This window comes from Diceros bicornis, chromosome 7, assembly GCF_020826845.1.
Source record: "Diceros bicornis minor isolate mBicDic1 chromosome 7, mDicBic1.mat.cur, whole genome shotgun sequence".
NCBI classification, from domain to species: domain Eukaryota; kingdom Metazoa; phylum Chordata; class Mammalia; order Perissodactyla; family Rhinocerotidae; genus Diceros; species Diceros bicornis.
In genome coordinates this window covers 11,783,472-11,855,560 of record NC_080746.1, presented here as the reverse complement: position 1 = coordinate 11,855,560, position 72,089 = coordinate 11,783,472, and the positions used below count along the sequence as shown (strand labels likewise).

Below are 72,089 nucleotides of genomic sequence, written 5' to 3'. Positions count from 1 at the left end.
CTTTTCTGATTTTCTTCCTATAGTTGATTTCTAGTTTCATACCATTGTGGTCAGAAAAGATGCTTGGTATTATTTCAATCTTCTTAAATTTATGGAGATTTGTTTTGTGGCCTAGTATGTGATCAATCCTGGAGAATGTTCCATGTGCATTTGAAAAGAACGTGTATTCTTCGGTTTTTGGATGGAATGCTCTGTATATATCTACTAGGTCCATCTGTTCTAGTGTGTCGTTTAAGGCCAATGTTTCCTTATTGATCTTCTGTTTGGATGATCTATCCGTTGGTGTAAGTGGAGTGTTAAAGTCCCCTACTATTATTGTGTTACTGTCTATTTCTGTTTTTATGTCTGTTAATAATTGCTTTATATATTTGGGTGCACCTACATTGGGTGCGTAGATATTTACAAGTGTTACATCCTCTTGTTGGATTGTTCCCTTGATCATTATGTAATGCCCTTGTCTCTTTTTACAGTTTTTGTTTTAAAGTCTATTTTGTCTGATATGAGTACTGCTACCCCAGTTTTCTTTTCATTGCCATTTGCATGGAGTATCTTTTTCCATCCCTTCACTTTCAGTTTGTGAGTGTCTTTAGGTCTGAAGTGTGTCTCTTGTATGCAGCATATATATGGGTCTTGTTTTTTTATCCAGTCTGCCACCCTATGCCTTTTAATTGGAGCATTTAGTCCATTGACGTTTAAAGTAGCTATTGATAAGTATGTACTTACTGCGATTTTTTTACTTCTTTTTTTTTTTTTTCTCAGTGTTTTAGTAGTCCTCCTCTGTTCCTTACTTCTTCTATACAGAATTGATGGTCACTTTAGTTTGACCTCTGTCTGAAAGCTGTACTCTTTAACTCCCCTCTTCCCTCCTTTTATGTTTTTAATATCATATCTAACCTCTTTTTTGTGCATTTGTATCCATTACGTTCTAATCATGGAAATAGATAATTTTTCCTATTTGTGGTCTTCTCTTTTCCCCTTAAATCAGTCCCTTTAACATTTCTTGTAGCACTGGTTTCTTGGTGACACACTCCTTTAATTTTTGCTTATCTGGGAAAATTTTGATCTCTCCTTCCATTTTGAATGATAACCTTGCTGGGTAGAGTATTCTTGGCTGTAAGTTTTTTCCTTTTAGCACTTTAAATATATCGTGCCATTCTCTTCTAGCCTGTAAGGTTTCTGCTGAGAAGTCAGCTGATAGCCGTATGGGGTTTCCTTTGTATGTAACTTGACATTCTCTTGCGGCTTTTAGGATTCTCTCTTTATCTTTAATTCTGGACATTTTGATTATGATGTGTCTTGGTGTGGGCCTCTTTGGGTTATCTTGTTTGGGGCTCTCTGTGCTTCCTGTACCTGGATGTCTGTTTCCTTCCTTAGGTTAGGGAAGTTTTCATCTATTATTTCTTGAAATAGATTCTCTGCCCCCTTGTCTCGCTCTTCTCCTTCCGGGACACCTATAACACGGATGTTAGTGCGCTTGATGTTGTCCCAGAGGTCCCTTAGACTGTCCTCACTCTTTTTAATTCTTTTCTCTTTTACCTGTTCAGCTTGGGTAATGTCTTCTAGTCTTTCTTCCAGCTCACAGATCCGTTCTTCTGTATCCTCTACTCTGCTTTTGAGTCCCTCTAAAGAATTTTTCATTTCCAGTATTGTATTCTTCATTTCTGATTGGTTCTTTTTTATGTCTTCCATTTCTTTGTTGACATTCTCACTGAGTTCATCTATTCTTCTCCCCAGATCAGTGAGCATCCTTAACACTCTTTGTTTGAACTCTCTGTCGGGTAGGTTGCTCATATCTGTTTCACTTAGTTCCTTTTCAGGGGTTTTGTCCTGTTCCTTTACTCGGAATGTATTCTTTTGCCTCCTCATTTTGCCTCTTTCCCTGTGCTTGTGTCTACGTATTAGGTAGGTCAGCTATGTCTCCTGCTCTTGGATAGGTGACCTTATGTAAGTGATGCCTTAGGAAGCTTCCAGTGTGCTTCCCTCAGTTCTCAATGTTCCAGGGGTGGACCCTATGTGGGCTACGTGTGTCCTTCTATTGTGGCCTGTTAGCTCTCCCTATAGGTGCCCAGGGAGGCTGAGTTATGCTCCTGGCCAGCTGTTGTAATGCTCAGCTGCTTGTAGTTGTTGTGGGCCCTTCAGTCTCTTTATCAGGTGTGGGGAGCCCCAGCACGGTTGGCTGTAAGTTCTAATACCACATTTGTGTTGCAGTATTTCTTTTAAGTGAGTAGGCCCCCAGCGTGGCAGGTTGTTAGGCTCAGGGCCTTACAATTGCTGCAAGCCTCTAGCCTATTATGTCTCTTGTCAGCTCTCTGAGGATTGTAGCTGGGTGGGGCTGGCCTCAGGCACAGGAACACCCAATTGTTTCAGGCTTTGGAAGGTTGGGCAAACCTCCTATGTGGGTCTTTGAGAAGCACAAGTCTTCTGCAGCTGACAAGCCCTGTTGCCCACAGGTCCACACACACAGTCAACACAGTCCTGCCCCGTGTGAGTGCCCCGACCTCCCCAAGTGGACCCAGTCTCTCCACAGCGGGAGCCCCACACACTCTGCCACCGCCCCACACTCTCCACCCGCTCCTTGTGCACACCCTGCCCCGCTCAAGTCGGCTCAGTTGCCAGGGTGCAGAGAATCCAGTCACCAATCTATGCAGGCCCACACGTTGCCTGAGGGCTTGTTGTTGGGTGGGGCCAGTCTCTAGGGTGGGCTGCCTGCCCTGGCTGAACTGGATTAAATCGGTGCTCTAGCGGGTGAGGCAGACCCTGGGCTAGCAGGCCTCAGGGAGAACTCCAATGGCATCTGTGTCAGCACACTCACACCAGGCCACAACAGTGGCTGCTGCCAATGTCCCAGTCCCTGAAGAGGTCTCACCCCTCACCGAGATGCACTCAGGGCCTATTAGGTGGGTCTCTTGTCACCAAAGCACTGTGCACCTTTCTTTCTGGTGATTTTAGGATGCTCTCTGGAACGGGTGAGTTTGTGCGTGGGCCCTTTAAGAGCCAGTTTTAGTTTCTTTGTGAACCGGGTTTTCTGGGGGTGCTCCCCAATGTTTTAGTGGCAGGCACAGTCAGATATTATGCCGCTGGTCTCGATTGTGCTGGGTCCACAAAATGCCCCCAGCGGGGGCGCTCCCGGCTCAGTGCCCCGCGCCTCCAGGGAGGCTGCGTACCTGTGAGCTGCTCCCGGGGGCCGTGAAGCTGGCGGCTTGTGAAGGCGGCATTTTTTCTCTCCAGAAGGGGGTCTCTGCCTCTTCTACCTCAGTTAGGATTGTCCGTTGTTGCAGGAGTTCCTCTTATCCAGTTTTCAGTTCTGTCTCAGGGGTAATTTTTCCACAGTAGTTGTAAATTGGCTGTGTCCACCAGAGGAGGTGAGTTCAGAGTCTACCTACGCCGCCATCTTGACTCCGCCCCTCAATCATTATGTTTTATAACAGTCTGGAGATTGAAGCACAGTCTTTTCTTTACGCCTATATATTTATATAACCCCAAATTCTTCTCATCACAGAGCTGTTCAAATTAATCCCTAAATAAGTTCTTTAAGGAAAGACTCTGTGAAGAAAATAGAAAGGGTTGATAAAATGAAATTACATAAAATGGAATGAGAACCATGTCGCTTACTATAGCATTAAACTAAATGTAATGTTATATACCTACTACAAGTTTATTAAATGGTTTTGTACATTGACTTTCCTCCTCCCACAGACACTGTTGGAAATTCTTCACTGAGTGTGAAAAAGGAATTATCTCTGTCCTGGACTGGTCTAGAATACTTTGTATGTTTTACTCAATCTCTGTTGGCTTCTTCTGTGTGAGTCAATCTGTACTAGGAAGGCTGTTCCCATATACTTGAATTGTTCTCAATCTTTGCTTATGCATTAGTTTAATGTTCAGTTAAGTAGGAGTATAATCAGAGTTCTGTAACCTTAATTTATTGTGAAGTTTAGCATAAATACATATATTAAGGTCTGTAAAATTTATACTTCAAATTATTATATTTGAATTTATATTTGAATAGTCACCATATAGATCTATAAATAGATTACTGTCAGCACCCCAGAGCCCTCTACGTGCCCCTCCTTGATGGTAGCTCCATCCATTCTTGCGTTCTCCATCCTAACTCTGTTGCAATCTCTGTCTGGCTATTCTTTATAGCTTTACACCTAAGTAGGGCCTCATGGTCATCTGCATCCAGCACAAACAGAATATGGAAAGGGCACACCATGGCCTTGGAATGGTGTCCATAATATCTAGATCTTAGTCACACGCTACGTTTTATTGCAAGATGACCAGAAAATGTGTGCTCTGGAAGAAGAGGTGAACAGCTAGCAATCTCTGCCAGAATGGGCTAATCACATTGGTGCCTACCAATATTATTGATGTGAAGATTCAATAGGATCTTGAATGTAAGAACTTACTGCTGACTCTGAGACTTAGCAAGCCCCTGTTAACAATAATGATTACTAGAGACTACACTCATGTGTTTTCATTCACTGTATAGGTCAGTATGGAATAAGAATATAACCATTAATATATCTGTCTCTTCTAAATTAGGCAATGTCTGTCAATAAAATGTGGAAGATACTTTATAGACATTTTTCTTAATTGAATATTTTGCTTTTATTTGTCTTCAGAGGCACTTTTAGTCACTGAAACTATTTTTCATGTTTCACTGATTTTTAAAATTATGGTAAATTTTGTTTCGTTTTAAAAAACCTTATATATTTAGAATCAAAACACCCCAGTCCTAGTCTCAGCTCTACCACATATAAATTGTGATTTGGAACAAGCCATGAACATCTCTGTGCACTAATTTCATCATCTACGAAATGAGAACAAGGATCCTCTTCCCCATGTACCTCACAGTTCTTCCCTGAGGAGCACACAGAGGGACAGATGTGACAGTGCAGACAAAACTGCAGCACTACTTCTAAGAGAAACTGTATCACCCTGTACATTCTCTATATTAATATTTGAAGTGGGTCTGTTCAACATTATGCCAGAGAGAGACTTTAAACAGCCCAGATGATTCCACCAGCCCTCCAGCTCAGTGAGGAATACGGGAGTCTCTGTCTCAGAATGTAAAACTTCCTGACACTAAGTGAGATTTTAGTGTTTTAAGGAAAGTATTTTTTAGGACAAAGTTCTGCATGTAAACCAACTACTTTATCTGGTGCTCAGCTGAATATGTATTGAAATGTCCCAAAGCTAGAAAGAAAAACCAACTGTGCCAGACTTATGGAAAAACACCATGTCTGTCCCCAACATGGACATCAATTCTCCACAATCAATTTAAAGCAATAGTTTTGAGTATATAAGCCTGAGTTTACGTGCTATCCGTGTGCAGCATGTAAGTCTACTATGTTGTAATATGAAAATCTGCCTTTATATCTTTCTCTTAGTGTGCCTTATTTAAGTTGGTGACATACAGCACATTGTACACATTGCATATAAAATACGTGTTTTGTTTCTTGTTGTTGTTGTTTGCAAAATTAAATGGATAATTGAATCAATAATCATTTCCTCTTCCTAAATTCAACAAGTGTTTTCTGCTCAACCCTCCCTGTCTGGGGCTGGAACTTGGAACCATGTATCTGAACGTGCTTGAAGATTAAAGGTGGGTCACATGCCGTGCAGTCAATGTTAGGCAGTGTTCTCATAAAATACAAGTCTTGAAGACACTGTGTGTGTGTGTGTGGTGTCTGTGTAGGGAGGCAGTGTAAAGAGGAGTGGAGGATAGGGTTCAATAAAGTTGAGGGGTTCAGGAATTAACAGGATATAGAACTCAAAACCACTTTTACTTCTGGTTTTCCTCAGCTCCTAACCACAGGGCACCTCGATCACGCTCCTTCCAAACCTGATCCCGAGCAACAATAACAGCTCGCTCAGAGAAAGTTTACAGTAAAGAAATTCAGCATGTAATCAGGAAATTTTCCTTATAGTTTAACTAAGAGGACCATTTTCTGTTATTGCCCGGAGTGTCTAAATTTTCACAGTGAGTTAGAAAAATACCCTTCCTAGTACACTGGCACAGGCAAATCCTAGGGCTTACCTGTTAGACTCTCAGCTGTGACAACTTCAACAGAATTACACTTTCCCTCATAACTCCCTTTATCACATTTCATATAGCAAAGTAGAACAAAAAACTACAAATAACAACTCTATGTGTGCATGTAAAACACTTGACTTGTTTCCTCTGACATATCTCTCCTGTTTGAAAGAAATTCAAATAGCTTAAATGTACTAAATAAAAAACTAAATTGATTCTATTAAATGCACTAAATAAAAAACTAAATTGCTTCTATTAAAACTTTGCCACCCTTAACTTTTACAGTCTCTTTATATCTGTTTTTCTGATTAATCTTTTCCAAAATAATCTAAAAGAATGGAACCTAAGTTTAAAGAAGGAATATTTTTTTCTGAAATTTAAACATTTCATTTATATTTTGAGTCTCAACAAATGAAAGATTATTGACCAGCTTTAACCCATCCTTTGGGCCACCTCAGATAGTAATAAGACGCATAACAGATTGAATGCACATCTGCAATGACTACAAAGATTCCCAAATGGCGCAGATATTATGTACTTATTGGCAACACTTTTCTTTCAATCTGGAAAACAATTTTATCAAAATAGACAGTTACTAAAAGAAAAGCAAAAAGAAAAATCCAACTGAGACTAGTATTTCAAAAAATAGAACTAGTTAAGTGAAAATCAAGCATATTAATATTAGAGTAAAGGGATGAGATATGAGTGGTTGTTTAAAGTCGTAAGTCAAGGATTACCAATGCAGACCATCAAAAAAACAAACAAAAAAGCCAACAATCCAGCTCTGCTAAATTTCAAAATACCTAAATATTAAGTAGAGATTAGAAAACAGTAAAATAGTTCATCTGCGATCCTTATGTGTTACAAGTTTTAACCAAAACTTTATGGACAGTGGAGGATAATTGCAGTATTCTACAGATCAGAATACAAACTCAGAATGAAACTCGGTTTCTAAATCTCATTGTCCATTCTCTACTGAGGGACCTCTTACTTATTTGCCATGTGTCCCTTTAGGTGGTGGAGTAATGACATCTTAGAAGATGTTTAAATTGTCACTTGACACATCATATTAAGGATCTTTGAGTGGTCATCTTTTTGCCTGTTTTCTCAAAAGAAAAATAATCCAACATCCTATTCTAGAAAATACGTTGTCAAAATTTAATTCATCCACCAAATATTTCTTTCAAATTGTCATTGCTCTCCCACCTGCAATTTGAGGTTTTTGCACTTTAAAATCCATATGGGAGTATTTAGTTGTGATAAAACGGGAGTGATTTAGTTGTTCCCAGGTTTTCCAGCTCTGTATGTTTAAATTTTTTAACATCAAATAAGTTCAACTTCTATCCTATCCAGTGATCTTGTGACACCTATAATATTTCTGGAGCCTTTTCAGAAAGGAGAAGAGAGTCATAGAAATGGCTTTCTTTTCTCATAATTTTACTCTCTATTCCTTCTTCCTAACTTGAGTTTTGGTTACCATTCACTATTTAATCTCCTTAAGATGCTGTCCCTCTCTATCTTGTTCCCCACAAATGTGGCCATAGCCATTGGTCTTCATTCCCAAAACAACTATTAATGTGTGATCATTATGTATTATAAGTTTTAATCAAAACTTCATAGACAGTGGAGGATAGTTACAGTACTGTACGGACAGTGGAGGATAGTTACAGTACTCTACAGATCAGAATACAAATTCAGAATGAAATTCAGTTTCTAAATCTCATTGTCCATTCTCCAATGAAGGACCTCTTATTTATTTGCCATGTGTCTCTTTATGTGGTGGAGTAATGACATGTTCCTGGGAATATTTTTATTCCATGTCTTGTTCTCTTAATTATAAAACCATAAAAACGTTTCACAACCATTTTTTTTTTTTTGCAGAAAAAGACAGCTTTCAGAATAGAAATGTCTTTCCATAATTCATATTTACTAAAACAGACATAAAATTAAGTAGACAGTATACCATAAAGAGTAGTAGATTTGAATTCAGGAGGCTGATAGCCTATTCCAGACTTCTTCATAAGGAAGCTTTGTGACTTTAAGTAAATCATTAACCACTCCAAGTTTCAGTACATTATTCTTGTAATAAATATATCTTGACAGTCTCTTATGTGCTACTTTGAGCATAAAAAGGTAAATATGAAATCTCTTAGGTACATAAAAGAAGTTTAATGTGTAGTGTTAATAGCTGCAAAGTGGGGTAATTTGACAGTCATTGTGGAATCTGCTATATTCGTGAAACACTGTCATTTGAAGGAGTCATATTCCTACCCATTGTAGGGTTGAAAGAAAAGATTAGGGACAGATTATCTGATTCATGCCTCCAATGGCACATGATAAGAAGTAATTAAGAAAATTCCCAGTGCACAAGGTCACACTAGTGTCATTTTATTACTCGTTAGCACAACCATTCATCTTTTTCCAGGAGAAAAGAAGAAAGTCCATAATGACAACAGAAAGAAAACAGAGATAAATTACTCCCTTAATGTTATCCTTAAATAGGAAATATGAGGAAAGAGAAGAGAAATTGTAAAAATAGTGATGAAAAGAAGACTATATTTAAAAAAATTGAAAATAAATTGAAAGAAGATTCAAATTTCCTTTGCCATGGTGAGGAAGAAATAGAATTAAAAGGATGTCACTAAAAATATTGTAAATAAACACACAGAATCTCCTTGTCCTATGACTACATGCACAGAGAGACACTGATTCTAATCAAAATTTTCTCCTACTCAGGGTTTTTCTCAGAGCAATTTTAACATCTTTGTTCCTCAAACTGTAGATTAAGGGGTTTGTCATGGGAACCACATTGGTATAAAAGACAGAAGAGATTTTTCCCTCATCCATAGACACAGTCGAAGACGGTTTGAGATACATAAATGCACCGGATCCAAAGAAGAGAGAAACAGCAATTATGTGAAACTGCAGGAGCTGAAGGCTTTGGACCTGCCCCCACGGAGCTGATGTGGAGGATGCTGGAGAGGACGAAACCATAAGAGACAAAGATGGTGAGACTGGGCACGATGTTGATGCCCACCACAATGAATATTACCAGCTCATTGATGTAGGTGTTTGTGCAGGAGAGCTGGAGCACAGGGAGGATGTCACACAAATAATGGTTACCAGTGTTTTCATCACAGAAGGTCAGCATGCCTCCAGTATGGGCCATCACACCAGAAAATGCCATGAAGTATGAACAAAGCATAAGGCCAGAACACACTTTAGGGGACATGGCAACATTATACAAAAGTGGGTTATAGATGGCCACATAGTGATCATAGGCCATTGATGTCAGCACCTGGCATTCAGAAATGACAGGAAAACAGAAAAAGTAGAGCTGGGTCATGCACCCGATGTAAGAGATAACATTCTTCTTTGATAAGAAATTCATTAGCATTTTTGGTGTAAATACTGAAGAACAGCAGAGGTCTATGAAGGAGAAATTAAAGAGGAAAAAGTACATTGGAGTGTGCAGGTGTTTTTTCAGCCCAATTAGGACTATCAAGGCCAAATTTCCCAACACAGTGACCATATACATTACTAGAAACAGGAAGAAGAAGGGGAGTTGGAGATCTGGTTTGTTTGTTAATCCCAGCAGAATGAATTCTGTTGAAGGAGCCACTCTTCTCTAAGAGAATCTGTGGACACAGGAGAAAAGGATTACAATACAGAACACCTCACCTCTTCCTGCAATATCTCATCAAAGTGTATATATTGGAAATGCCTGAGACTAGCCGAACCTGGACCCATGGAATCTGCCTTTACCATTACCATGACTCTGAGTGATATAAACTTCTTCTTACCAGAGTCTTAATAAGCTAAATATAGCAAAGGGCATTACAAACAGCTTGGTCAGAAGGCCAGTGCTGCCATATGCAATCATGACTGTTAGAAAATCCAAGGGAGAAGAAGGATGGATCAGGACAGAATCATCCTTCTCTCATCTCACCATTTCTTCATTCAGTTAAGCCCTCCCCTCACCAGTAAAATAGGAGGCAGTTACTCTAGCAATGTGGTGCTGGCCTCCTACACAGATTTGACTTGGTGAGGTGGGAAACAAAAATATTGTTTCTGATCAAAAACTAAGGGACCAAAGTCTAGGAGAGGTTAAATGACTGCCCATGTCACAGAGTAAAAGCCATAAATCTAGACAAGTGAAAGTTCCATCCATGGAGAGGGAACTTACTGACTCAGATACTGCACTTTCTGAGCCTCCTCATCTCTATACATTCTCTGATAGTCCTTGAGCTCATTCTCCTGGAAGTTTCTCCTGAAGTTCAGGACTGCACAAAATGGAAAAAAAAAAATGGCAGATCTTATATCTCCGGCCTTTCATCTCAAAATAGGAAGGACATTAATGTAAATTGAATTCAGATACTCACCTTTCTTAGGGCAGAAAACTTTAGTGCTATCTTATGCTTGGTGGTTCTGGAAAGGCAATTTCAGGTTCTGAGGCTCTAGTTCCTTTGGTTCTAAAAGGATGCAGCCCAGACTTAATTTCACATATGCCCTGGAAATCTTTCTGAACTATAGATGGTAATTTCTTCTTATTATTTTGAGCCCTCTCAAGCAGCAGAGAAAAACAAATAGTCTTTATTATTATCACATGTGCCACTTGATAAGACAGAGAAGATTGAACTTGAGATTAATGATATAGTGCATTTGATTATAAACAGGGTGGAAGGTTGCTCATTCTCTTCCCCAAGGAATAGATTCTATGTGTAAAAGTGAAACAAGGGAATTATATTTACACTCTGGACCATGATCTCTCTTTAGTTCCTTAGGGAGTCAGTATTCTAATCTAGTTTACACTTCACCCTACAGATGGTACATCCCCTAAGGTAGAGGCAAAAATAAACTCTTGTCTTCCTATCATCTTCATCTCTTAAGGAAGATCTATCATATAGATTCTTTCTCTTTTCCTTCTCATATCCTAAATGAACATTTTCCATGGAATCTTCCCACAGTATTCTTCATTTCTTTACCTGAAATTTTTTTAAACAATTGTAGTAACTCAATTCAATTGTCTCTCCTGGGTTATCTCCAAAAAGAAAAAAAAAAATTAATGCCCTTTTCCCTTCTAAAATTTTTACTTCTAAACATCTACAGGAAATGTCTACCTGAGGATCCTGCTGGGCCCTTAAATGTAATATTTCATTAACTGATATCATCAATTCCTTCTCATCCTAGAAAACAGTGGGGGCTATGGAGTTAGAAAAAAATGTGTTGACTCCTACTCCCATACTTACTAACTTGGACACATTTCTTAAACCCTATATGTCTCAGGTTCATAATTTCTAAAATAGTGATAATAAGCATATCATCTCTTTCATCGGGTCCTGTTGATGATTAAACAAAAAGAATGTATATAATATGGTGAGAACAGTACCTGGCGTGTGGTAAATAGTCAATCAATGTCAGCTGAGATTATTTATGCTTTCAAAATTTCCCATAGATCTGCCATCATAACACTCATCACTTTTTTCCCTTTAATTCTTGTGTTTCCCCATAAACTATAAGTTCTATAAAGACAAACGTCTCTTCTATCTTGTTTACTACTTTTCTTGTGGTGCTATATATAGTGCAGAGTACATAGTTGGCACTCCATAAATAATTCTCTAAATTAAGTTGTTCTCTGGTGAAAATCTGTAGAATGTTTTCCAGATTTCTCACATGCTAAGCAATAGAGTTTGCAACCACACTGATTTCCATCCTTTTCCCTCAGCCACCACACAATTTCAGGTACTTTTACGGTTTAGTTGAACAGTACTGCTGAATTTGTAGTGGCTCCAACTATTATTCCAGCTTTTTCCCACATATTCTCTCTTATTTAACCATATACAGTGCTTGCTAGGATAAGTTCTGAAAGCATAAATCTGTTTCTTTCTAGTTTAAGAATTTTCAATAGTTCTCAATTAACCACAGGACAATTGAAACATGATAAGAAAAGTACAAATATCAAAATTACAATTAGATTTTGGATAAAATTAAAGAAGAAATCAAGTGAGAGTTAAATCTGATAAAAATTGTGAAAGTAATATTCTGATTGATTTAAATGTTTTGAGTACATTCAGTATTGTGCAAACTCTTACTCTTCTCAACAAATATAAAAAAGAGAATGTTGGAGAATGTTAACATTTAGGAGATCACAAGAGCATAATGAACTAGCTAAGTGAACAAAAGAATAAATTTAAGTTTAAATCTGCATATATTCTCCTTTCTATCATAGCAAGTTACATATTTTCTCTTCAATGTTTACTGAAAATTCACAAGACCATCCCTCAAGATATTCAACTGTTAAAATAGTATACTTTCTATTTAATATCTCAGGAATGTAACTTTTAACCCATCTCACCAACTAGAAAGTTCTGTGCCTTAAGTTACAGAATTCTCAGTTAAAAAAAAAAAGAACAATATATATAGTATGAGTCCATTTATGCACTTTTAAAACTATATGTATGTACACATATGGGTATAAACACAATAGAGTTTGCCTCGAGGAAGAGAGACGTGTCGGGGGAGGGGAAGTGGCATTTCACATTTTACTTCTGTATTGTTGGATTCTTTTACAATAAGGATGTATTTGTGCATTATTATGCAATTTTTTTAATTAAAGAAATAATAATGGAAGAACAAAAAAAAACATTTATAATAGGCACTTATTTTTCTCACATAATAACAAATCTGAAGGTACAGTGTTCTGGGGTTGAGTCAGCAACTAAACACTCAGACTCTTTCATTTCACTGTCAACAGATTGTTGTCCTTAGTCCTCAAGGTGTACACCTCATGGTCACAAAATGACTGCCATAGCTCTAAGAATCACGTCTAAAGACAACTATATAAAAAGAAGAAAGCAAGAGAACAAGGCAAAAGAACTCCCCTCCCTTCTTGATATCATGAAGTAAATCTTCTGCAAAAGCCAATAGATTACTTCTCTTTAGTCAGGACTCTGCCACATGGACAATCTAGTTCCAAGGAGTACTGACAAAATGGCCGTCTTCTATTTTCAGCCACTATCGTGAAAGGAAGTTTTTGGCATTAGAAACAAGTAGAGGAACATCTACTGGGTAGGACACCAACACTGTCTTCCACAATCAAAAAGATTGCGAAAGAGGAGCCAGCCTGGCGCCGTAGTTGTTAAGTTTGCACGTTCTGCTTCTGCTGCCCAGGGTTCGCAGGTTCAGATCCCAGGTAGGGACCTAGGCACCGCTTATCAAGCCACGCTGTGGCAGGCATCCCACATGTAAAGTAGAGGAAGATGGGCACAGATGTTAGCCCAGGGCCAATCTTTCTCAGCAAAAAGAGGAGGATCAGCATCGGATGTTACTTCAGGGCTAATCTTCCTCACTAAAAAAAAAAAAAAAAAGCTTGTGAAAGATATTTATAGTAAGAGATTTTGCTTGTTCAATTTAGCTGTATATTTGTTATTTCTAAGTGAATTTACTCTTTTAAGCTTTAAATCAACTCAACTGCTTTAGCACATTCAAACCATATATAAATAAATGTATATTAAAAATATATAAACATGAGTAAATATTTACACACTGCTTATATGAAGCGGAGGGAAAATGACATCATGCTATACTTAATAGAGAGGGTTCCCTCATTCATCATAAATTATCAGACTATCCAAATGTTCAAACTGCTCAAAATAAGGAGTGCCTTCAAAGGACAACATTGAGAAAGAGAAAACAAAAACAAAAACAAAGAACACCACCACAGAATGAGAGAAATATGTACAAATCATCTATTTGATAAGGATCAAGTATCCAGAATACAAAAACCACTTGTCAGCTCGATAATAAAAAGACAAATAATCCAATTTTAAATGAGCAAATTATTTGAATAAACATTTCTCCAAAGAATATATACAAATGGCCAATAAGCGCATAGAAAGATGTTCAATATCATTAGTAAGCAGGGAAATGCAATAAAACCCACAACAAAATATCACCTCACACACACTAGGATGACTAGAATGAAAAAGACAGATAGTGCTAAGTGTTGATGAAGATATGAAGAAATCAGAAACTCATACACTGCTGGTTGGAATGTTAAATGGTGGAGCCACTTGGGAAATCAAGCTGGCAGGTCCCCCAAAATGTAAAACCAGAATTACCATGTGACCCAGCAATTCCCTTCCTAGGTATAAGCCTAAGAGAATGTATAGCCATGCAAAAACTTGTATATGAATGTTCATTGCACCGTTATGCATGATAGCCAAGAAGTAGAAAAATCTACAAGTCAATCAAGTGGTGAATGGGTAAACAAATGTATATATCCATACAATAGAATTTTATTCAACAAAGAAAAACAAATAAAGTACCTTTATCAGTTATAATGTGGATCAAATTGTAAACATTATGTAAAGTGAGACAAGCCAATCACAGAAGACCACATATTATCTTACTCCGTTGTATGAAATATCCAGAACATTCAAATCAATAGAGATATGAAGTAGATTAGTGGTTGCACAGGTCTGAGGGTGCGGAAGCAGAGGGGTGATACCTATGGGTATGAGAATCCTTGGGGAATGATAAAAATGCTCTAAAATTGATTATGGTTATGGTTGTATAGCTCTATAAAAAAAAAAGTAAAAACTATTAAATTTTACACTTTAAGTGTGAATTGTATCATGTGTAGATGATATCAAGAAAGTTGTTACCAGAAAAAATATTAAAACTCTAAATAAAATAAGATAAAATAAGGGGCCGGCCCGGTGGTGCAAGCGGTTAAGTGCGCGCGCTCTGCTGCGGCGGCCCGGGGTTCGCTGGTTCGGACCCCGGGCGCGCACCGACGCACTGCTTGGTAAGCCATGCTGTGGCGGCGTCCCATATAAAGTGGAGGAAGATGGGCACCGATGTTAGCCCAGGGCCGTCTTCCTCAGCAAAAAAAAAAAAAAAAAAAGAGGAGGATTGGCGGATGTTAGCTCAGGGCTGATCTCCTCACAGAAAAAAAAATTAAAAAAAAGAAGATAAAATAAAAAGGGAAATGAGAAAACATCTTGAAGTGAATGAAAATATAAACACAACTATGTCAAAATACATGTAATATAAATATAGAGACTTCAAGGCAATTTTAACATCTAAGTGCCTACATTGGAAAAGAAAAGAGGTTTTAAATCAAACACTTAAGCATTCATCTTATGAAACTGCAAAAAGAACATTAAATGAAAACCAAATTAAGCATAAAAGTGAAATAATAAAGATAACAGCAAAAAAGTTAATAAAATAGGAAACAGAAGAACAATATACAAAATCAGTTAATCTAAAAGCTATGTTTTGGAGGTGGTAAAAGTGATAAGTCTCTAGCCAGACTGGTCAGGCCAAAAAGAGAAAAGACACAAATTACCAATATCAGAAATGTGAGAGGACATTACTATAGATCCTACAGACATTGAAAGGAATGTAAGGGAATATTATGAACAAATTTATGCTAATAAATTTGACAACCAATGAGGGATACATTCATTGAAAGACACAAATTGACAAAATTCACTTAAGAAGATGTAGGTGAATAAAATGGCTTTATATCTACTGAATAAATTGAATATTCAGTTTAAAACTTTCCCATGAGGAAAATTCTGGGCCCAGATAGCATTGTTGTTAAAATCTACCAAATATTTACAAAAGAAATAATAACAATTCTACACAAACTCTGAAAAATTAAAAAATAGAGAAATTTTACAATTCATTCCATAAGGTATGCATAACCCTGATATCAAAACCAGATAAAACAGTTACAAGAAATGAAAACTGAAGACCAATAGCCTTCATAAAGATAGATGGAAAGATTTTTTTTTAAGCTTTAGCAAATTGAATCCAACAATATGTAAAATAAAAATACATCATGCAACATAAGATTTAATCTTGGGAATGCAAAGTTGGTTTAATATCTGAATATTAATTATTAATATTAATAATATAAATCTCAATCAATGTAATTCACCATATTAAAAGAATAAGTAAAACTATACGATCATATAAACAGATGCAGAAAAAGCATGAAGAACTACGAATAGAAGGGAAAAGTGCTCCCTCTGCCTAATAAAGGTCATCTACAGAAAAATTTACAGCTAACTTCACACTTAAAGGTGAAGAGCGAATCCTTTACCTCAAAGTGTGGAAACAACACAAGAATTTCCACTCTCTCTATTGTTATTAGACATTGTACTGGAGGCCATAGACAGTTCAATACGGCAAGAAAAATAAATCAATGGAAGATATGTCGCAAAAGAAAAAATAAGTTTACTTCTAATAGAAAAAGACATGATTGTATAAAAAAAAGAAAAAAATCCCAACAAATCTAAAAATAATCATACCAGGACTCATAAAGTTCGAAGAATATAACATCACAGAATATAAGGTCAGTGTTATTTCTATTTAGTAGCAATTAACAACTGGAAATTGACATTTTTAAAAAGCAATACCATTTGCAACAGCACCAAAAATAATAAAAACTTAAGTATAAATTTAATAGAATATGTGCAAGATCTGTACACTCTGAACTGTGGTATATATACACAATGGAATACTACTCAGCCTTAAGAAACGATGAAATCCAGCCATTTGTGACAATGTGGATGGACATTGAGGGTATTACGCAAAGTGAAATAAGTCAGAGGGAGAAGGTCAAATACTGTAAGATCTCACTTATTAAGCAGTAGAAAATAACAACAGAAAACAAACACATAGAGACAGAGACTGGATTGGTGGTTACCAGAGGGGAAGGCGGGGGGAGGGCAAAAGGGATAATTAAGCACGTGTGTGGTGATGGATTGTAATTAGTATTTGGGTGGTGAACATGAGAACATGATGTAATCCATGCAGAAATAGAAGTATAATGATGTACATCTGAAATTTATACAATGTCATAAACCAATCTTACCGCAATAAACAAACAAAAAAAAGGTAAAATAAAATAAATAAATCAATAATAAAACACTGAAGAGGGAAATCAAAGTAGACCTATATAAATGGAAGGTAAACTGTGTCTATGAATTGGAAAATTCAATATTGTTAAGATGTTCATCCTGTCTAAACTGATGTATACATTCCATGCAATTACATTGAATTCCAAGCAGGATGATTTATAGAAAGCTGATACTCAAATATATATGGAAAGCCAAAGAAACAAAAAAGACCAAAACAATATTTTAAAGGAACAAATTTGGAAGACTCACACTACCTGATTTCAAGAGTTACTATAATGCTACAATAAGCAAGACAATGCGGTATTGGCAAAAGGATACACAGATGGCTCAAATGAACAGAATATAGAGTTCAGAAATAGATCCATGCACAGGCATACCTCATTTTATTGTGCTTCACTTTATTGTGCTTCCTCAATGTTGCGTTTTTTACAAATTAAAGGTTTGTGGGAACACTGCGTCGAGCAATTCTATCAGCATTTTTCCAAGAATATTTGCTAACTTTGTGTCTCTGTGTCACTTTTTGGTAATCCTCACAATATTTCCAACTTTGTAATTATTATTATATTTGTTATGATGATCTGTGATCAGTGATCTTTGATGTTGCTATTGTAATTATTTTGAGTCCTGATGAACCATGCCAGTATAAAACTTAATCAATAAATGTGTATGTTCGGACTGCTACATTCATTGACTGTTTCCCTGTCTCTCTGCATCTCCTCAAGCCTCCCTAATCCCTGAAACAGAAAAATGTTAAAATTTATTGGAATTAGGCCAAGGAATAACTCTAGAATGTCCTCTAAGTGTTCAAGTGAAAGGAAGAGTCACACATCTCTCATTTTAAATCAAAAGTTAGAAAAGATTAAGCTTAGTGAGGAAGGCGTGTTGAAAGCTGTAATAGGCCAAAAGCTAGGCCTCTTGTACCAAACAGTTAGTCAAGTTGTGAATGCAAAGGAAAATTTCTTGAAGGAAATTAAAAGTGGTACTCCAGTGAACACAAGAATGATAAGTACACAAAACAGCCTTATTGCTGATAAAGAGAAAGTTTCAGTGGTCTGGAGAGAAGACCAAACCAGCCACAACATTCCTTTAAACCAAAGCCTAATCTAGAGCAAGGCCCTAACTCTCTTCAATTCTACGCAGGCTGAAAGAGGTGGGGAGGCTGCAGAAGAGAAGTTTGAAGCTAGCAGAGGTTGGTTCACGAGGCTTAAGAAAAGTAACCTTCTTCATAACATAAAAGTACAAGGTGAAGCAGCAAGTGCTGATGTAGAAGCTAAAGCAAGTTATCCAAGAGATCTGGCTAAGATAATTAATTAAAGTAGCTGTTTCATGTAGATGAAACATCCTTATATTGGAAGAAGACACCATCTAGGACTTTCATAGCTAGAGAGGAGAAGTCAATGCCTGGCTTCAAGGCTTCAAAGGACATGATGACTCTCTTATTAGCAGCTAAGGCAGCTGGTGGCTTTAAGTTGAAGCCAGTGCTCATTTATCACTCCAAAAATCCTAGGACCCATAAGAATTATGCTTAATCTACGATGCCTATGCTCTATAAATGGAACAACAAAGCCTGGATGACAATGCATCTGGTTACAACATGGTTTACTGAATATTTTAAGCTCACTGCTGAGACTTACTGCTCAGAAAAAAAGATTCCTTTCAAAATATTACTGCTCACTGACAATTCACCTGGTCACTCAAGAGCTCTGATGGAGACATACAATGAGATTAACGTTGTTTTCATGCCTGTAACGTTGTTTTCATGCCTGCTAACACAGCATCCATTATGCAGCCCATGAATCAAAAAGTAATTTTGACTTTCAAATCTGACTGTTTAAGAAATACATTTTGTAAGGCTATGTCTGTCATAGACAGTGACTCCTCTGATGGATCTAGGCAAAGCAAATTGAAAATCTTCTGAAAATGATTCATCATTCTAGATGCCACTAAGAACATCTGTAATTCATGAGAAGATGTCAAAATATCAACAAAAACAGGAGTCTAGAAGAAGTTGGGTCCAACCCTCATGGATATCTTTGAAGGGTTCAAGACTCTAGTGGAGGAAGTAACTGCAGAAGTGGTGGAAATAGCAAGAGAACTAGAATTAGAAGTAGAGCCTGAAGATGTGACTGAATTGCAGCAATCTCAAGATAAAACTTTAATGAATAAGACATTGTTTCTTAAGAATTAGCAAAGAGGGGCTGGCCCCGTGGCTTAGCAGTTAAGTGCACGTGCTCTGCTACTGGCGGCCCAGGGTTCGGATCCCGGGCACGCACGGACGCACCGCTTGTCCGGCCATGCTGAGGCAGCATCCCACATACAGCAACTAGCAGGATGTGCAACTACGACATACAACTATCTGCTGGGGCTTTGGGGAGAAAAAGGGGGAAAAAAAGGAGGAGGATTGGCAATAGATGTTAGCTCAGGGCCGGTCTTCCACAGCAAAAAGAGTAGGATTGGCATGGATGGTAGCTCAAGGCTGATCTTCCTCACAAAAAAAAAAAAAAAAAAAGAATTAGCAAAGAAAGTGGTTTCTTTAGATGGAATCTAATCCTGGTCAAAATGCTGTGAAGATTGTTGAAATTACAGCAAAGCATTTAGAATATTGGATAAACTTAGTTGGTAAAGCAGTGACAGGGTTTGAGAAGATTGACTGCAATTTTGAAAGAAGTTCTACCATGGGTAAAATGCTATCAAAATTCATCGTCTGCTACAGAAAATCGTTCATGAAAGGAAGAGTTAATCAATTTGGCAAACGACATTGTTGTCTTATTTTAATAAATTTCCACAGCTACCAGCCTTCAGCAACCACCACTGTGATCAGTCAGCAGCCATCCACATGGAGGACTCTCCATCAGCAAAAAGATTATGATTCTCTAAAACCTCAGATGATGCTTTTCATTTTAATTAAGATATATACATTGATTTTTAGACATAATGCTATTGCACACTTAATAGACAGCAAGATAGTGTAAACATAACTTTTATATGAACTGGAAAACCAAAAAATTTGTGTGACTTGCTTTATTGGGATACTCACTTTATTGCAGTGGTCTAGAACTGAACCCACAATATCTCTGAGGTATGCCTGTATATCAGGTCATTTAATTTTGACAAAAGTGCAAGGGCAATTTAATGATAAAATTAGAGGCTTTTCAAACAATGAGGCAGGAATAATCAGATATCCATACCAAAAATGATAAAACATACAAACAGCAAACAAATTCAATCCCTACTTGAGAACATTAAGAGAAATTACGGCAAAATGAATCATAGGTATGAATGTAAAACATAAAACCTTAAGAGCTTTAGAAAAGAAAAAAGGAAAGATTTATGACCGAAATAAATCTTTAGTCAGACAAAAATTCTAAGATAGGATACCAAAGACACAGTCCATATAAGAAAAAATAGTTAATTTCTACATTATCAAAATTAAACAATGTTTCTCTAAAAAAGACAATATTAAAAGAATGAAATGACAAGCCGAACACTGGAGGGATATATTTTCAAATCTACCCTATAAGAAACTTGTATCCAGAATATATAAAGAACACTTAACACTCAATAATGAGTAAGCAAACAATCAAATAAAGAAATGAGTAAGTAATGTGAACATACACTTCATCAAAGAAGATATATGGGTTAAAATAAACACATGAAAAGATATTCAACATTATTAGTCATTACAGAAATCTAAATTAAAAGCACAGTGAGATACCAATACAAAACTATTAGATATGGTAAAATTAAAGAAATAATAATAACTGACTATACCTAGTGCTAGTGAGTATGTGGAACAACTGGAATTCTCACACGTTACTAGTGAGCACACAAAATGGTACTGCCTGTTTGGAAAACGATTTGACAGTTTCTTTTAAAGTAGTCTCCATTGAATCATTTACCTAAGTAAATGAAAACATATGTTCACATAAAAATTGCATATCTATGTTTATAGTGGTTTTATCACCCTTCAAGTGGTGAATGAATAAATAAACTATAATACAGTCATGTTTCACTTAATGACATGGCTGCATTCTAAGAAATGTGTTGTTAGGCAATTCATCATTATGTAAAGATCATAGAGTATACTTACACAAACCTGGATGGTATAACACCTAGGTTATATGGTACTAACCTTATGGAACCACCATCATATACGCAGGCTGTCATTGACTAAAACATCATTATGTGATGCACCACTGTACATCCATGCAATCATCCCACTCAACAATGAAGAGGAACAAATCACTGATACGTGTAACAATATGGATAAGTCTCAAATTCATCGTGTTAAGAGAAAGAAACCAGACCAGAAAGACTACATATGGTATGATTCCATTTATATGACAGTCTAGAAAAGGCAAAACTATAGACACAGAAAGCATATTAGTGGCTTCCAATGGTTAGGAGTGGGAAGGGTGTGACTGTAAAGGAGGATGGGGTAATATCTTCATTTCGGTGATGGTTACTCTACTTCATGTGTTGACAACACCTAGAGAACTATAAACTAGACATTGCAAATTTTTACTCTGAGTTATGGCTTAATGAAAGAAAATTTAAACATGCACACACACAATGAGTTTCCACTTCGTGTTTCACATTGACTAGAATAACTAAAATTAGGAAAAGAAATCTAACACCAAGTGAAGATGTGAAACAGTTTGAATGTAAGATAGTAAACCACTTTGATAAACAGTTTGGAAATTTCATCTAAAGTTAAACATATACCTCCCATATGATCCAGCAATTCAACTTCTAGATATTTTCCAAATAAAATGAAAACATAGAACTCCAAAACAAACTATAAGTAGCCTTATTAATTATGGACAAAATCTGAAATCAACCCAAATGTCCATTAACAAATGCATGGATAAACAATTCGTAGTGAATGCATAAAATGGAATATTATTCAGCAATAACAAAGAAAAAACTACTGATACCCACAACAAAAATGAAACCTCAAAAATATTATGCTAAGTGAAAAAAGCCAAACATAAAAGCATACATACTCTATAATTCCATTTTTATGGAGTTCTAGTAGAGAGAAAATGAATCTGTAGTGATAAAAACTATATCAATGTTTGTCTGAGGTGTAGGTTGTGAGGCTTGACTCAAAAGGGAAGAGGAAACTTTCTCGTATGATGAAAGTAGTCTATATCATGTTCTTCCTGAAGGTTGCATGGATGTATAACCAAAAAACTATCAAGTTGTGTACTTAAGATGTGTAAATTCTACTATATGTTAATAACATCTCAAAAATAAAATGTAAAACCTGAAATTTTTATATACTTTATAGGTTTTTATGTAGCTCAAAATAATGAACAATATGTTATTCAAAACTTCCATTGGGACGTATAAAAAAATGAGAGTATTTTTTAGGTAACACATTTCTAAACTCTAATATTACATAGGTGGGGACATCCATTCCCTTAAATGCCACCATCAGAGACAATACTGGGCTAGATGGATGGTTCTACCCGAGATAGCACTCTAACGTGTCCATAAAAGATATTCTGAACCTTATTAAATCCATGTCTAAAACCTAGAGAAAGTCAGTTAAGTTGAAGCAGTTGCATATGGGAACTCCCATATGCATATGGGAAAAAAATAAAAACAGATAAAATAACAGACATACATCACATCCCATATAAACTTTTGTCACATGGGTGCCACTGGTTATTACAATGAGTTTGTATTTCTGTCAGCAATAGTAATGGTTAAGCATCAATCTACATGATATATTTAATAGTAAATTTACAAATGAGTAATTTTAGTTTAAAAATATGGCAAATTTTATGTTTTAAGAAACAGAAAATCCAACTCAAAACTAGTTTCTGGCATGCAGAGAAGAAGGAAATTCAGCCCATAATGAGGAAAAAATAAATTTGTAGAAAACATCCAGAAATGAAACATATGCTAAAACCAGTAGACAAAGACAATAAAACAACTATTATCAATACATTCCATATGCTTAAGAAGATAAAGGAAAGAATTAGCATATTAAATATAGACATGAAAGGGGTGAAAATCAACAAGAATTTCAAGAGACAAAAAATACTATATATGAAATAGAAAATATACTGTATGAGATTAACAAAAGAGTAGATATTGGAGAAGAAATGATTAAGGAATTTGAAGGCATAACAATAGAAGCACAAAAAGAAAAAAAGATTAAAAATAAATGTAAAATACACTAGTGAAAGAATTACAAGTGGTGTAATATATGTGTAGTTGGAATTCCAAAAGAAGTCAGATCATAAAAAATATGTGAATAAATAATGGCCAAAATTTGATGAAAATTATAAAGTTCCAAGGATCTTGAAGAACACCAAGCAGAAGAAACATGAGGAATACTTCTCCAAAGTACATGACAATCAAATTGATTAAAGCCAGTGATAAAGAGAGAATCTTAAATGCACCTAGAGGGGAAAAAAACTGTATTTGGGAATAAACAGTGGAGTTATATGTATTCTTTTGAATATTAAATGCGTTGGGCTGATAGAAGCTCTCAGAAGAAGGTGGCAGATAAAACAGATTTTGCCATTCCCAAAGGGAACAAGAAAAGTCAGAATAATAAAAGGAAAAGTGGTGAGAAAAATAGAACAAAAGGACAACATCAGGGGGATCTGACCCTACTTTAAGTTGTATACACAGTTTGCAATGAAGACATTTCTTTGAATCCTGCTGCCTATACGTACAATAAGAATATTGTTAAGAATAAAAATTCTTCTGCGTGTTTGGCACTTTTCTGTCTAGGTCAGTGAGCTGTAATTTTAACTATATGTACTTAGGAAACTCATCACATTTGTCCAGATTAGGAATAGCCCAGGAGACAAAAGGAGTAGGAAAAAAGGATTTAAAAAACTCAGGTGCACATCTCCCTTTTATGAACATGCTCTTACTTATGTAGTAAACTTATGCAAGCTGAAGGAGATACAGAAGCAAAAGATGTGACAGGAAAAGCTATAAGGGAAATAATAACACATTTCTATGAAACCACACATAGCACATCTATAAAGGCAACATGGTAATGGACAGATCTGATCTTGAAAAACACCAAAAAAAATTAAATAAAAAATTTAATTTCTTTATATTATTGCTGTTTCTAATTAGAACATGTTTCTCCTCTGAATTTTAATCAGACCAAACATAAGTAAAGTGATTGAAACAGTAATCAAAAACTTCACAAAAAATGAAAGTTCAGGACCAGACATAGTCTCTGGTAAATTTTACCAAACATTCAAAGAAGATTTGATATATGTCCTTCTCAAACTCTTTCAAAAAACTGAAGAGGATGGGATGCTTCCTAACTCATTTAATGAGGCTAACATTACTCTGATATCAAAACCAGACAAGGACAACACAAATAAAGGAAAATTATAGGCCAATATCACTGATGAACATAGATGCAAAAATCTTCAACAAAACATTAACAAATCAATTACAACAATGCATTAAAAGATCATACATAACGATCAAGTGAGATTTACCACAGGGATGCAAGGACGGTTCAACATCTGAAAGTCAATCAATCTGATAGGCCACATTAGGAAAATGAAGCATAAATATCACATGATCATCTTGATAGATGCAGAGAAAACATTTGACAAGATCCAACGTTCATTTATGATAAAAAATGTCAATAAAATTGGTATTGAAGGAAAGAACCTCAATGTAATAAAGGCCATATATGACAAACCCACAGCCAAAATCATACTCAACAGTGAAAAACTGAAAGCTATTCCTTTGAGAACAGAAACCAAACAAGAATGCCTGCTCTCACCACTGTTATTTGACATGGTACTGGAATTTTTAGCCAGAGCAATTAGGCAAGAAAAAGAAAAAAAAAAGAGATCCAAATTGGAAAGGAAGAAGTAAAACTGTTATTATTTGTGGATGACATGATTCTAAGTATAGAAAACCCTAAATAATCCAGCAAAAAACTATTAGAAATAATAAACAACTACAGCAAAGTTGCAGGATACAGAATAAACATACAAAACTCAGTTGCATTTCTAGGAACTAATAACAAACTAGCAGAAAGAGACATCAAGAATACGATCCCAATTTCAATCGCAATGAAAATAATAAAATACCTAAGAATAAACTGAACCAAGGAGATGAAAGACCTGTAAATGAAAAACTGTCAGATATTATTGAAAGATATTGAAGAAGACAGAAGAAATGAAAAGATATTCTATGCTTATTGATTGGAAGGATAAACATAGTCAAAATGTCCATATTGCCTAAAGTAATCTACAGATTCAGAAATAAAGAACCTATGGGTATCATACTCCCTGAATTCAAAATATATTACAAAGCTATAGTAATCAAAACAGCATGGTACTGGCACAAAAGTAGACACATGGTTCAATGCAACAGAATTGAGAGCCTGGAAATAAAACACCTCTATGGACAGCAACTCTTTGACAAAGGAACCAAGAACATAAAATGGAGAAAGAAAAGTCTCTTCAATAAATGGTGCTGGGAAAATGAGAGAACAATGTGCAAAAGAATGAAAATAGACCATTATCTTACACCATACACAAAAATTAACTCAAAATGGATTAAAGACTTAAGTGTAAGAATGGTCTACTCTTACATTTATGGTCTAAACCATAAAACTTCTAGAAGAAAACATAGGCAATACACTCTTTTACACTGGTTCTAGCAGTCTTTTTGAATACCATGTCTCTTCAGGCAAGGAAAACAAAAGATAAAATAAACAAATGGGACTACATCAGACTAAAAATCTTCTGCAAGGCAAAGGAAACCATCAACAAACTGAAAAGACATCCCACCAACTGGGAGAAAATATTTGCAAGTCACATATCCAACAAGGAGTTAATTTCCAAAATATATAAAGAGCTCATACAACTCAACAACAACAAAACAAACAACCCAATCAAAAAATGGGCAGAAGATATGAACAGACTTATTTCCAAGGAAGATATAAAGATGGACAACAGACACATGAAAAGATGTTCAACATCATTAATTATTAGGGAAATGCAAATCAAAACTCAATGAGCTATCACCCCAACCTTGCCAGAATGGCTATAATTAACAAGACAAGAAATAACAATGTTGGAGAGGATGTACAGAAAAGGGAACCCTCATACACTGCTGGTGGAAATGCAAACTGGTACAGCCACTATGGAAAACAGTATGAAGATTCCTCAAAAAATTAAAAATAAAATTACCATATGATCCAGCTATTCCACTTCTGGATATTTATGCAAAGAACATGAAAACACTAATTCAAAAAGATGTATGTGCCCCTATGTTCATGGCAGCATTATTCACAATAGCCAAGACTTGGAAGCAACCCAAGTGCCCATCAATGGATGAATGGATAAAGATGTGGTATATGTATCCAGTGAAATATTACTCAGCTATAAAAGAAAAAACATGTCATTTGTGACAACATGGATGGACATTGAGGGTATTATGCTAAGCGAAGTAATTCACAAAGAGAAAGACAGATACCATATGATTTCACTCGTAAGTGAAAGAAAAGCAAACAACCACGTAGATAAGGAGAATAAATTGGTGGTTAGTAAAGACGAAAAGGGTGGGGGGAGGACAAAAGGGTAAAGGGGAACATATGTATGGTGACTGGTAAAAACTAGACTATTGGTGGTGAACATGATGCAGTCTATACAGAAGCTGAAATATAATAATGTAGACCTGAAATTTATACAATGTTATAAACCAATATGAACTCAGTAAATAATTTTTTAAAAAGTAACCAGGATAATAAAATATATTGGAATAAATAATGGCCAAAATTTGATGAAAATTATAAACCTACAAATTCTAAAGAATTCCAAGCAGAAGAAACAGAAGGAATACTTCTCCAAATTACATAATAATCAAGTTGACTAAAGCCAGTGATAAAGAGAAAATCTTAAAAGTACCTAGTAGGGAAAAAAATGATACATTATATTTAGAAGAATGAAGATATGAGTGACAACAGACTTTTCATCAAAACAAAGTAAGCCAGTTGACAGTGGAGCAACGCCTTTCAATTACTGAAAAAAAAATACTGTCAATCTAGATTTCTACACCCATCAAAAATATCTTTCACCAATTAAGAAGAAGTAAACGTTTTTAAACATTCAAAAACTTAAAAACATAACCATTTTCTTAATAACTCTTCTTTATAACATATGCAAAGTATAATAGTTAACAGAGTAATGGAATTGTTTTTCTTTGCATCCCATATCAACATTTTCAAAATTCTGAGGTGATAGAGTCTGAATTGGTGACATTTTCTGTTAGTCATACTAAAACTATAGATTTGAAAGAAATATAAAGAGTTTACTAGACTAGTGTCCTTGAGTAGCCTTGCATTCAGATGTGTGGCTTTGAAAATACAATTCATGTGTTTATGGTTAACAATTTAAATTTGCTTGGTTGAATTGCTTGAACCTTGTGAATAACAATTTTTGCATTTTCATCTTTTTCTAGCCAAAAGATATTTTGTAAGTTTAAGCTGAGTGGTGCTGCATGATATGAGTGCATATATTCTCATTGTTGTATATGTCATAGCTATGGTTATAAAACCAGTAAAATCACTGTGAATAAAATTGACATTTTGAGGAAAAGTAGCTTCAAAAATAATATAAAGTTGCTGCTTTCATTCAAACAAAAAGTGGAAGTATTTCCTTGGATACAATTAAAGCCTGACACAAGAGTTCAGATGATGTGAGCAAGACCTGGTTTCTCTTGATCCTTTTCTTGGACCTATTCCCTCAATGTAGGTTCCATTCTAACCAGGTTTTCTGCTTATGGTCATAAGATGGTCACTGAAAGTTCAATCCAAAAGCTTCCAGTTTCTGCCTGGCAAGGGCAAACACTTGAAAAGTATCACCACCACGCATCTCAGATTTGGTGAACTTGATTACAAAAGTCATGAAGGGCCACCTCCCTCACTAAGACTGAAGAATAGCCAGTGTGACTATCTTTCAAAATCAGTGGTTAACTACAGAATCTCAAAGTCAGAACATTAGAAATGGGAAATAGCAGGTAGGGACAATTTAGAAAAAGTGAAAGTTTAGTAAAGAACAGAGGGATAGTTAGAATTTGGTAATAAATAGAAAAGCTGAGAAGATCAATGAAATAATTTTAGGCAATTAAAATGGATCCAGCTCATGCACTGAGAGATGGAGAAACAATAAGATACACTGAGAAAAGCTGGAAAGAAAAGAATATGTCTAAGTACTTGCAAAGCTGTATGAGCCATTCAGAAGCTGGAGAAAACTCTTCAGTTCTGGGAACTTGATTATTTTAGGTTCTGTATATTTACCTTTATTTTTCATTATTTCTCCAATGGTTTCTATTCGAAAATTCCAGCATGAAAAAGCTGCTGTAGAGTGAAAAATAATAATAAAGATACGGTCATGGACAGACAAAATAAGTTAATAGCATATTCTGAATGGCCAAGTGTAATGATTCAGATATGAATCAAATGGAGGTAAACCCAAGAGCACGGAAATATTTAGAGGAAAAGACCATAAATGCAGCTATCTAATCTCAAGTAATTTTCTCCAAAATATCTTGTTTACATATTGACATGATTCTGTGTAATGTTAAAGTAGGTCTACCAAATATTTAATGGAAGGAAACTCGTAGAAAATAACAAAGCTATGATATATAGTACCTCACTTTTTTAACACAAAATATGTCTGTTTATACAAATATTTCTCCAACTATGAAGACATTAACAAAAAGTTGAACTGTGTAGTGAATGTACCCAGTTCATGTACCCTAATTTAACTAAATAAGCAATATAAAATCTTACTTATCTCTTATTGTTGGGCTAAGTTTGGAGACCTAAAACCCACTTGAGAGAAAATACAGTTATAAATACTGAATAAGTTATTCTGCAATATTTTATAACCTGGGTAGAGATTACATTAATTTTTATCATTATTTACTAAACTGTAAATGAATGTTCTATGAACTTTTCAACATGTGTGTTATGTTTGGTGGTAGAATAAGAAAAATCAGTATTTTCAATATATACCATATTAATGTAAATTATTCAAAACTCAAAATACACTTACTATTAAAACAGAATTATCATTTTATTTATCAAATAATATTTCCAAATAAAATATCTTCATAATCCTTAATGAAAATGTGTACTTTCTTCTGGAACAGATGTTTTACTCTCAGGTTCTGTGAATTAAACAGCAATTAACAAATCAAGAATTCTTAATAATTATAACCATAATATTTTTACAATCAGCACAACAAAAAATATTGAATGTAATATAAGTAACATAGAGTTTTAAATCATTTTTAAAACTATCCCAAAATTTACAATTGAAATCATTAAATGATGTAAGAGTTTTTTCTTTCATTGACAAATTTAATGTTAAACCAATTTAGAGCCAATGGCACTTTTTCATTTTAAATACTTCAAAATAACAAAGAAGCCCTAATTTGCTGAAGGCTTGTGCATTCTTACAGCAATCATACTAGTTTAAATGGTGCTAAGAGGATACATAGCTGGAAATGGACAGAAGTATCTGAAATGAGGAGACAGGGATCGGGGCTTCTGCCTGGACCATATTCAGGATTCCCTCTCTGGCCTCCATCACCACAGGCTGCAGCACCTACAGGTGACCACTGTGCCCCTTGGGCACCTGAAACAAACTCCTCCAGCGGCCCACATGCCTCCTGTCCACGATGGGCACTGTCCCTCTGCGCGTGGCTGCTGTAGCAGGTGACCAGGTGGTGGAGCGCCTCTTTGGTTGGGCTTCTTAAATGGAGCAGAGAGTGACATTTTGTCTCATTGTTTCTGCTGCTTGACAAAGACACGGGAGTGTGATCACATCAAACTTCCTCTACACTTGACCTCCCAGGAGCCCCTATCTAGCTACAGTCTGCCAGAGCAATCAGACTGAACCCCCAGCTGGACAGGGCCAGATTTCACTGGCCTAGCTTCAATACCTTAACCTGTAACCCATTTGCCATGCTGTCTGCTATGCGGTAGTTAGAAAGCTCTGTCCCTAATTTTTAATCATGAAGGAGAAAGAATGAGAACTTTGAATGAAATTATTGAAAATTTTTCCACTAACAAGTCAGCATCCGAGCTACGGCAAATCAAGGATCAAATAACATTGGTGATGGAATGAATTTAGTTGATAAACAGGCACCATTCCATAAGCACCAAAATAATACGTTTCTAAAATTTCTAACATCATCTTTTCCCTGAAAGTTAAACCATGAATTGTTGCCATTTTAAGTTAATGTTATTTAACCCATTTAAAGCAAATTATAATTAATGTAATTAAACTTTTATATAAAAAATTATTTTACATGCCTTTAACATATGTTAATATGAGTTGAATGTAAGTAAAACAAAATTTTTCCAATTTAAATTGTTTATGGAGTAACTGTGATATAACAGGAAGATGAGAAAAATGTATAGTCTTGTGCTACACAACATTTCAGTCAGCAATGGACCATATATACAAAATGCAGTCCCATAAGATTAGTAAAATATAGTCTAGGTGTGTGGTAGGCTATAATATATAGGTGTGTGTAAGAACACTCTATTATGGTCGTGCGATGATGAAATTGCCTAACGATGCATTTCTCAGAACGTATCCTTGTCATTAAATGAAGCAAACTATATATGACAATATCAATGTCTTTAAGATATTCGCCAAATTACATATACAAAATTTCCAATACTCAATAGTTTTAAAGTAAGCTTACATATTCTGAAATTATTAATACACTGAATTTTCCTATTATATTAATTAAATTATATTAACTTAAAAAACACTAGGGTTGAATTTAATCAATTTTATTTGTAATTATTATATAATGTGTTTTAATTAAAAAGTTAAATAAAGTAGGTTTGCCAGGTCAACACAAGAAATTCAACCTGTAAAATAAGACTGTTGACGTCACAGAACTGAGCCAGGCTATTTGCTGATTCATACTCCACCAGGGAGTGCTGGTGCTCACATACAGTACTCAGACCACAAGTTATGTGCCGAGCCTGTCACTCACATTTTGCTTTCTGTTAAGTACCAAGGCTTTACAGACATGGATGTTATACATCTTATTCTATCCCTTTATTAAAGTATGTGAACCTCTAAAAACATGTCCTTCAGAGTAAAATTCGAACCAAAGAGTTTTAAGCTATCAGTTTAACCAGGGACTTTAATGGATCTAGGCAAATAAAGGATATAAGCAGACACTAGGCCTTCAGATTCTGCTTGAGGAATAAAAGTTTTAAACAAAATTATGACAGTAAGGTAAGAATTATAATAAATATAATTACCTGATTATCTACTCTCATAGCAATAATTTTAATCAGATTTAAGTTCTAAACTGGCACAGTTATCTATAAGTCTATTCTTATAAACTAATGTTTTAGAACTTTCCAAAACTCACGATACCTTTGTAGGAACATAAAAATCACAGAGATAATTAAGTACATCCATGACTAGGATATATCATCATCCCTGATGAGGGACATCTTGCCCTAAACTCACCGAAAGTAGTTATGAATAGTAGACAGTTTAACTTCTGTGTAACACACAAATAAAATAATTTTGTAGAGTCCTATTTCCTATTGCTTTTTTTTGAAGGAACTCTTTTGTTTGTTTGTTTCCAACTGATAGCATAATATTTAACAGGCTTCTTAAAGTACACATATTGCTATGAAAATTATGACACACCTCACCTGGGAGGCTTGTCCTCAGACTCCTCAGCCTCATTATCCCAGGAAATGATCAATATCATAAAAATATTGTGATAAAACATTTCTTTGTAACTCACCTGTTTACCTCACTTTAAAATCAAACTTCTTAGGGGCAGGTGCATTTTTCTAGTTGGGCATCAAACCCTGTAGACCATCTCTCTGCAATAGGCATTTTGGCAGAGGACATTATTCCCATGAAAATTCCCACTTCCAAGCTCATTCTGAAACAAATCTTCATAATTTATCTCTGTTCCTTCACAATTCTTTCTCTCCTTCTATTTCTATGTGGGATGAACAGTGGGTTCAAAAACTGGGCTCTACATCATTAGCTGTGTGATCTTGAGCAAGTCACATATGTCCTCATCTAAAGAACATGATAAGGAGACTTATCTTTTAATAGAATTTACAAAAAATGTGGCACATAGTATGGACCACAAATTTAATTTTCCTTTTAGAGATCAAGGAAAGGAGACAAATTTTCAAATTAAAAGAATAAATCCCAGTATGACAAGTTTTCTGCCATATATTTTTGTTTGATTTTTTGTGTGTGTGAGGAAGACTAGCCCTGAGATAACATCCAATGCCAATCCTCCTCTTGTTTGCTGAAGAGGATTGGCCCTGGGCTAACACCCGTGCCCATCTTCCTCTACTTTATATGGGAGGCCGCCACAGCATCGCCTGACAAGCAGTGCGTCGGCGCACGCCCAGATCCGAACCTGCGAACCCTGGGCCTCCAAAGCAGAGCGCACACACTTAACCGCTGCGCCACTGGGCCGGCCCCTATGTTTGTTTGATTTTTGAAAGAAGGAAAGACATCTTCCCCGGCAAAGAGGAACCTCTGTTATGCAGTTAGGAAAACAAAGAATCTTGACATTACACGTGGCACTATACTCTGTGGCCAAGAATATCATTGTGTAATTTTTCATCACAATCATAATCCACAGATATATAGCCAAGTTAGACAATTTGAATTCTATTTATGACAAAATATCTGTCAACCAATGCAATATATAGAGGCATTCATTACTGGTAGGCGTTGAGAAAGGTGGGCAGAACAGTGTGGGTCATTCACTCTGGAGCATCCTCAAGAATAAAAGAAAAATCTTGGTGCAACAAAGTATTCAATTCCTTTACATATGTGAGACTGAAATTCCAAAACAAGAACCATTACTAAAAAACCCCTGAAAAATTCTGGAAATTTTTATAGTTTTACTATGTCCATGATTTTTGTCATTCCTTCTATGTTTTAATGCAATTATAAGTAATAAAACCCTTGAAATAGGAAAGGACTCTGTAATTGTTTCAGAGAAACCAAGAAAGAAATTAACTGGTCAGACAGCATACCATTGCATGATTTGGATGGGAAAGACACACACACAAAAATAGTAGGTAGTGTTATCCTTAGATAGGAAAGATTATCAGCGATTGTCTCCAACTGGTAGGGGGTTACCTTAGCACTTACAATGACCCTTGAGTCCATGAATAAACCCATAGGGTTACACTACATGGCAAGAGAAGAAGGGTTACACTTCTGCCAAGAAGACTTTAGAAAGACCAATGAAGAGAATGAAAAAGGAATAGGGGCAAGAGGTTGAAGAGGAGCAGGAAGAGGAGAAAAAGACACAGCAAAGGAGACATAGAGGGTAGATGGTTCTGCTCAGTTTGTAATTCTATTCAGAGTTTTCTTCAGAGCAAGTTGAACATCCTTGTTCCTAAAGCTATAAATGACAGGGTTTAGCATGGGCACCACATTGGTGTAAAAACTGAGAAAAATTTCCTCTGGCCCAGAGACCCAACAGATGATGACTTGACATGAGTGATACCTCAAATCCATAGAAGAGACCAACCATTATTTTGTGGGAGCCACAGGAGCTGAAAGCTTTGGACTGAAGTTTAGCTGATGAGATGTGAGGGATATTGAAAAGAATCAAAGCATATGAAATAAAGATAATGAGGCTAGAAACTATGACAACTGTGCTCACAATAACAGGAACCACAAACTCATTGGCATAGGTGCTGCTGCAGGAAAGCTGGAGGAGGGGGACAATGTCACACATGTAATGGTTGATGATGTTGGAATCACAAAAGCAGCCTGATCATACACCCTGTGTGGACCATGGCACCAGTAAACCCTGTCATGTATGAAACAGACATCAGCAGAGAACAGATCTGAGGGGACATGGTAACCATGTACAGCAGAGGTTGACAGATGGCCACATAGCGATCATAGGCCATGGCTGTCAACACCTAGAACTCAGAGTTCACAAAAAAGTAGAATAAAAATAGCTGTCAGGCATCCTGTGAAGGAGATGATGTTCCTCACTGAAATAAAACTCATTAGAATTTTGGTGGTAAAGACAAATGAAAAACAGAGATCAATAAAGGACAGATTGAAGAGAGAAAAGTACACGGGGGTGTGGAGATGCGAATTCAGACATATTAGATCAATTAACCTCAAATTGCCCATCACAGTGACCACACAGTTCACCAAAAATGGGAAAAAAAGGGGCAGTTGGAGTTCAGGTTGGTCTGTTAATCCCATAAGGATAAACTCAGTCACAGAAGAGTCATTTTCCACAGCCCTTCAATTCACAGGCATGATCTGCAGGAACAGGGGTAGAAGGTGACATTTACAATGCACCCTCACTCTTTGTCTCCAGACAGAGAGCTGGATCTACTGATTTACAAGATCAGAATTGTCTGAAGACCTACAGCAAGGCATTTAACCAGCAAGACTTCCTATGATTATTCCTAATGTTTCCTCATTTCCTCCTTTATCGCCACTCATGTTGTTTGCCTCTTTCTAGAAAGAATGCTGATAGACACCCAATGTCTTTGCACATCATTTCCTCCTTCTCCTGAGCCTCCATTAAGGATCAAGGCTGAAAAGAGCAATATATACATGGTGTTCCCCAGAATCCTTGATTTATGCAGTTTAGGGTTTGAAAGGAAATTATCAAGACAAAGGTGATTCAACACTTACCTTTCTTTTCCTGGAAGCCTCACTGCTGCTGGATATTAAGGGCCCATCTATCCTACAGTCCTGAGGGGGTCAAAGACAATGAAGGAGGCAATATATATCAGCAGTGTCCTCAGTCTATGCCATGCTAAAAGACGTATTCTGGGGAATAGACCATGATTTCTATTTGAGAATTTGCCCAGAAAGTCCTCTTCACTTTCAAGGAGGAAAACAATCTTATATGAGCTCCAAAACAATCAGTTGACTCAAATGAGAATCTATTCCATGCCCTGTAGTTCTAAGAAAATTAATTAGAAGCTCAGGAAATTTTTCTCTCCCTCATGATTTCCTTCCAAGTTAAATGAGCCCACTGAGGGTAGAAATTACTGTGCCTGTGTTTACGTCCTATGTCACAGACCTAACATTGGATCCTTTGAGACACAACGTTCTACTCAGTTTATAATTTTGCAACAGGAATTCCTAATCTCCAATGCAGAGAAGTGAATGCCCCGCTTTGTTACTTTCTCATCATTTCCTCGAGTCTAAGCACAGTTCTAACAGAGAAAGGTCTGGGGCATGGTCACTTGCCATTTCTAGCACTTTCCTAGAGCCTCTGAGATTGCATTAGTAAAATATTAAATCATAGTTTTAGCACTGTCTGTGCTTGTGAATTTCACCTCCATAAAGAGATGTAGCAAAGTGGTTAAGAGAGTAGGGGTGGGTCCCTTGGGTCAGACTGAGTTTAAATCTGGGCTTTAAACTCCTTAACTGTGAGACTGCAGACAACGATATAACTTCTCTGACCCTTGTGTATGTACATTTTTATCCTTATACCTATGTATGTCTATAAAATGAAGCTGTAAAAGAGCTATCTCATAGGGTTGTTGTGGAGATGAAATGAGATAAATCATATAAAGTATTAGAAACATGACTGACATATTAAAAGAACATGAGAAGGGTTGGTACTGCTGACCTGCTCCTAATCCACATTCATTATATCAGGGTTTCCCAACCTTGGCACTATTGATATTTTGGACTAGATAATTCTTTGTTGTGGGGCTGTCCTGTGCATTATGGGATGCAGAGCATTCCTGGGCTCTACCCATTAGATGCCAGTAGTACCCCCCACCTCACCAGTTTGTGACAATCAATATGTTCTCCAGACATTGTCATATGTCCCCTGTGTGGCAAAATCACCCACGTTTGAGAATTATTAATCTTTATATATAGCCCGGACTTCTGCCAGAACTGCCTCTCAGCCAATTCTATTTTATGTCTATTTAAGTGCCTCAAACGCAAAATGTTCCAAGCTGAATTCAGCATTTTTTAATGATTCCCAGTTCTTATCCTCCAGGTCATCATTTTCAAAGTTATTTTCACCACCTTCCAGGGAACTAATCCATAAACTAAACTTAAGCACCTTCTTCTCATTCACCGTCTTCATCCAGTCTCCAAGTCTCAGAGAATCCATCTCCTTGAAAGATTTGGTCTTTCCTGTCACTTATACAGCTTCTGTAGTCTCTCCTCCTTTCATTTTGGTTTCCTCTAACAGTATTCTAACTTGGACTTCTATGGAAGACAAGAATTTGGAACTTTTTCATGCCCCCACCATCACTGCACACACACACACACACACACACACACACAAACGCACAAACCTTTCTCTTCCTGCTCCCCACTCCTAATTCCTACCAATATAGTTATAATCATAAATTAGGTTAGATCAATATTCCTGTGTTACATTACTAACATTATTTTAAGCACTGTTCACAGTTAACCCACCTTATATTATGATTGTTTTTGTTTCCATAATTCTTTGTGTTTGTTTTTCTTATTATTCCATAGATTTTTCTGATGTCTGCCCGATTTCCTCCTCAGTTTTTATAAATCTCTTCTCAGTATATTCAGTCACTGGCATTCAATTTCATTTTCTTGAAGAAGTCATTCCAGGATTTTTTGACCCACTTCTATCTTGACAGATCGTCTCCAGCTGTGATGCAAATCTGAAATCTTGAGATCTTCCTTTATCACTGTAGTAGGGATTCCCTTTATCTCTATCATGTGCTATCTGTATCATGTGCCTCTATTTCCTCAAACACACATTTCTCTATTTCTTGGTTTTCTTATTCATTTTGGTACAAGACATACAACCTTGGTTTCTTGAAAAAGATGTGTGGAATGCAAATTTTTCTGACCTTCCATGTCTGAAATGACATTTATTCTACCTTCCTATTTATTGGCCATTTACACAGGAATAAACAACTAATTTAGAAGTCACTTTCACTCAAAATTTTAATGTCATTGATGCAATCTTAAGAAGCTCAATACCTCCCTGATTCTTGATACTTTTTATGAAAACTGGTTACTTTTCCTCAATTTTAGAAGCTTTTAAGATCTTATATTTGTTTCCATTATTTTGAACATTGACAATATTGTATCTTGATATGTGTCTGATTCAGGAAACTCAAGTCGTTCAGTTCTGGAAAACATTTCTTAAATTATACAAATGATTATTTCATCCCCACTCCACTTTCTGTTGTCTTTCTGGAATTTTTATCATTCAGATGCTGAAATCTTGAATTTCCTCTTTTTTGCTGTATTTTCTCTTCTATGTTTCATTCTTTTACTCTACTGTCTGGGAGATAATTTCAACTTTTTCTTCCAGGACTTCTATTGATTTTTTTCTTTTTTCTATCATTGCTAATGTTCAAGGGTATATTTTGTTCTCTTATAAATTTTTTTTCTGAAGTTTCTTCTCTTGAATTGTCTCTTTCCTTCAAATTATTTCTGTTTGTTCACGTTGTATATTTTACATTAGAGGTTCTCTTTAAATGTCTCAGCATACTCGCTCCTGTATTAATATTTAGGAGTGGGGTTCTAAAAAGCTGACTAACATCCCCATGTGAGGGCTTAGTGTTTGCCAACTGTGGGCTTCATTGTATAATGTCCCATTTCAATGGGGGAACTCTTAGTGGTAATACCAATAGGTCTTTTGTCATGTGCTGATTTGGTTAGCCAGAAAAGAATGTTCCAATATTCCTGAAAGATATAATCCTAGTTTTCAACATTCTCTGAGCTGAGAGGAGGAAGTAGGCTAATGATATCAACATTCATTAGGTGAAATTTCCACTCTCTTGCCTTCTTTTCAGTATGGGAAACTCCCTTAAATGTGCATAAAGTCTCCTAAATCAGAGACTCTGTTTTACTTTCTTTAATGAATAAATGTCTAGTCTTTTACTGGGTGATAATGGAGGCAGTCATCTGGCTGCACAGAGAGATAGAGGTGATCTGAAGATCTAACTACTTCTTAAAGAGACTTTTCAGCATTCCATTTGTTCTGTCTTCACCTTTAGGGCTTCTTTCAAAGATATTTGGTGCCACAAAATTCTGGCTTTATGAGAGATAACACTGCGTAAATGATTATTTTCTTGGTTTCCACAGTTCTATTGTAACGTCAGACACTATGAGTATGCCACATCAAATACTGCTCATTTATCTACTTTCTAGCTTTCAAAATTTTGTGGTTGTTTGTGACTCTATGTTTTTTGTTTTTTGGTCCTTGTGAATTAATGCCATTTTTTTAATCTCTGCAGGAATAAATAAAGACATGTTGCCTACATTAAATTTGCCATTTTTAACCAGAGTCCTTTGTTTTATTTCTAGGATGATGCCAAGGAGCACACTAAGTCAGCAGGAACCTGGACCCTGGCAAAGAAAGCTCCAGGTCTTAAGTAATTCTATTCTACTCTGAATAGATGGTGCATGAAGCCTAAAACTCCATCAATAGACTCTCTCTTTATTGTAGAGATTATACTGATTCATTTCATCCAATGAACATTATTGGGCATTTAGACTGAGAGACACAGTGAACACACATAAAATGAGATACAGGCCTTCCCCTACAATTCCTCAGTATAACTAGAGAGAGAACTGAGATTTGTACTGCTATTAGTTGTCGTCAGCCAATGCTAAATTCTTTATACACCTTCCCTCGTGTCACCCTTACTACCACCCTTTAAATCACACAACTTTGTCTCATATACAAAAATCCCAAAGCTGGGAGGGCTTAATTGGTTGTTATGAGGTCAAAATAGCTACTGGCAGAGCAAGATTCATACTTAGGTGTCTATGAATCCAAAAGTGATTTATTTAATCACTACACTGTATGCAGATTGGGTGGTATGTGCTATCACACAGTTTTGCACGGGGTACATTCAGGATTATTTCAATTTAAGTGACAGGACTCCAAGTCAAACTTGCCTAGATAAACCAGCCTACACCAGCAAAGTTCATGAAACTGGTAAGTCAAGGAAATAAATGGCTTCTTATTTGACTGGATAGGGCTGATCATTCGTGGGAGTGTGTCTCTCTTCCCACTTTTTGTACTGCTTGATTCTATCTGGTTTTAATCTCAGATGAGCTCTTCCATTGTAGTGAAAATAGGACTACCAGAATCTCTAGATTTAATCTTACCAGTTCAGTAACTCCAGGAAGAAAAGAAAATTGTTAAAAATAGTTTTGGTGGAAAAGATTATAGTCAACTGACTGTTTCTGTCTAATCACTGTCATCAGAGTTTAGCATGTACAGATTAGACAAGATTACGTCTTATGAGGTGGGCAAGTTGGTCCATCAAAATCACTTAAAATATGTTTCCTGTATCTGACAAGGTCTAATCAGAAAAAGAAATGGCATACTATGTGCTTCCTACAGAGGATTTTTGCAACAGAGAATTGGTTCTACAGATATATTGCCAGGAGGAAAGTGCAAAAAGTTGCCTCATAAAAATATAAGGACTAATAAAATAGCTACCACTCCCAGGACTGGTGGAACAAATAGAAAGAGGAAGAACCATACCCAGATTCTAGAATCTCAGAGGAGAAGCTCTATAGGATTGGTGCTGGGATTAATGGAGGGTTTGGAGGTGCCCCACAGCTGGTGCTTGGACCTCTGAACTAGAGGCTCCACCCAGAGGCTGCAGGGTCCAACATGGAGGGAGACCAACAAGAAGGCCTCACATCTGCTTGAACCACTCAAGGGGCACAGCCCAGTCAATGAAGTGAGAGAGGATGGTACAGCTGATAAGGGAGTGTTGTCCACCTACTGACTACACATCTAAGGGGGCTGCCACAGGTTACGCACATTTTCATGTGCTTTTGGCCGTTAGCACACTTTCCTTTGGGATTTGTCTTTCAAATCATTTGACCATTTAAGAAATGGTCTTTTTATTATTGAGGTATCTTTTAATTTTTAAGTTATTCTATATTCTGTATATAATATCTTTATCAAATATATGTACTGAAAATACTCTTCAACTCTGTGACTTGTCTATGAATTTTTTTTGATAAATAGATGTTCTAAATTTAATAAAGTTTATTTTACGTTTTTCTTCTTTGGGCTTTAGTGCTTTCCAGAATATGTCTAAGAAATCTGTGCCTACACCAACATATTTTCCGATGTTTTCTTCTAGAAGACTCATATTTGTGTATATGGTTTTGATCCATTTAAAATTAACTTTTGTATGTACTGTGAAGTAGAGATAAAATTTAATTGCTTTCTCATAAATAGTTAATATTCCCAGCATCAATTCCTTAAAAGATTTTCCTTTTCCTATGGAATTACTTTGTTGCTTGGTTAAAAAACGATTGACTATTAAGTGAGGATTTGTTTCTGAATCTTCTATTCTGTACCATGATTTGTCTAGTTTTATAACAAAACCAATCTGTCTTCATTATCAGAGCTTTATACTAAGTTTTAAAATCAGTTATGTAAGTCTTGTGTCATTTAGGATTCCCCAAGAAGCAGCTGCCAAGAAATGATTAGACTTGTAATTAGACTTGTAATATTTATTGTGGAAAATATCTGTGAAGGATAAAATAGGAGGGAGTAGAAGCCAGTTATAAAGGTCTCCAGACCCAGATGAAAGTCTGACACCTAAGAAAGGAGAGAGAGAAGGGAGGATTGGGTAGGAAAATCACAGACCACAATGCAGTTCTAAAAAGTCTTAGTCAGAAGGATAAGATTCCCTAAAGAAAGATTGCATATCAGAAAAGAGCCATGTTACATAGAAAATGGAAAGCTCCTGTATGACCCACCATGCTAATCCATTGGGTGGGGACATCTCAGAGTAAGCATGGACTCTGTCTGAACACTATGGTGGATCCAAAGGAGTATCAGCCATAGACTTTTATCAGTGATGCTCCCCATAGCTGATTCTCCTGAAGGGGAGCTGAGGAGCAGGTCTATGGCTGCCACAGTCCTCCCCCCAAAACAAATTGTAGCTCAAAGTTTTTTCTGATTTATTTATTATTGTTGTTATTTATTATTATATTTTATTAATTGTTATTTATACAAATATTATTGCTGTTGTTATTCAAACAAGATAATACAATTCAACAAGCAATTCTTGTCTTTCAAATATATCTGACATTCTAAATATACAAATGGGAAAAGCATTGGAGAAATAAGGAAATTATAGAAACCAGCATCTGCTTTACATATGTTTATTATCTTATTGGTGAGACAAGGTGCTATAGTCAAATCTTGAAATCCCAACTCCCAAAGTTGTTGATATTAGGAGGTGGACCCTGTAGGAGGTATTGAAGTCATGAGGATGGAACCCTCATGAATGGGATTATCGCCTTACAAAGGAGACTCCATAGAGATCACTGACTCGTTCCAACGTGTGAGGCTATAATGAGAAGTGTGTGACCCAGAAGAGGACCTTCACCCATTCATGCTGACACCTTGATCTTGGACTTCCAGCCTCCAGAACTGTGAGAAATAAATTTCTGTTGTTTGTAAGCCATCAATTCTGGTACTTTGTTATACTTACAAATACTATACTTTAAGCTATATACACAATTTGTAATGAAGACATTTCACTGAATCCTGTTGCCTGTATCAGTAATAATATTGATAAGAACGAGAATGCTTCTATAGTATTTGGCACTGTGCATAGGTGAACAGGCTGTAATGATAACTTTCTGTGACTTATGAATCTCATCATATTTGTCCAGATTAGGAATAACCCAGGGTACAGAAGGAGTATGAAAAAAATATGAAAAAATAGGTCAGTATATTTATTCCTTTTATAAACATGTTACTAATTATTTAATAAACTGGTAAGAAGTACAAGAGATACACAGGCAAAAAATGAGACAAGATCAGCTATAAGGTAAATTATGAGAAGTCTATTAAACCACACATAACACAATCTGTAGAAGCGACATAGTTATGGAAAAATCTCATCTTGAAAAACACTAATGAAAATTGAATTCGAAAATCGAATGTCTCTACATTAGTCCTCCTTCTAGTCAGAATGTGTTTCTCCTCTGGATTTTAATCAGGGATCCCTTCAGTGCAAATTTGACATCCCTGTTCCTAAAACTGTAGATCAAGGGATTGAGCATGGGCCCCACATTAGTATAGAAAACAGAAGAAACTTTTCCCTGCTCCATAGATCCAGGAGAAGAATATTTAAGATACATGAATGCTGCTGATCCAAAAAAGAGAGAAAGAGCAATGATGTGGGAGCTACAGTTTCTGAAGGCTTTTGATCTTCCTTTGGTGGATTTGATATGAAGAATGCTAGTGATGATAAAGACATAAGAAATTAGGATGGTAAAACTGGGTACTGTGATATTAATACCCACAACAATGAGAACTACTATCTCATTGACATAGGTGCTGGTGCAAGAGAGTTGGAGGAGTGGGAGGATGTCACACAAGTAATGGTTGATGATATTAACATTGCAGAAAGTTAGTCTAAGCATGCACCCTGTGTGGGCAATGGCTCCAGCAGATCCCATCAAATATGCAGCAAAAGTTAGCACAAAACACACCTGATGGGACATGGTGACCTTGTACATCAATGGATTACAAATGGCCACATAGCGATCATAAGCCATTGAGGTCAACATATAGCATTCAGAGATGACAAAAAAGAGAAAGAAGAAGAGCTGAGTCATGCACCCGACATAGGAGATGATATTCTTCTTTGATACAAAGTTCATCAGCATCTTGGGAGTGAAAACAGAAGAGTAACAGAGATCAATGAAAGATAGGTTGAAGAGGAAATAGTACATGGGGTTGTGGAGGTGAGAATTTAGACTAATAAGAGTGATCAAGCCAAGGTTGCCCACCATGGTGATAATGTAGATCATTAGAAACAAGAAAAGGAGGGGTTTCTGGAGCTCTGAACAGTCTGTTAATCCAGCAAGAATAAATTCAGTCACTAATGAGTCATTTCTAGCCAGCATTCTCAACTTTGGAAATCTGTGAGAACAGAAGAAAATTCCATTAATAGAGATTCCAGCTTTGTTCTTACAAACTTTTATTTATGAGAAGGGGACTCAAACCGGCAGAAATAGCTCCTTTGCCTTACAGGGTCTGAATGCACTGCCACACACACCCTTCAACATTTAAATCACTCTATCTTTTATTGCATGAGCTGCATGAGACAAACAACTCCTCCTGTCTTTACTAGAAGATAGAAGGATGGAGTGGCTGAGGAACAAACCTACCTGATGATGAGTTTCAGTAGTGGGAATGTATTCCCCATCTCTCCCTCCTATTCATCTGATCCTTCACTTCCTAGTTCCTTGTCATGTTTCCATTACCCTACTAGAAACCTCAGTTCCCTTGTGATGACCATTAAGAAAGAGGATTCCCCTAGGGCAGAGACCATACTGATGTTCTGCTTTTTAGAAGGGTGTCCCTAATAGTCTATAGGGTTTTCAGATACCCTACTACAAGACTCCATGAAGTCAATAATTGATAGCAGGTATTGAGGAAAGCCTTGGTAGGCTATGATTTATAACTAACTAATTATAACTAATTTATACACTCTAGTGTTTCTACACATTTTTCTCCTCTGTTCCATTCTTGATGTACAGAGAATGAATAAAGGAAGGTGGATGTGCTTTCCCAGGTGTTGTAGGATGGCATGAAACAGAAACATAATTATTTTGGGTGCTGATTAAATTAGTTAAATTTATGAAAATGTATCAAGCTGTACACCTATATAAATTCTTCTATCTGTATAATGTATTTCACTGAAAAACTTTTTCTTAAGAAAGAGACAAATATCACCTTCCTCTAATGTTGCTATATTCTGGATGTGTCAGTTGGTACTGCTATAGCTGTCTTGCTACCAGACTGAGGCTGACACCAGCACAGAGAGGTATGCTGAGAATAATGCAGGCATTAGAGTCAGAGCTCCATATCTTTGAGTTTCTTGTTGTTCAATATAAACACTTTTCCTCACTTTTCAGCAACAGAGAGAGTGAGAGAAAAATAGAAATTTGATCAACTCACTCTTCTTCCATTGAGAGAACTCAGCGCTGACACTTTACCTGTGTTTCACCTCCACTGTCCTGGAAGAAGAACTGGCTTTTGCAATATCAAAGCTGAGGCGATGTAGTCACAGACTCTTCTTCTTTTATTAGCAAAAGAGTCAAAGCATAGATCTCACAGTCTGAATATTTCAGGAGTCATTCTGAGTTGCAGATCAATTTATAGTTATAAATTTACTAAGAGAGTATGAAGGGAAACCACAGACTTGACACTTGAGCCCCCATGTCATAGAGACATGGTATTTGCTTAAGGCTTATAATTCTTTTGGACCTGATTAGAAATCCAGTCATAGATCTCCCCTAGGATCATCATGATAAGATCTGCAGGGAAGAAATTGATGTCTCTGTCTACACTCTAATCGTGACAGTAAGTATTGATTTCCCATCAGGGATTATATATCCCCCAGAGCATAGGAGAAAGGATCCTCTGCTGTTCCCTATAAAGATGCAAATTCTTAATGCTATTGAAAATTTCACTAATTATAATTCTAGGTAACATATTAGTTTTAAGGATTTATGTTCATACAGATTTATGAACATTTTAGTAAAGTTTATTTATTACGCCCCTTTTTAATATTTGAGCCCCCTTAAACAATCAGTGTTTATGCAGATTTTGTAAACATAAACAAAAGGATTTTTTTAATTGATTTCAGAGATTATTGTTTAAAAAAAGGTATTTAATACAGATCTTTCTTGACTTATGATGGGTTTGTGTCCTGATAAACCCATTGTAAGTTGAAAATATAAGTAAAAAATGCGCCTAACCTATCAAACATCATAGCTTAGCCTAACCTACCATAAAACTGCTCAGAACACTTACATTAGCCTACAGTTGGGCAAAATCATCTAACATAAAGCTATGTTGTAATAAAGTATTGAGTATCTCGTATTACTTATTGAATACTGTGTGAAAGTGAAAAACAGAATGATTGTATGGGTACAGAAATGTGTCAGTTGTTTACCCTCGTGATCGCGTGGCTGACTGGGAGCTGTGGCTCGCTGTCGCCGCCCAACATCTCAAGAGAGTATCATACCGCATATTGCTGGCCCAGAAAAAAATCAAAATTCAAAATTTAAAGTACGGTTTCTACTGAGTGTATATCACATTCAAAACATTGTAGAGTTGAAAAATCGTTAAGTCGAACCATCATAAGTCAGGAAATGTTTGTATAAGAATGATCCATTATTTCATCAAAATTTAATTAACTTGGGTTGTTCTGACTCAATATGTCTTTGCTCTTAATAGCTTAAAATCAAATCTATAAGAAAAATCACTATTAATAAGCTTCCACTTTAAGAAAATATGACTTTAGAATTCCCAGATATGTATAAACTTATGACCATGCTTGTGAGAAGGAATCTATTTCTTTTTATTTTGAAATTACTATAGATTCACAGGAAGTCGCAAAAAAATGTGTGGAGTCCCTTGAACTCCACCCAGCTTCCTACCATGGTGACATCTTCAACAACTGTACTACAATAACAAAACCAGAAAATTGACATTAGTTTAATAGTGTTAACAGGATACAGGACCACAGAAGTTATTCAGTTTTCAACAGTTTTACATACACTGTGTTGTGTGCATCTGTGTGTGTGTGTAGATCAATGTGATTTGATAACCTGTATAGATTTATGTAACTACCATCACAGTCATGATACAGAACTGTTCCACTACCATAAAGGACTCCCTTATACCACTCCTTTGTAGTTACACTCATCCCCTCCCACCTTCATCTCCGTCTTCTGGCAGCCACAAATATGTTCTCCATCTCTATAGCTGGGTTATTTGGAAGACAACAAATGAAACTATACAATATAAAACCTCTGAAATTGGCTTTTTTCGCTAAGCTTGACGCCCTTAAGTCCATCCCAATTGTTGCACGTATCAATGGTCCATTCCTTTTATTGCTGAGTTGTATTCCATTTTTTACAACCCACTTTTATTCAATTTTCCACAGTAATTTAAAAATTACTAGGTTGTTGTTTAATGCAAAACTAAACTTGTTTTATTTATGGAAATGTTTCAGGGGCAGAGGCTAGAAAATCACAGTTGAAACTGGTTCTTTTCACAATTTTCTCTTTTAAAATCAATTTTATTGTGGTATAATTTGGATACAATAATATGCATCCATTTTAAAAGTACCATTCAGTGACTTTCAAAAAATAATACAGCCATGTAACTACCACCATAATCAAGATCTAGAGCATTTCCATCACCCCCAAAATTCTGTCATACCCCTCTGCTAACCATTCCCTGTCCTTTCTTAATCATGAAGGGATGTTGAAATTTGTCAAATGCTTTTTCTGCATCTATTGAGATGATAATATGATTTTTTATCTTTCATGCTATTAATCTGGTGTATCACATTTATTGATTGGTGTATGTTGAACCATTCTTGCATCCCATGGATAAATCTCACTGATTAGGGTGTATGATCCTTTTAATGTGCTGTTGAATTCAATTTGCTAGAATTTTCTTGAGAAATTTTGCATCTATATTCATCAAAGATACTGGCCTGTGGTGTCCTTACCTGGCATTGATGTGGGGGTAATTCTGGCCTCATAAAATGAGTTTGAGAGTGTTTCCTCTCTTCAATTTTGGAAGAATTTGAGAAGGTTTGGCATTAATTATTCTTTAAATGTTTGATAGAATTCACCAGTGAAACCATCTGGTCCTGGGCTTTTCTGTGTTGGAAAGATGGTGATTATTGATTCACTCTTCTTACTTCTTGGTCTGTTCAGATTATCTATTTCTTAATGATTCAGACTTGGTAGGTTGTATGTTTCTAGGAATTTATCCATTTCTTCTAAGTTATCCAATTTGTTTGTTTGTGGTAGTCTCTTATGATCTTTTATATTACTGTGGTATCAAGTTGTAATGGTTCCTCTTCGTCATTATATCATAATCTGGATATCATTACCTTCTTTTTCTCTTGTTACAGCTGTTTAATTAAAGTCTATTTTGTCTAAGTATAGTTACCCCTGCTGTTTTTTGGTTTCCACTTGAACAGAATGTCTTTTTCCATCACCTCACTCTCAGTCTACGTGTGTTCTTAAAGCTAGTCTCTTGCAGGCAGTATATAGTTGGGTCTTGTCCTTGTTTTTTGTTGTTGCTCTTATTTCAATCCATTCAGCCACTCTATGCCTTTTGATTGGAGAATTTAAATCATCTACATTTAAAGTAATTATTGAGGGCCAGTCCCGTGGCTTGGCGGTTGAGTGCGCGCACTCCACTGCTGGCGGCCCGGGTTCGGATCTCGGATGTGCACCGAGGCACCGCTTCTCTGGCCACGCTGAGGCCATGTCCCACATACAGCAACTAGAAGGATGTGCAATTATGGCATACAACTATCTACTGGGGCTTTGGGGGGGGGGGAAAGGAGGAGGATGGGCAATAGATGTTAGCTCAGAGCTGGTCTTCCTCAGCAAAAAGAGGAGGATTAGAATGGATGTTAGCTCAGGGTTGATCTTCCTCAAAAAAAAAAAAAAAGAAAAAGTAATTATTGATAAGTGAGGACTTATTAATGCCATCTTAATTATTTTATAACTGTTTTGTAGTTCCCTTGCTCCTTCCTTCCTCTTTTGCTGTCTTCCTTTGTGACTTGATGATTTTTATAAGGATAAGCTTTGATTCCCTTCTCTTCATCTTTTTGTATCTACTGTAGGCTTTTCTTTGTGGTTACCAGAAGATTTATATAAAATATCTTATAGACATAGCAGTGATAACAATTAACGTGATAACAATTTAACTTCTATCACGTATAAAAACTCTACCCTTAATATCCAAAATATATAGAGAACTCATTCAACTCAACAACAAAAAAACAATGAAACTGATTAAAAAATGGTCAGGGGATCTCAACTGACATTTTTTCCAAAGATATACAAATGGCCAACAGTCAATGAAAAGATGTTCAACATCACTAATTAGTAGAGAAATGGAAATCAAAACCACAATGAAATATTACCTCATGCCCATTGTAACGGCTATTATTAAAAAGACAAGAAATAACAAGCATTGGAGAGGATGTGGAGAAAAGAGAACCCTCATACACTGCTGGTGGGAATGTAAACTGGTGCAGCCACTATGGAAAACAGTATGGAGAGTCCTCAAAAACTTAAAAGTAGAACTACCATATGATCCAGCTATTCTACTTCTGTATATTTATCCAAAGAACATTAAAACACTAATTTGAAAAGATATACATGCCCCTATGTTTGTTGCAGCATTATATACAAAAGCCAAGACTTAGAAACCACCTAAGTGCCCATTGACAGATGAATGGATACACACACACACACACACTCACACACACACACACACACAGGAATACTACCCTGGCATAAAAAAGCTGGGATCTTGCCATTTATGACAACATGGATGGACTTTGAGGGTATTATGCTAAGTGAAATAAGTCAGACCGAGAAAGACAAATACCACATGATCTCACTCATATGTGCAAGATAAAACAACAACAAAAACATAGATACAGAGAACAGATTGGTGGTTACCAGAGGGGAAGGGGGATGTGGAGAGGGCAAAAGGGGTAAAGAGGGACATTTGTACAGTGACAGATGGAAACTAGACTTTTGGTGGTGAAAACAATGTAGTCTATACAGAAGCCAAAATATAGTGATGTACACCTGAAATTTATATAATGTTATAAACCAATGTTACCTCAATAAAGAAACAAAACCTCTACCCTTTTACTCTCCACAATTTATGTTTTTGATGTCAAAATTTACCTCTTTGTATATTATATATCCATTAAGAAATGATGTAGCTATAGTTATTTTTAGTCCTTTTGTTCTTTAACCTTTACTAGAGTTAGGTTGTTAACACACCACCATGTTACAGTATTAGAGTATTCTGAATTTGACTATATATTTATATTTAGCAATGTGTTGTATATTTTCTCACATTTTCATGTTACTAATTAGCATCCTTTTGTTTCAGTTTAAAGAACTCCTTTCAGCATCTCCTGTAAAGCAGGTCTACTGCCAATGAATTCCCTCAGAATTTGTTTGTTTGGGAAAGTCTTTATCTTGCATTCATTTCTGCAAGACAATTTGGTTGGGTAAAGTATTCTTGTTTGGAAGGGTGTTTTTTTCTTTCAGCACTTTGAGTCTATCATCCCACTCTCTCCTGGGTTGTACGGTTTCTCCTGAGAAATGTGCTGATAGCCTAACGGGGGTTCCCTAGTATGTAAGGATTATTTTTCTTCCAGCTGCTTTTAAAATTCTCTCTTTGTCTTTGATTTTAGCGTAATTATAACGTGTCTTGAAGAAGACAGTTTTGGGTTGAAATAGTAGGATGACCTATTAACTGTGTGAAGTTCGATATCCAAATCTCTCCCAGATGTGGGAAGCTCTCAGCCCTTATTCCTTTAAATAAGCTTTCTGCCCCTTTCTCCATCCTTCTCCTTCTGAGACTCCAAAAATGTCTACAATAGTTCTCTTAATGGTATCCCCTAGTTCATGTGGGCTTTCTTCACTCTCTTCATTTTTTTTCTTTGTTATCCACTGACTGCATAATTTCAAATGTCTTGTCTTCTACTTCTTCTGCTTGATCCAGTCTGCTCCTGATGCTCTCTGTTGCATTTTTCATTTCATTCATTGCATTCTTCAGCTCCAGAATTTCTGTTTGATTCTTTTTTATGATTTCTATCTCTCTGTTAAACTTCTCATTTTCTTTATGTATTGTTTTCATTGAATTGTCTTTTTGCTTTTTCTTGTAGCTCACTGAGCTTCCTTAAAACACTATTTTGAATTCTTTATCAGGCAAATCGCAGATCTTCATTTATTGGGATCTGTTTCTGGAAAATTATTGTGTTTCTTTGGTGGTGTCATGTTACATTGATTTTTCATATTCCTTGAAGACTTTCTTGCTATCTTCATATGTGAAGAAGCAGTCAGCTCCTCTAGTCTTTCTGACTTGTTTCAGCAGAGTATTATGTTCTGTTGGCCCTACTAGTGATTCTGAGGCTTTCTCAGACCTTTTTCTTTGGCTACACCTGCTCCACACTTCTTGTTTCATCTTACGGCGGAGTTCTTATGCTTGCTTGCCTGTTTGCAATCCAGCAAACCAATCAGTTGCTGATAGCCTCGTTTTGCTTTACCTAGGGTGAAGGTACGTTTACGGTTTCCCCTAGGCCTGCAGTCAGGCCACCTTTCTGCATGTGCTCACTAGCCATCTGCAAAGGCTTCCTCTCACTGAAAGAACACACAGGGCGTCATGCATGGGATGGGTATGTGTGGGGATGAGGTGCACAGAGCATGGGGGTTCCCATGGGCCAGTTGGGGGCATCCCAAGTGGCTCAAGAGCAAGCTTCCTGATAGAGTCCATGACAGAGTTAGTAGGATCCCCATCCCTTTGACACCCTCCAAGAGCCTTATCTGCTACTCTCCCAGACACTCCCCATGTCTTAGTCACACAGTATACCTTAGCAATCTGGTTGAGATGAGAGAGAAGTGGGTCTCTTTGGCAGTGTCCCACACAGCTGCAGAAACTAGACATTCACTCACATGTTCCCACTTTCCTCAATGGGAAAAATCACGGACCAAGAAGACATCTCTTGGCACAGAGGTGTGCCTCCTTGGGGGAGGCACGGCATGGGTAAAGTAAAACTGTTCCTCTTACCATTTTTTTTTTTTTTGGTGAGGAAGATCAGCCCTGTGCTAACATCTGTCAATCCTCCTCTTTTTTTGCTGAGGAAGACTGGCCCTGGGCTAACATCCGTGCCCATCTTCCTCCACTTTATATGGGATGCCGCCACAGCATGGCTTGCCAAGCGGTGCGTTGGTGCACGCCCGGGATCTGAACTGGTGAACCCTGGGCCACTGCAGCGGAGCGCGCGCACTTAACCACTTGCACCGCTGGGCCAGCCCCATCTTACCCTTTTTAATGCATCCAATCTTGGATTTTTTTCCTCCAACAATGTGCTGGAAGTTCTCCACTGGACTTCTTGACTTCCACAAAAACTCCTTCATCTGTGGGTCAATATTGGTTCTCTTTGCAGGGAGGACAGTACAAAACTCTTATTCTACCATGATGATAACATCATTCATCTTCGAATTTTTTTCAGCCAACCTGAGTCAAGGCTCTCAGTCTTCCTCCACTAAGAATAAAAACTGGAACACCCAGAATTTTAGTTGGTCTTATAATCAGTCAAAGACAAAGGGAACATAGGGTGTGTCCCATCATTACTCTTTGTGAAAGTTCACAACACTATCATTAATCGTGTGTGTGTGTGTGTGCATTGTGTTTTATTGTTAACACCAAAATGTGCAGAATCACATTTTATGAGATATCTTATTTAGCAAGATGTGGGAGGATGCAGACAGGGGGCTCTGAGAGCCCTGGCTGGGCTCCCAACCCCTGCCCTCTGGATGGGCAGAATGTTTCACTTCCTGTGAGGGCTCTCCCTTAGCAACAGGCCTGGAACAGTCTGCTCAGAACAGCGACACACCAGGCCACATGAAAACAAACTCATCAGCAAGTACGTCAAGGCCAAGAAATACTTCAGCTCATTTGGCTTCCCAGTGATCTCTTCCACCTGAACAAAAGTCCCTACTGTCACCTCTACCTGGGTGGTGGCTTTGATAACCAGAGAGTGAGCTGTCAGGGAGCAAAAGTGTCTCCCAATCTCCACAACCCTCCTTTCCCCAGCTGCTTAGAGTCAGAACAGCTGCCTTCACTCAGCGGCCTTGTTTCTTAAATTCTTTCCCTCTTGGGATTTCTCATACTCCAAAAAAAATTTTTTAAATAAATAGCAAAAACACTAATTTCACAATGCTAGCACCTCCAGTGGGGGACTTGCTAAACATTTGGTGCCAAAATGTGTTATTCCAAATCAAAGCTATTCTCTGAAAGTGAAAAAGATATGAGAAAGGTAAGAGGGGAAACTTGGACAGACTTTGCAGGTTGGTGACAAAGAGGAAAGGATCCAAGAACAGGGTGGAGTTGCAGGGCAGGGCAAAGAACACTCCCATCTCAGGAGGTGACAGGACCCCTTGGAGCAGTGGGCTGGGACTCAGGCACCACCACACCTCATCTCCTGCCCTCACCTGTTCAAGAAGAAGCACTCCACATCCAGCCTCTTTCCAGGCATGCCTGGGGATGGCACTTGTGAAGGAGTCTGCCCCGACCCTTCATGAGGCTGGGGCCTCACACCATCATCCAGATCAGGCTTTACTGTGCCAAAAGGCTAGTGTTCTCACTCCTACCAGGTGCTGGCCAGAGCCTTGCTGCAGGAGCAGGCCAGGTCAGCTCCAGTTCACACCCACAGGGCAGCCCCTCAGGGGTCCTCTGAGCCCTCCTGCCTTGCCAGCTGCCAGCCCTACCGTGTTTCTGGAGAAAGGTGTCCGTTGGGTCTGGTTCCACCACTCCATCACAAACTGCCTGCAACCAGCTCTGCCTGCAACCAGCTCTGCCTCCCCTTAGCATAAGTCAGACCAAGAAAGACAATTACTGTAGACTTCACTCACGTGTTGAAGATAAACAAACAAACACATAAATAAGAACAGATTGGTGGTTACCAGAGAGGAAGGGGGTGGGGGGAGGGCGAAAGTTTACCCCTTTCCGATGGAAACTAGAGTTTTGATGGTGAACCGGATCCAGTCTATATATGTCAAAATATAATGATGTACACCTCAAATTTACATAATGTTATAAACCAATGTAACCCCAATTTAAAAAGAAAAAAGGATATACACAGGGAAAAAAAAGGATGGGCCACCAAGAAATGTGCAGGGAGGCAGAAGAGAGGCAGGGAGGAGATGGGAATCCAAGCAGGGCAGGAAGTGAGCCCCCAGCGACCTGAGATGGAAGTGAAAGAGAACGGGCCCTGAGAAGGTGGGAGGCCCCGAGAGAGAGGATGGGGCTGCCAGGAGACAGCAAAGCGGCAGCAGAGTGAAGAAGCAGCATAGCAGGAGGCCGTGAGCAGAGGGGAACTCTGAGAACACAGAAGACCTGAGACGTGAGGCCCTGGAGAGAATGGGGCACTCAGGCATAAAGAGATGGATCCCTGAGGTGAAAGAAGGCCCAGAGGGGATCTGAAGCCTAAAGAGTTGGTGGAAGCAGATGCGTAAGAAGGGGAAGCTGAGGGCCCAGAGATGAGGTGCTGAGAAGAGGCGGGTGCTGAGGAAGTAAGGCATGGGGCAGTGATAGGCTGGAGCTCCAAAGGCAGAGAGGCGGGGCACCCATGGGAGAGTCCCAAGTGGAGTCGAGCTTGGCTGTGCTCAGCCGAGTTCCATGAGGACCAGGCGCTCTGCCTCTCGGTGGCAGTGGTGCGGTAACCCTGCCTGGGCTGGTGGGCCAGGAGACTCCTTGCTTTTGAATGTACCCAGGATCTTGGGCACGAACTTGCCCACCTTGCCCTGTCAGGTGTCTTCCTCTGAGTGGCCCTCCCCTGCCCCCGGCCACCTGCCTTCTCCTATTTGCAGAAGCCCTGGAAGCGGATGTAGCCTTCTCCTTGGGCATGCTCGCCATGCGGCGCAATAGCCCGTCGTGGTCCTCCGCCCTGGCTGGCGGTGTGCGGCTCAGCCGGCCGTGCGTCGTCAGGGAGTCTGAGCGGCAGATGGCTGAACTTTTGTCCTTGTCGGTCGTGTCAAGGGCGAGGGCCCCAGCAGCTGGTGGGCGGCCTAGCTCAGGGATGCTGTGAGTTAGGGCTGGGCCCGGGGTGAGGACTGGACTGTGCTCCTGGCTGTGGGCGCTGATCCGCGCCAGAATGGCTTTTATGTCCTTCCGCAAGTTGGAGCTATACAAGGCATTGGCCGTGGCCGGGCCAAGCGCACCTTTGAGCCCTGCTCATCTTCTGTGGCAGCCTGCGTGCTGTCACTCCGACTCAGCGACGCCCGCCTGGGTTCTCAGGCTGCCTGTTCTCCTGCAGCGCCGGGAACCCACCCTCATCCTCTGCTCGCTGCTGACCCTTGGGACTCAGCAGCTGCTGGAGGCGCAGGGAGCATTCGCGCAGGACCCTCATGGCGCCGCCAGACGCCTTATTTGCCGGTCGGCCAGGTCTTCGGATACTCCTCGGAGAAGGGAAGGGTGAGTCTGTGCCTGCGCCCCGGCACAGGGGGCGCCGGGCTGCCCCTGCGTCCAGCACGGCAGGCACCCAGCTGCTCCCGCGCTCAGGGTAGGCTGAGAGGGAGCTCCACTTCTGCGCAGTAAATCCTGCTGCGGGCCGCGTCTCCGAGTGGGAAACCCAGGCGTGGGACTTCCCTTCCGCTCGGGGTTGGCTGAGGTGGGGCTCCCTTTTGGCTCCGAGTGCGGCGCCCGGGGCGGAGAGGACCCGGAGGCGGCCAGTAGGTGCCGGTGCCGCCCCGGCCCTGCGTGCGGAGCAGCTGAGCGGCCGAGCGCTTGGCGGCTCTGGCTGGGGCTTGGCCTCCTGGTGCAGCCGCTGTACTGAGTCCTGCAGGTCGAGCAGGGCAGTTCTCGGGGCTGCGGGGCTCGCTCCCCACAACATCGTCATTATTAACCATAAACAAACCAGCCAGGAAAAGGCATTTGAGTATAACAAAATTTTTATTATCTACAATTTATTATTATTCAGTCAATCCCAGTATACATGTAATAGAGTTTCAGAGTTGCAAACACATATCTGGATGAGAAACAAATTTAGCAACTAGAGTACAATGTTTATATACAGTTCTTTTTATCTTTAACCTTACCATATCTGGTCAAATAAGTAAATAAATGGTACATAATGGAGCCCTGTTTTCCATTGTCACATAAATAAGTCACAAATAACGTAAAAGAGGAAGGCTAGAATGAACCCTATGGTACTGGATTACAGTCTGATATAACAGCATTATCTCGTTTTTCTATTAAATATATACTAAGATAGATGGGTACAGAAATAATTGTGGATAGATAGATAGAGACACACACAAGGGTTTGAATACATACACAAATTTCCTACCCCTCTCCACTGAGGGGGCCTAGAAGCAGTGAGACCCTAGGAGCAATGAACACATCCAGCACCCAAATCTTGGTTTCTGAATAACATTGTCTGATAATAGGAACTACGGCTCCTTGGAGAAATGATGCATTTTAGGGCTGGACCGGGAAGGAAAATTACAAAATGATCTTGAAGCATCTTATAGTGTCAGAAAATAAAGAATTGATTTACAAAAAAAGAAGATGGAGTCCTGGTCAGAGGTTATAGAACCCAACCTGAGAGCTCTTGAGGACCAAAGCTGGACCTTTTACAGCAAAACAATAATGGTACTATTGGATTATAACCCAGAGAATAAAGTAAATATCCATGAGTCCATATTGTTATAAGTATTAGGGAAAGGACAAATCTTCCTTGAGAAGAATTTCAAAAATACATGTCTAGATAATCCCCGCCCCAAGAAATATAGCTTAATTTCTTTCTCCTGAAGTCAGTGACTTGATTCTAAAGAATTGAGTATGGAAAAGGAAAAACAGTAAATTTACGTTGGGAAAACCTGACAGACACCACCTTAACCAATTGACCAGAGTTAACATCACCAGTGATGTCATGTTGATATCATGTAGACCCTGATATGATGCCATGGTAAAGACACTTCACGTTATTCTTCCAGTCTAATCATAAGAAGGCATCAAATAAAGCCATAGAAGGGCGTTCTATATTATATCTGATCTGTACTCTTCAAAATTGTTATAGTCATAAAAAAAAGACAAGGACTAAGAAATTGTCGCAGATCAGAGGAGACTAAGGAGACAATATCAACTAAATGCAATGCGGCTTCTTAAGTTGGATCCAGGAACAGAAAAATGGCACTAATAGAAAAACTGGTGAAGTTTTCCAAATAAAGTCAGTATTTTCATTAACAGTGTTGTACTGAAGTTAATTTCTTAGTCTTGAGAAATGTACCATGGATATGTAAGAAATTTATCTTAGGGGGAACCAGGGTGAAGAGTATATACAGGAATCCTCTGCAGTGTTGTTACCAAACCAAGTAGGCTCGCCTCCAGGTGAGTTAAATAAGACTCTACACCAGTGTAAGTTGTCTCACAAAGTAAAGAGTATTTGCAGCAAATAGGAGGCCATGAGGAGTCATTTCCAGTCATGGCGTCCCCGAACAAAGGGAAGCGGGGAAATTTTATTTGGGTTGGGGAATGAATATTCAAAAGGGAGAGGTGGGTAGTCCCTTGCACAGGCTCAGTTGGAGAACATGCTTCCACATAATGAGGCCTAAGCTCCTCCTGGAGAGATCTTTGCATTAAAAATAAGGCAAAGGTCATGAGCATAGCTCTTGTGGTGAGGCTTGGTCAGTTTCAGGATGGCTGGTGGTTACATCTCCCTTGAGTTTCTCACTTGGTCAGTTGTAGGATGGTTGGTGATTACATCTCCTTAACATACAAAAGGAAAAGAAACAACTTGGAAAAACAGTTAATTGCTTCCAAACCCACTTTGATGAGGCTCCTAGTCTGTGACAGTATCTTTGCAAGTTTTATCTAAATCTAAAATTATTTTTAAATTAAAAGTTTCTTTTAAAAAGCGCAAATCCCTCATCCCCCTAAAAATGTTAATATTTGATTTTATGTAACTAAACCTCTGTCCAGATTGAAAATATAAATTCTTCCTTTCTATAAATATGAAAGCACAGTTGCACACACACTTTTCTTTTGTGGAGATGGACAAGGGCCCACATCATACTTATGGGGAATTCTCTTTGTGTCATCCTAGTGAGATACAGTGCCCAGCCTCCCACTACAGAAGCCACAAGGGAGAGCAGCTCCCTCCCCACGTTCCCTGGCAAACAGGACAGACACGCTGACTTAGACTCAGGCAATCCCATACTCCTATCTGAGATTTTAATCTGGAGCAAATGATGCCAACACAATAGGACATTTGTGTAGCTGCAGCTGTGTCCAGGGGCTGTGTCAGTGGTGATGAATAGGGTGGGGACCCTGCAGCATCAGGGCAGCCTGGTGGCTAGACTGTTCCTCTGAAATACATCCTGCTTTGGGCCCCTGGAGTTGCCTTTTTTCTGCCTATTTTCTAACTCTCGTCTTACAACCTCACACCAAGTCTCTGAATCCCCAATATTCTTTCTGTTAACTCCTTTTCTATTTAAAAGAGCTAGAGCCACTTTTTTTCCAGTTTTATTGAGATGTAAGTGACATAGTATTTGAGTCATTTCTATTGTTTGTCCACATAAATCCTCATACAATGTTTTCCTCGCATATATAAGCCAAAGTATAAATTACAGAAAAATTGAGAACATAGTACAGAGCGTTTCCATATACCCAAACTCAGTTTCCACATTAATAACATCTTATGGTGTATTTGCTACAGTGAATAAACCAATATCGTTATGTTATCATTAACTAAAGTCAACACTTTATTCAAATTTTCTTAGTGTTTACTTAATGACCTTTTTCATTTCCAGGATTTCATCGAGGTTACCACACTACATTTAGTTCTCACATCTCTTTAGACTCCTCTTGACTGTGTCAGTTTCTTCTTCATTTTGATGGAGCAATAATCTATTAATTTCCTTAGGGTGCATGAAATGCAAATTTTATAGAGATTGCACGTCTGAAGATGCTTTTATTTTACATTCCTATTTCATTGGCAGTTTGGTAAGGTATACAATTCTAGTTTTAAAGTTACTTTTTCTCAGAATTTTGAAGGCATTGAGCCCTGTGTTTATTTGGATTGCATTGAATTTATAGATCAGTTTTAGGGAAATTGACTCTTCCAGTCCATGAACATGGTGTATCTCTCATTTATTCATATATTCTTTTCTTTCTCAGAGCAAGGTTTTGAAGTTTTCAGTTTAGAGGTTTGTACACCTTTCCTTAAATTTATTCTTAATTATTTTAGTTTGGGATGCTATTGTAAATGATATTTTTATTAATTTCACTTTCCAAATTTTTATTACTATTATATGGAAATAAAATAGATTTATGTTGACCAAACTTGTATCCTGAGACCTTGCTAAACTCACTTATTCTAGTATTTTTGCTTTGTGAGGTTTCTTTTAGGATTTTCTGTATTAACAATCATATTTTCTATGAATAGTACTTATTTATCTTCTTTTTCAATTTGCTGACAATTTATTTCATTTTTTTTTTCTTATTTCAATAGCTAGCCTCTTCTGCCAAATATAGAGAAGAGAGGACAACAGTTTTAGCTTATTCCTAGTGTTACGTGGAAACATTCAGTCTTTACCATTAACCATGATGTTAGATGTAGATCTTTTATAAATGCTCTTTGCTGAGTTGAGAAAGCTCTCTTCTGTTCCTATTTTTCTGAAATTTTTATGATAAATGAATGTTTAACTTTGTCAAATGCTTTTTCAGCATCTACTTGGCGAATCATATTATTTTCTCCTTTATTCTGTTAATGTTGTGAATTACATTGAAAGATTTTCAAAGGTGAAACCAGCTTTGATTTCCTGTGATGGACCCCACTTGGTCATAATGCATTATCCTTTTTATAGAACACTATATTAGATTAGCTAATATATTGTAAATAATGTTTGCACTTATGTTTATGAGGGATATTGGTGTATTTTTTGTCTTGTAATTCTTTGTTTCATTTGGGTATCAGAGATATGCTGGCCTCATAAAATGTGTTGGAAAATGTTTTCTCTTTATTTTCTGAATGAATTTCCTTAAAATGGGTATTATTTCCTCCTTACATGTTTGATAGAATTAATGAGTGAAGCCATTGGAGTCTGAAGATGTGAGTGTGTGTGTGTGTGTAAATGATTACTTACTAATTCACTTTGTTTAATAGATATATTATTATGTAATTTATTTTTAAATCTTCATGTAATTTCTTTTGACCTAGTGATTTTTATACTCTTTCAGCTCTTCAATTCTTATAAGAAAAAAAATTCTATATTTTATATGAAAATATAGTTATTTCGAACAAGATGTTGGGTTTGAATAAGCTAGCCCATCATATTTCCAGCAGTAGTCCTAATAATCTTTTGAATATTAACTTGTTCTGAAGTTACACAAGTTTAAATAATGAATGATGGTGTTTTTAACAAAACTAAAACCAAAAAATATTTCTGAAGTCACTGAGAAATGAACCATCTCTAAATCAATGCAATATAGTTCTTTAAAATACACAGATATTTCAAAGATAATATTTCCGAGACGACTTCCAGGAAGCCAAAGAAAATGGCAGCTGCCTAGATCTACACCTCCCAATATTTTTGGTAAATGCAACACAGAACAATAAGAAGAACAAATAAAACTCCCTAGAAACAATATCCAAATTGTTTGCATAATCCAAACACATAAAATGCCCAAACTTCAAAATAAGTGTAAATTAAAAAAGAGAAAACTCTGAATCCCAGGGAGGGATCTCTCTCACTCCCGCTCTGCTTCAAGTTTTTGCATTGAGCAAGGGTGGGCGAAAAAAAGCCATGGAGAGAAGAGGGGCAGTTGTGATGGATCTAATTTGATCTAGAACTACAGTCAGGAAGAGTAAGTTCACACTAAATGTGAAAAAGAAAAATGTGTCTTGGTAGAGCAGAGCAAGATATACAGGAAGGGAATGAAAAGGATATGCCATTTGAAGTGACACCCCTTGGTACCTCAAGAGAAGAAAAAAATTAAAATTCTGAAAGTACTGTGTGTGGAGTAAAGAAATAGTAGACGCTAATACTTAGATCAAATTATAAAAGAAAATTTGTATTTTAATGGTTTAAAAAAATAAAAATCTTAAAGGTTAGAACAAGAGAAAGAAGAAAAATAGGCAAAATCAAGCAAAGAGTGAGGTTCTTCACTGAGTTTGGCTCGCTGCAGTCCCCACCTGAGAATAATATTCTATTAAATCTCACCCAGAGTTATGCGGTTGAGGGTGAGTTCATTTTCTTGGTGTCAATCACATTTTAAAGATGCATCTCTTTCAAAAGAAAACTAAAATTAAAAGTACAGGCATTAAGGGGCCAGCCCAGTGGCGAAGTGGTTAAGTTCGTGGCTCCACTTTGGTGGCAGGGTTCGCGGGTTCAGATCCCGGGTGCAGACCTGCACACCACTCATCAAGCCATGCTGTGGCAGCATTCCACATACAAAATAGAGGAAGACTGGCACAAATATTAGCACAGGGACAATCTTCTTCAAGCAAAAAGAGGAGGATTGGCAACAGATATTAGGTCAGGGCCATTCTTCCTCACCAAAAAAAAAACCAAACCAAACAAAACAAAAAGTACAGGCATTAAGCAGCAGACACTGAGTTTTTCCTTTCTCACTTCTTCGTTTCTCCTACTCATTTTTTACACCAAAAGCCCAAAATACCTCCAGGGAGTCTTGGGTGAAGGGCAATAAAACTTGTGCCTGCCACATTGATAGCTGGAAATTATAAAAGTGGGTGCCCAGGTAAGAACTGCTCTCTTTCATGGAGATCTGAGTGTATGGAGAAGGGCCATGGAGTCCCAGAGAACAGGCTAGTCTTAATATGGTCTCATGATAAGCCATTTTCCCCTTGAGTTATGCCTCAACTCTTAGTAAAGTCCATTTTGAAATTTCAACTGAGACAAGATCAAGCAAAAGAGTAACCTTTTCATGGCTTGAGTCAGAGTAATAAAGGTAGAGATGCATATTCATGAGGAACACAGTGGGGTCTTCTTGTCTACACATGGAGAAAGTCTGTCCAAGAAGAAAGCCATGTAGAACCAAGCACATTCAAGAAATTGAAAGAGAGAGACACAACCTCTGTGACCCCTTGGATCCAATCAAATCTGAAGCAAAATGCATCCCTGTACTTCCCAGTTTATTTCACTTACAATCAAAAGTAATTATTTTATTGTAATGAAAAGGCTTTTAATTAATACGTGTCACTACTGTACCTTGCACAAACTCCTATGATAGCACTTACTCCCTTTTTTCTGCATAGCATTGGAGGAGAAATTAATTTTACGTTAGGAAAGATCTGTGCTTAAAACCTGGCTCTGCCATTAGTTGTTGTGATTTTGGCAATATTATCTAACCTCAGTGTTGGTTTCTTCGTATGTAAAACAGAGATACCTTACTCAGATAGTCATGAAAATTATAAAGGATAAGTTAATAAAAGAGTTTAGTACTGTGACTAGCACCAGTTGTATATAAATTGTACAATTCTCAGTTTCTTTTCTTGCTTCTCTAATTAGACTGAGAGAACTGAAGGGCAGGATCTGCATCTTATTTGTGTTCAAAGTGTCTTGCCCTCTAGAAGTTTACAGTATGAGGGTACACAGGTAAACAGATGTATATAAATGAGAGCACGCACAAGATGCCTCAGCAGCATACAGACACGGCGCTTTAGTGCTGGGAGTGGGGACAGAGGAGGAAGAGGTCAGAATAGACATTCTATCAGAAATAATGACAGAACCTGGAGAATGAGTAAGTGGTGTCCAAGTGAACAATAGGGAGAAGACTTTTCAGGCAGATGAAACAACATGGAGCGAAGAAATCATCAGAATGCGTGAGAGGAACTTCAGGCTCTTCAGTATTACTAGAGAGTAAAATTCAAGGAGTGGAGACATGGGAGATAAGCCGTGGACATCAAAATTTGGGGAGCAGATGCCAGAAGGTTTTCTCTGACAGGCTGAGGGTTTTGCGCTTGTGGTGAGAGAAGCTGAAGAGTTTTAAGTGAGAGAATATTGTGTTTTCTGTAGCTAATTCTATACAAAGTGTGTGAAGAAGAGATTTCCAGGCTGTTTTGTTTGACTCAGATTAGTGTCACTTGCAATGAAAAGTTAAAAACAAGCTCCCCAATGACTTTTTCTCTTGCATAATCCCCTCTTCTTGGAGTGTGGGTGGACCCTGCAAATATAATGAGATCCACTTTAGTGATTATGCTATGTTATAAGGTACAGTTGACCTTAAATTAGGGAGATTATCAAGGCAGGGATAATGTAATCACGTGAGCATTTAAAAAGCAGAGTTGTTTCTCAAGCTAATGAGGACGGGGAAGTCAGAGAGTTCCAGTGCAAAAAGAATTCACCGTGTTGTTTATGGCTGAGTTGACGACAGGGGGGCCACACGTGAGGAATGCAGGCAGCCTCCAGAAGCTGAGAGTGATCCCCACTTGACAGCTAGCAAGGAAATGGAGATCTCAGTTCTACAATCACAAGGAATTGAATTCTGCTAACAACCTGAATGAGCTTGGAAGCAGATTCTTCCCCAGAGACTCCAGAAGGGAAGGCAGCCCTGTCTACACTCTATTTTGGCCTGGCCAGAGATGCCAACCATGCCATTCCACACCAGACTTCTAACTCACAGAACTATGACTAATAAATGGGTGTTCTTTTGAGTTTAAGGCAATTTGATATACATCAATAAATAGCTAATATAAGGGTATTGGTAAGATCCAAGTTAGGCAAACTTTTAGAGTACAGTCACACACCACATATCAATGTTTCAGTCAATGACAGACTGCATATACAGTCCCATAAGATTAGTACCGTATAGCCTAGGTGTGTAGTAGGCTATACCGTGTAGGTTTGTGTAAGTACACTCTATGATGTTTGCACAGGACGAAATTGCCTAATGACACATGTCTCAGAATGTATCCCTGTTGTTAAGTGACACATGACTGTGTTCCAGACAAGGTAAGAGAGCTTACTTTGGGATTTAAGGATATAGAATAATGTAAACTTTGAAGATCAGTAATGGTTAGTGAGAAGGAGGAGCCCAGAATGACAACCTGTTTCTAGGTTAGCTAACTAGATAGAGGATGGTGCTGTTAACTTAGAAAAGAACAATGAGAGGAGAAACAGTTCTGAGACCACCAGGACATGCTGAATTCAATTTGATGGGGGATGTCTAGTAAATAGTTGGATACAGAATTGTGAACTTAGCAAAGAGGCGCATGCTATAGATATAGATGAGGACAGGGAGGAAAGAAACCTAATACTTACTTAGCACTTAACCAAATGCCAAGAAATGCTCTAAGTGCCTTAGAGGTTATAAGGCATTTAATCCTCAAAGCAGTCCTAGGAAGTAAGAATTATTATTAAACTCATATGTAGATGAAGCAAAAAGGCTCAGAGAGATTAAGCAACTTGTCCAAGATCACACGTGTAGTAAGTGGTGGAATTTGAATGCAAGTTTAATCAATCTGACTCCAGAGCCCATTATCTTAACATGTGTCTGTTACAATTCTCTGTAGATGTGAAAGACAACAAAAGATGGATATTATTACAGCTATGACATATACTATATCAATCACAGGAAAATGTAAAAAAGGTGTTGAAAGTAGCAAATGACTGTGTCCCTGAACACACTTGCTTTAGAATGGAGCGAGAGCTCTGGAGGATGACTCGGAACACAAAGGAGGCTACCAGCTCCCTGCACAGAGGATTCGAAATTCTTAATGTGAACTGGTACTTGGATAAGAACATTGAATCCTACGGGAACCAATGTTATAACTCCTTGACAAAGGATGTAAACACAGGCTCCATAATTTCTTCCCTCAGGAACCTGATCAAACTTTCATCCTGAATGAGGCATGTTTTCCAAGCTTCCAAACAAGTTGTTGAGATCCACAGAGAATAAGATAAATTCACAGTATTAGCCAGTTGATGATTTGGAGACATAAAGTCGATGCAATTGCCTTCTCAGGAAGACATATGCAAATCCTCAAACAGAAGGAATATCACCTCATTTGTTATCTAAACCTTTGTTTCCTTCAGGACAGTGAAGGGAAAAGAACATTTAAGGTCTGGTAGTAGTGAGGTCTCCAAGCAGAAGGAAGTTGGGTGGCTGAGACTTCTTTGTTCTGATGTTTTCATTCCCACAGCTACAGAAGTGGTGAGGTGTGGGGAGGCTACTTGTCCTTCCTAACAATTCATTGTGATTTTGTGGTAAGATTGGATGAAGGGAATGGGTAGGAGGAATGCAGGACACTAGGGGATACTTTCAGCACTTTCTCGAAGCCAGGTACTGAGTTTCTGAAAGGTAAGAGGCAGAGAATGGGTTGAGCAACAAGCACAGTGGGGATCACAGTGACTTCACTATCTCAAAGCTTCAGGAATTTCCATAGGAAGTGGTTCCAAGTACAACTCTTGTCTCCTTTGCTCTCTTGCTAAATGACCTTGGCAAGCCTATGAATCTCTTCAAGATATTGTTTCCTTACCTCAAATGTGGACATCACTTTTGGTGACCATCCAAAAAGACTTTATCCTGAATTGTGTCAGCCCATTGGAGGTGAGGAGTTACAAGTTGAGATTTTAACACATGGAAGGAAAGGACAAATGAGAGAAGAAAGTTCAAAGATAAGGAGTCATTGCTCTGGCTCTTCTTCCAGAGTGCTGTCCCAGTGGTCACACTTGAGCCCAATAGAACAAGTCCTCACTCTAGCAACAAATGATCTGAGTCTTATCCTAATGTGACATTCTTCTCTCATTTCCTCACAGAACACACCCCTGCAGATAATGGCTATGGAAAATGACTCTTCAGTGACTGAGTTCATCCTGGTAGGATTTACAGACCAACCTCAACTCCGGTTACCCTTCTTCTTCCTTTTCTTATTACATTATGTGGTCACTGTGGTAGCGAATTTGAGCTTAATTAATCTAATATGCCTGAATTCTCACCTTCACACTCCCATGTACTTTTTCATCTTCAACCTGTCCTTCATAGATCTCTGTCACTCTTTGGTCATTACCCCTAAAATACTAATGAGCTTTGTGTCAAAGAAGAGCATCATCTCCTTTGCAGGATGTATGACTCAGCTGTTTTTTTTCTGTTTCTTTGTCCATTCTGAGTGCTATGTTTGACAGCCATGGCATATGATCGCTATGTGGCCATCTGTAAGCCCCTGCTGTACACGGTCACCATGTCCCCTCAGGTTTGTTCTCTGTTGATGTTTGGTTCATATGTGATGGGGTCTGCTGGTGCCATGGTGCACACAGGGGACATGGTCAGATTGTCTTTTTGTGATTCCAACATCATCAACCATTACATGTGTGACATCTTCCCCCTCCTCCAGCTCTCTTGCAGCAGCACCTATGCCAGTGAGTTGGTGGATTCCATTATTGTGAGCACAGTTGTAATAATATCCAGCTTCATTATTTTCATTTCTTATGCTTTGATCCTCTCAAATATCCTCCACATCTCATCAGCCCAGGGTTGGTCCAAATCCTTCAGCACCTGTGGCTCCCACATAATTACTGTTGCCCTATTCTATGGTTCTGGGTTGTTCACACATCTCAAGACCTCTTCTGCTGGTTCCGTGGACCAGAGGAAGTTCTTCTCAGTATTTTATACCAATATAGTGCCCATGTTGAACCCCCTCATCTATAGTCTAAGGAACAAGGATGTCAAACTTGCTCTGAAGAAAACCCTGAAGAGAATTGCAAACTAAGCAGAACCAGTGTTCCTGTGTTGTTGCTGTGTGTGTGTATGTTGTGTGTGTGTGTGTTTGTATATGTGTAAGTATGTTTCCCCATAATTTTCTTCAGAACAAAGTTTTTGCTTTAAATACTTTTTTCTCTCTAAGCATATCATTTAATCATGCAGACACCTTATTGAGTGTCTTATTGAGTCTCATCATGATTCTCAGTTCTGTGCTTGCTCACTGAACTGAGCTTCATTCTTAACAGCAGGCTCCAGAGACACAGCCTGATTCCTACTCCTTTTTAGACCACCTCCCACTTGCCTCTTTTCATGTACTTTTCATACATAAGCAAACATTGTAGTGAAACACTGTCTGATGAGGTCACCCTCTTGTTTTCCCTAAAAACAATCATATATGGCCCTTTCTGTTGTTAAGCATTTGAGGAATTTCTACTATATTACAATAGATTAGACTATAAAGTTAAAAATTTTCCAGAATTTCAGAGTTCTTTTAGTCATGGTTTCTAAACATGGTTTCTTAACTCATAGATGAGATAGAGAAAGATAACTTGTTGAGCCTTTGCTTTGTTTTTTTTAATTATTCCTGAGGATGGGTAAGAATGAGTGAGGTTCACCAACCTGCCCACCTTCTTCAAACTCACCAACAATGAAAATTACAGACATTTCTTGAGAAACGTGGCTATGTTTCATAGCATTGAGAAAATATAATAGAAAAGAAGATTGCTGCTGTCCTGTCGGCTGATCAGCTTTTTTCTCTGAACATATTTATAATTCCTGAACAATACTTTGAGATCCATAAGTGAATCAAATAAAATTCACAGCTTAGTGAGTGTCCTTGGTTTCAAAATAAAGTGTCAGATTCAATGTGAGGCTTCTCTGCCCAGATGTACAAAAAGAATTCCCCTTTGCAAAGTTGGGAAGCCTTTCTAGTTCTGTTCAAGTTGTAAAAGCAAGAATGGGCAGAATCTTGTCACGGAGGGCTTTATGCTTTCAATTCGTAACTTTCACTTTGGAGAAGATAGAATTAACATTTGTTGATTTCTTGCCAGGAGTTGTCACTTTTTAAATATTATTATAATGTAAGTCTTAATGTCTTGTTTTATAGATGGAGAAACTGAGATTCAGAGATTCACCTTAAGGTCACACAATTAGTTCATAGCGGAGCCCAGATTTATACCCAAGTCGTCTAACCTCAAACCCTGTCCTTTCCACATTATCGCTTTGCCTCTCAGGATGGAATTGAAAAAAATAGGAATTATTAGAGACGGGAGATAAAAATCTGGAGAATTATTTTAGAATCAGCCTGAAAGTGAGGGTAGGAATGAAACCCTTAGCCAAAAATCACTGTACTGAAAGGATGGCCCATAAGTGCTTGAACACCAAACTGGAGAAATGCTTATGCTTCCAGAAATATTTAATCTGACTTTTTATAATAATATGTATAACATAGCATAATGTTGATGATGCTTGATGGAATCTCCATGAATATTTTAAAAATGAGACAACTAATTATTATGATATTTTACATTTGGAAAAAGAAAAAAGCTAGTATTTTCATAAGGCAAAATATCAAAAATAGAGTTCCAAATTTCTTGTTTTGTATGTATACAGAGATACAACACTAAGTTTTTTTCTTCAGTGGTTCTCAATGGGGCCAAAGAGAGACACTCCCTGAGGTGCTGCCTCAAGGACTGTGGGAAGCTCAACAAAGGCTCAGTGGTACCTGTGAGATATTTATGCTTAGTCAAGAGGAATCACAAGGATTAGTTTATAAGAATAAGTATAGGATATGTTAATACAAGTTAGGAACTGAGAGATGAAGCTAATTAATTTAAGTTAATTTAATGTATCTTTTATAATAGCATTGGAGATATGATCTATAATATGTGTGTGTGTATGTGTGTATATATATGACTGTCATAATTTTGTTTACGTTTCTGTCTAATGAAGTAGAATTTTACCATCTGGTGTTCACATCTTCCTTCTTTCTCCTACACATGCTTAGACTAGAATCTTGCAAAATACATATTCATAAAACTAATAGCTTAAACGTGTTTGATAAAAATTTTGTGCTAAGGCAAATTAAAAGTTTGAGTTAATAAAAACTTCCCTGTTTTTCAGAAAATTAGCTTTCTTTAAATTCATACCTATAAATCTTTAAGACTGAAAAAAGAATCTAGTTTGACACAATAAAAAGAAGTGTCATTTTTTTCTAGTGTAACATGTGTCTTTTAAATTGACTAATGTTTCTAAGTAAATTGCACGCCTATTTACAAAATAACTTGTTCCGCCTTAAGAACTTGGATCTCCTTTGAAACAAAAAAAAGAACTGTTTGGTTTGGTTACAACATAAATTAGAAAAAACATGCAATTTTACCTTCAAAAACTAAAATGAAATAGGGTTGTGTTGCATTACTTATATGCATGAAATTGAAAACCTATCTCCAAAAAACCTCTGTCAGTAGAAGATAATAAAGTCAAGTAAATAAATTAGCTATGCATGCAAAGTGGCTGTGGCACTTTTAAAACACAAAAATTCGTGATGGTGGGTAAAATTCTGTTGTCTTAGAGTGGCAGCAGAAACACAATAGAGACATCCCCTGCTATTTTGCACAGTCCTCATGCTTGGCTTCAACCATGGTGAACTGATTGCATTTCAGTTTCTTCACAAGAACTGAAAGTTGCAATACCTTAAATCTCAGGCTACGAGAACGCTAGGTATCAGATACAACACTGGGAAAACAGTCCTTCATGATTTTGTGTGTTACCTTCAAGTACCTTCTCTTCACATCTGCAGGTATATTTGGGAGGAAATTGATGTGACATTACACATAAAGTATGTACTTTTTTTCAGCTTTATTGAGATAAAATTGACAACTAAAAAAGTGTATGAATTTAAGGTGTACAACATGATGATTTGATATACATATACATCGTGAAATGATTACCACAATCAGGCTAATTGACATATCCATTACCTCACGTTTTTGGAGGTGTGATGGATGAAAATGCTTAAGGTCTACTCTCAGCGAATTTCAGGTATAGATCCCCAGAACTTATTCATCTTATAATTGAAAGTTTGTGCCCTTTGACCAACATCTCCTCATTTCCACACCCCGCCTCCCCCCGCCCGGCCCTTGTAACCACCATTCTACTTTATGGTTCTATAAGTTTGGTTTTTTAGATTCCACATATAAGTGAGATCATATAGTATTTGTCTTTTTGTGTCTGGCTTATTTCACTCAGCATGATGTCCTCAAGGTCCATCCACGTTGTTGCAAATGGCAGGATATCCTTCTTTTTATGGCTGAATAATATTCCGTTGTATATATATATAACATATTTTCTTTATCCATTTACCCATTGATGGACACTTTGGTTGTATTTTTGGCTATTGTGAATAATGCTGCAGTAAAATGGGAATGCAGATATCTCTTCAAGATCCTGACTTCATTTCCTTTGGATATATACCCAGAAGTGGGATTGCTGGATCATATGGTAGTTCTATTTAAAATTTTTTTAGGAACCTCCATACTGTTTTCTATGGTGGCTGAACCAATTTACATTTCCACCAACAGTGTACAAGGGTTCCCTTTCCCCCACATCCTCACCGACACTTGTTATATCTTGTCATTTTGATAATACCATCCTTTATAGGTCTGAGGTGACATCTCATTGTGGTTTTGATTTGCATTTCACTGATGATTGGTGATGTTGAGTACATTTCATGTACCTCTTAGTGATGTTGAGCACATTTCAATGCACCTATTGGCCATTTGTATGCCTTCTTTGGAAAAATGTCTATTCAGATCATTTGCTCATTTTTTAATCAGTTTATTTGTTTTTTTCTTGTTGAATTGCATGAGTTTCTTATACGTTTTGGATATAACCCTTTATCAGACATATGGTTTGCAAATATTTTTTTCCAATTCCGTAGGTAGCCTTTTCATTTTGTTATTTGCTTCGTTTGCTCTTGCTCTTGGTTTTCTGATCGCCTGCTGTCATGAACATTTTTCCATGTCAGTAAATATTTCCTCCTATGAAAGCACTGTTCCTGATGCCATGCTCTCTCTTGCCTCTTAGACTTTTCACTGCTATTTCTTCTTCTTAGGACGCTGTTTCCTCTGGAAAATTTTCTTTTACCACATTCTCTTACCACCACCATCATCTCTACTTAGATTTTTCTCCTTTTCTATGTGTAAATGTAGGATTAATAATTCATTATATAAGGGAAATATGGCTTCCTAGTATGGAGGTTCTTTTTAATTATTTAGTTTTTGAGTCCATAATGCATTCACATAGTTAAAAATTAAAAAGGTACAAAAAGGGTATACAGTGAAAAGTCTCCCTTATACTCCTGTCCCCCAGCCACCCAATTGTTCTCCCAGGAGGCAACTGTAATATCAGTTACTATCAATGCTGTCAGTGATATCTTATTTATATGTAATAAAATTCATATATATTATCCCACTGATTTTACACAAACGGTAGCATACAGTATGCACTGTTTTTTAACTTGCTTTTTATCTCATATATACCATTTCTTGAGAAAAAGCTAGAGAATGAGTAAGACTTAGGATCCAGGGAAGAGTAAATTCAGAAGAGTAGTGAAGAGAAGCCCCAGGATGACAGCTGTGCAGCTAGCCTAGAAAGCAACCAGTCCAGACTGGAACATGGTATAAGAGGGTTTTTCCACTTACATTTTCCACAATATATTTTGGAGATCATTTCATATTCATAAATAAAAGTAGTCTTTTTTATATACCTACTTAATATTTTTTGTACAAATGTCTGAAATTTTCTTTGATCTGTCCCTTTATGATGGATAACTAGGTTAATCCCAGTCTTTTGTTAGTACAACGAATAACCCCATACATAAATCATTAGGCATGTGTGTAAGTTCTTAGAGTACAATTATGTATTAAGTGTAAGGATATGTATATTTGTAAGTTTGATAAACATTGTCAAATTGCCCTCATTGAACCAATTTCTTTGATTCATATAAGGTTAAATTGCCTCTCAGTCCAAATCTATCCTTCTATACTTTTTCATGATATGAGGCTAAGCCTCTGGAGGTTACATTTGTACTTCGCCAGCCAGCTTACTATTCAGTTCCACCAATATTCAATGCTGCTGCCAGAAATAAAAAGCATCTTAAAAATGTGAAAATCAACTAAACAAGATAGAGGAAAATGACCTGAATTCCCTTGGCATCAGTTTAATCCAATGCAATGAAAAAACAGGAAGCATTCCACTCCCAGATGTCATATTTGATATTATCTAAATAAACCACTAATCAGAGTTGAAAATATCAGTTCTTTCCTTCTGTAAATATAAAAACACAATTGTATGTGCATGTGTCTTTTAGGGGGAATCCTCCCTTCAGTATAATACTGATGAGATGCAGTGCCCAACTTCCCACGACAGAAACTATACAGGAGAGAAGACCCCTCCCCCACATTCCCTGGCTGCCAGAAAACAGGCACATGGACCTAGGCTTTGTCCGTTGCATGCTCCCACCTGAGAAATTAATCTGATGCGAGTGATGCAAACACAATGGGGCAGTTGGGAACCGCTTATGTGGCTGCAGCAGTGTCCAGGGGCTTTGTTAGTTGTATGGAACAGGGGTATGGCATTGCAGCCAGACTGCACCTGCTGAAATATATCCTGCTCTTGGCCTCTGGGATTGCCTTGGTTCTGCCTGTTCTCCAAGTATGGTTTTACAACCTCACACCAAGTCTCTGCATCTCCAACATTCTTTGTATAAACTCCTAGAGTCGATTTCTATCGCTTGTCAACATAAACCCTGATACAGTATTGTTCCCTTGCATCCATATAAGCCAAGTTGTGGATTAACTGGCAAAAGATATACATGTGAAAAGTTAAACATTGAAAAAAAAAAGATTTAGGGTGTTCTGATTCACAATTAATAATTGAAAGTAATAGTTTTTGTAACTTCTGTTTACCTCACTTATCAAAGAGAAGATTCTACCTTCCTACTCTGACAAGCAATATCATCAGCTTTCTTAATAATGAGTCCTCTTTCATGTAACATCAACCTCATCTGCTACAATTTTGAGTTTTTGCTGCTAAAAACTATTAGAGGTAAATTACCTACAGATTTTGCTTCCAATAAAAAAAGGGAGAAGACAGAATAAAAGATACTTAGTTCAGGGGACTGGCCCCGTGGCGTAGTGGTTAAGTTTGGCGCATTCTGCTTCAGTGGCTTGGGTTTGCAGGTTTGGATTCTAGGCGTGGACCTATACCACTCGTCAGCCTTGCTGTGGTAGTGACCCACATATGAAGTAGAGGAAGATTGGCACAGATGTTAGCTCAGGGCTAATCTTCCTAAAGCCAAAAATGAGAAAGATAGGCAACAGAAGTTAGCTTAGGGCTAATCTTCCTCAGCAAGAAATAAATACATAAATAAATAAATAAAAAGACTTAGTTCACCTGAATTGTCTCATTTAGGCTACATTCAAATCACATTCTCAGGATATTTGGTGATAATACCATGGCACATTGGTGCCCAGCTAAATTCAACATAATGTTAATTTTACTCACTATGGACTCTAGAACCCACAATATTTATTCAGAATTAAAACTAGAACAGAATAAAATTAATAAATAAGACAGCATGTACCAGATAATGCTGTCTCTCGGCTCTACTTATGTCTCTCCTGTGTTTTTCCAAGGTTAGAAACCTGCTGCCTACATATCAAAAACGCTCCTGCCATCTTGATACAATGACAATTTAAACATTGTCCTTGTCCTGG

The 72,089-nt window shown here is 37.6% G+C and overlaps 3 protein-coding genes and 1 pseudogene across 4 annotated transcripts; 1 reads left to right on the top strand and 3 right to left on the bottom strand.

The window, feature by feature from the left end:
* Window positions 1–8,755: 8,755 nt before the first annotated feature.
* On the bottom strand, window positions 8,756–9,923 carry LOC131408169 (olfactory receptor 8B8-like). Its single transcript, XM_058544721.1, is given in 3 exon segments — window positions 8,756–8,993; window positions 8,995–9,668; window positions 9,882–9,923. Coding segments are annotated over 3 exon segments (954 nt in total).
* A 23,436-nt stretch (window positions 9,924–33,359) lies between these two features.
* Window positions 33,360–36,132, bottom strand: LOC131408168 (olfactory receptor 143-like; annotated as a pseudogene).
* Window positions 36,133–41,975: 5,843 nt separating this feature from the next.
* Window positions 41,976–49,913, bottom strand: LOC131407835 (olfactory receptor 8B3-like). Of its 2 annotated transcripts, XM_058544439.1 has the most exons (2): window positions 49,897–49,913; window positions 41,976–42,921 (listed from the first exon to the last, which is right to left on the bottom strand). In XM_058544439.1, exons 1-2 carry the CDS (start codon window positions 49,911–49,913, stop codon window positions 41,976–41,978), a joined length of 963 nt encoding a protein of 320 aa, XP_058400422.1. The 2 variants fall into 2 exon arrangements, with proteins under 2 accessions (XP_058400422.1, XP_058400424.1); XM_058544441.1 differs by lacking the exon at window positions 49,897–49,913 and having other exon boundaries at window positions 41,976–42,943.
* Window positions 49,914–60,090: 10,177 nt separating this feature from the next.
* LOC131408312 (olfactory receptor 143-like) lies at window positions 60,091–65,467 on the top strand. The gene is given in 2 exon segments (XM_058544931.1): window positions 60,091–64,725; window positions 64,728–65,467. Coding segments are annotated over 2 exon segments (930 nt in total). The 5' UTR covers window positions 60,091–64,388; the 3' UTR covers window positions 65,321–65,467.
* The last annotated feature ends 6,622 nt before the right edge of the window (window positions 65,468–72,089 follow it).